This window comes from Gouania willdenowi, chromosome 20, assembly GCF_900634775.1.
Source record: "Gouania willdenowi chromosome 20, fGouWil2.1, whole genome shotgun sequence".
NCBI classification, from domain to species: domain Eukaryota; kingdom Metazoa; phylum Chordata; class Actinopteri; order Blenniiformes; family Gobiesocidae; genus Gouania; species Gouania willdenowi.
In genome coordinates this window covers 6,947,561-7,019,649 of record NC_041063.1, presented here as the reverse complement: position 1 = coordinate 7,019,649, position 72,089 = coordinate 6,947,561, and the positions used below count along the sequence as shown (strand labels likewise).

At 36.9% G+C, this 72,089-nt stretch overlaps 1 pseudogene; it reads left to right on the top strand.

Moving 5' to 3' along the window:
• Positions 1-25,593: 25,593 nt before the first annotated feature.
• Positions 25,594-25,710, top strand: LOC114454602 (uncharacterized; annotated as a pseudogene).
• The last annotated feature ends 46,379 nt before the right edge of the window (positions 25,711-72,089 follow it).

Below are 72,089 nucleotides of genomic sequence, written 5' to 3'. Positions count from 1 at the left end.
AGAAAGTACTGGTACTCATAAAAGCAACTCAGTTAGAGTAAAGTGAGTACTTGTAATCAGTTACTTTCCCCTCTGATTAAAAGTGACCAAAAATGGTGGAAAATGGTGGTTAAATAGCATTTTAAACACCTCAAAAATTGGTTAAAAGTTGCAAATTAGAGTGACCAAAAATGGACAGAAAATTGGTAAAAAAGGTTTAAAGTGTCATTATTGGCTTAAAAGTGGCAGAAAAAAGTAGGAACAATTAGCTTAACCTGGCAAATAATGGACATGACAAATGGTGAATGTAGTTAAATAGTCATAAATGAGCATGAAATATGGTGAAAAGAGCAATAATGGGTCAACATACAGTATGTGACATTAGGTGGAAAAGTGGTGGAAAGGGTTTAAAAGTGCTGAAAATGTCTTGAAAGTTGAAAAAATGTGCAGAAAAGGCATCGAAATGTGATGGAGACGTGTTAGAAATGGGAGTAATGTAGCAAAAATGCATTAAAAAGAGGCAAATATGGCAAATTTGGTGTAACTGCAGAAAAAGGGTAAAAAAAATAAACAAAAATTGTCTCTAAATGTTCAAAAAAATGTTGTTAGTTTCACCCCAAGTTTGAGAACCCCTGTTTTAATGTGTGAGGTTTTTAATTTTTCCAAAATAAAATGACTTAGAAATAGAAAACATTTCATTAAAACAAAGACATTATTAGGGATCACTGCTGTAACGCACACTCTTTTCTAAGTACTGAAATTTAAATCAAGTAAAAATGACCTTTTTTCCCACATTTGTACACATAATTACATTTCGTTTTATGTTCTATATTAATGGCTTTTTCTTTGCACTATTGATAATAAAGATTACTGTGGTTTTCAGCTCATTCCCAATGAATAGTAACTACTAACCATGGACATATTGTACTTATAAATGAGAGCTATAAAAACACTTAGAGTGAACAATAAAAGAGAAACAAAGCCAAACACTGGCATTGATCAAAGCTGCTTCAGAGCAGTCGCTCACACTGCCAAACCCATCTGAGAATATAAATCACACACATGCTTAACATGTGGTCAGTTTCACTCTGATGAATAATAGCAGGCTGTTTGTGTGGGTCTTATTCACTTCATGTGGTGTAAAAACAGGAAGGAGAAACCATCCATCACTTGGTGTTACATTGAGAACTTGAGCTTTTAAAAGCACTAAACAATGAGAATATTTACTAGTTATTTTCATATAATAACATATTCTCATTATAATAACTTATTATAATAACAGGCTTTCATAGAGAATGTAAGGGGTAGTTGACACACACTAAAAGCTCTTATTACTATTTTCAAAAAACAACTACTACTACACTTAACAAAAATACACAAAATGATTACAAAACCCAAAATGAGAGAAAAATGTAGATAAAATAAAGACATTTACAAAACAACATAAACACACAAAAGTGACTACAAAAACAAACAAAATGACACCAAAACTACGACAAAATGATTTCAAAAATACACAAAATACAAAATGAGATAAAATTAGGCAAAATACCAGAAAAATTTACAAAATAACAAATGCAAAATGACTCCAAAATGACAACAAAAACAAATAAAATTACAGCAAAAATACAGTGATTCCAAAAGCACACAAAAAGACAAAAAAAAAAACATGGAATGAAAGAAAAATATAAACAAAAAAAACAAAAATAAAAAAAAAAAAACATAAATTTTAACATTTTTATTAAGCAATTTCCCCCTGGGATTAATAAAGGAATTCTGATTTTGATTCTGATTAAACACACAAAATGGCTCCAAAATAACAACACAAGTAGAGGTGTCCCGATCCAATATTGATATCGGATATCGGTCCGATATCAGCCAGAAAACAAATATCGTTTTTTATCAGACTGAATCTAAAATCACCAACAAAAGCTTTCTGATTGAATTTTCTGCTCCAGCACTTCTATCCATAGGTGACTGTGGTTCACACGCCAACAAAGTAGGTGGAGGTAATGCACCTTAACATTGGTGCTGGTCTTATAATTTATTTTTATTTTATTTTAATTCAATTGTAGGATACTGTAGATATTATATTGAAGATTAAAATGTATGTAACCAATTGGTTCATAATAAATGAGTCAGTTTTTCTCACACCTACTGTTGTTGACTATTGTTCTCTGTTTGAAAAACATCACATGATCAAGCCTTTTCTAACATTCCACACGACAAAATAAGTCTTAAAAGTATGTATGATTTGTGCTGATATCGTATCGGATCGATATCGGTATCGGCCGATACGCAAGGCTGCAGTATTGGAATCATATCGGAAGTGAAAAAGTTGTATTTTGACATCCCTAAACACAAGCATACAACATGATGTCAAAAATACACAAAATGATTCCAAAAACACACAATATGACAACAAAACATGAAACGAGAGAAAAATGTACAAAACAATAGAGAAATTTAAAAAACAACATAAACACACAAAAATGATTCCAAAATGAAATCAAAACCACAAGAAAAATACACAAAATGATTGCAAAAATACACAAAATTATATCAAAACACAAAATGAGAGAAAAATCTACAAAATAACAGAGAAATTCACACAAAATGACTACAAAATGCCAACAAAAACCAATGAAATTATGTCAAAAACACTCAAAACTACAAGAAAAATACACAAAACCACAAAAATGCACAAAAAGACTGAAAAACACCTGAAACAACAACATAAAAGACACAAAATAAACACAGGTTTGTAAAACCTGCTGTAATAACGGTCTATCTCTATAATATACCGTTTATGATTTTTAATGAAGGTTTTCCATGACCAGTAATCAACTGCTGCTACAGGGTTAAAATAATAAATATGATGCAGTGCGACTACCGTAGTTAGCTTAATGAACCCCAGTTGATTACTAATGTTTTAATATATTATGGTATAACATTGTGTTTTTACACCCAGTCAGATAATGCTAAATCTGTTCTGGGCTGTGAGCTGCTGTCCACCCTGTTCTGGAAGTTGATTTATTAATAGAAGCATCAGTTCCGCTACATGATTTTGTGGGTAAAGGTATCATAATGTGACAGTGAATTACAGGCTTATCTGAGTAGGACAAAAAACACATTAGCGGAGCTCCTTTATGAGGCGTGTAATCTGCAGCTTGTTACACGACAGCCTCATTGTTCACTGGCGACTTGTCTGTCAGACGAGATTGAGAGAAAAGCACAAACCAGAGAGAGAGAGAGAGAGAGAGAGAGAGAGAGAGAGAGAGAGCATGTGACAAGCTGTATGGATACGACAAGAGGTGAAACTCTCACGTATTGTCAGACGTGTGGTTTAAATGAATTTGAGCCCAGGATTCATTCTGAAAAAGTGCATGAGTCATGAGTTCACTGCAGGCATCAGTGGATATTAAATCTCACAGTTGACTTTAATAGATTTAGCAGCAGCTGAATAAAAATTAAAAACAAGTGGAAATGTATGATTACTGCTGTGTGTGATGGATGTGATTATCATGTGTCATTAAATACAACGTCATAGAGTTAGACAGCACAGCCTAGTTACAGCCCCATAAGTAACAAGACACAAATTATTATACTTTTTTCTTTTTTATTTATTTTTTTTTAATAAAACCCAAAACAAGCTGAGCCCAAAACTTAAAAAAAGAAAAATGTTTTGCCTTTACATAAACTGTACACAGTGTTGGGTAAGTTACTCTAAACTTGTAATATATTTATATTACTAGTTACTGGGATAAAATGTAATATATTTGTATTACAATACAACTGATAGTGTTCTAATAACATCGGTCTAAGTTTTCTTCTGCTGTTTCTGGAGCAGAAAACTCTTTTTTTTTGTTCCCCATAAGTTATATTTAACTATAATAATCATCTTTTTTTTCTTCAAATGTATGCAAACAGTGAGAAAACAAAGCAAATATGCACTTCAATTAAATATGCATGTAACTTGAGTTACTTTAATTGTAACTAGTAATATATAACTACTTTTCACTTTTGTAATGTAAGGAATATATTACTGTAATATATTACAAAAACAACTACTTACTCCCAATACTGCATATACATATATACATAATACCTGGATATATATATATGTGTGTGTGTGTGTGTGTGTGTAAGAAAAATGATCAAAAACAAAATCTAGAAAAAAAAAAAGTATATAACAAAGGTGGCCTGGGGGCCACATGTGGCCCTCAGTCTAATTTTGTGCGGACCCCAAAGTAAATTGTAATTAAAGAAGTTGGAAAGAATTTACAGTCTAACATAATACACAAAATAACTCCGAAAACACACAAATTAACGGCAAAATGCACAAAGTACACACACACACACACACACAGAGCAACCACTTAACACAAACAAAATGACTACAAAAACACACAAAATACAGATACACATACTGTCAACAAAACTACACAAAATGACAGGAAAATAGAGAAAACAGTGACTCCAAAAATGCACAAATTGACAACAAAAAAAACACAAAATTACAACAAGAACACACACGTAAAAAAACCACACACATAATGAGTAATAACTGACAAAACAGCAAAACCAAACACAAAGACAACCCCCCCCCACACACACACCCCACCACGCATTTATGCTCAGATTGGTCATTATTCTGTATCAGGACATGAATGTTGATCATGTGACCCTGATCAGATACAGTCACATTATTGTGACTCTCGCTGTGTCAGAGTTGCCCACTCCTGCATTAGAACATCATTTTTTAGCAATGTTGTAACTAAACATATCAAAACATTAGGAAAACATTACCGTAACATTGAAGGTAGCATTCTCAGAACCTTTAAACAACCAAACATTTCTTGCTGGCCTGGCAATGACCTCACATTGTTGATTTGTGGTAAAAAAAACCTCAAAATTAGGTTTTCTGCAAATGTGAAAGATCAAAGGACATACTTTGACCTACATATAAAGACAACAAAACATGGAACGAGAGGAAAATGCACAACAAAACCCAATGAAACAACAACAAAAACACTCAAAACTATGGCAAAAATACACAAAACCACAAAAAGACCACAAAAAACACTCAAACCAACAACAAAAGTGCACAAAATGATTCCAAAAACATACAAAATTATATCAAAACAAGAAGTGAGGGGAAAATCTACAAAATAACAGATAAAATTTCAAAACGACAACAAAAATGACTCCAAAATTACAACAAAACCCAATGAAACAACAACAAAAACACTCAAAACTATGGCAAAAATACACAAAACCACAAAAAGACCACAAAAACCACTCAAACCAACAACAAAAGTGCACAAAATGATTCCAAAAACACACCATATGATATCAAAACGTGAAATGAGAGATACATGTACAAAATAAGAGAAAATTACAAAACGACAACATAAACACACAAAAATGACTCCAAAATGACAACAAAAATCAATGAAACAACATCAAAAACACTCAAAACTACGGCAAAAATACACAAAACCACAAAAACGCACAAAAAGACCACAAAAAACAATAGAACCAACAACAAAAGTGCACAAAATGATTCCAAAAACACACAAAATGATTCCAAAATCACGCAAAATGACTACATGTTTTCTGCAGACGCCTTTAACCACTGACATTCCCTAGAATGTATAATAAAGCAATGTTTTAGATGTCGTAATAATGGATAGTTTATTAAAGTCCAGTGCTCTCTAACATAAAGGAAAGCTGGTGCTCTGACTCTGAGGAAGGTCGTCTTCATCTCCTCCTGTGTGTAAGCCCTATAAATCATGGATACGCACACCCAGTTGAGCCTTCGCTCGTCCACACGGTGGCCCCCCCCCCACCCCCCCCCTCCCGACCACTGCCCCCCCCACAACCGCCCTCACGCAGCAGCAGCCAAGATAAACACGGGGACAGATGAACTCCTAAGGTTATCCTCCTCATTCCCCTGGGTACACATCAAGGAGATTACACCGTGGATGAATATGTAAAAAAGGCCAGTGGAGAAGTGACAGTGAGAACCTGACAGCTACAGAGTGTAATGATGTCATTGTGAGGGTGTGGTGATATAACTGATGCTTCTGTTAAAGAGACCAACATTAGCACGTGTTAATGTTCTCAGGTTCAAACTCTGCTAAATGCCAATAGACTAGTGCTGGTTACAGAGGGTGGGCTCCACCAATGAGAGCAGAGGAAGTCTATCAGAGCCAAAGCATTGATCAAGTGCCTGTCTGAATGAAGTGAAGGCGACAGAGATATCGTCTTTCTCCTCCTCCCACTCTTTACTCTCAACATGTCTGTAGAAACCAAGTGGGATTATCATGTAAAATGGCAACAAATAGGTGAACTAAGCTAAAAAGAAAGTCTACCCTGTGATGCTCAAACATAGCCCATCCTTCCTATCTGCAACCACGATATGGCATTTTTCCCTAAATCAATTGTTTGAGTTGAAATGAAAGAGAGCCGATAAAACTTCTCGTTTTCTGTTATGTATTTATCATAAATTGGTATTAGATTTTGAAAAGCTTGACTGGTTCATCTCAGGCATTATTTTTATTACATGTTTTATTTGTTATTTGTTGTCTTTGGTGCAACCCTGTAACCAACATTCAGATACCTTTAAAAGTACAATCAGTCATTGCTATCAGACTCACTTTGTTCTTCATCTTCTTGTTGTTCCTGTGTACGCTAGTTAAAATCACTCCTCTGTTATTTGAGAACGGATCAGGCTGAAATTTGCTAGGTATGATCTATGGATATGTACGCATCGACCTCATTTTTGATTTGGGCCCCAGGAGGGCCCTAAGGGTCACCAAAAGAAAAGAAAAAAACAAAAAAACAAAAGTTGATTTCACAGTTATTTGCGAGTCATGTATTACAATGGTTGGTGGTACTGAATCATTGGCACATACCAATATATGAATGGGGCCTATTGCGCCGTGCGTGTCACAGGGGAACTTACAAATGACTACTCCTCCGTTAGTTCTCGTAAGATCAGAACGCACTTTGGTATGAAAACTCTATAAATGAATATGACGAGTCATGGGGTCAAATATTGTGACAGTTGGTGATACCGAATCATTGACACATACCAATATATGAATGGGGCCTATTGCGCCGTATGTGCTACGGGGGCGCTAGGGGGCCCCATTTTTCAAATAACTACTCCTCCGTTAGGGTTAGGCTGTAATTTGACATAGATATTCTATGAGCAAATGTCAAGAGTCTCTATGAGACCTTTTTTTGAACTCGTCGTTTGACTGAATTGTCAGGAAGGTTGTACGTGCTATTCAGCATGGAGACGTTCCACGGACCCGGCCATAGTTCATCCAAACTTGTTAAAGATATAATTCCTTTACCATTAGGCACATAAAGTGACATTACAACTGAATAACCATTTGGTTTAATGATTTAAATAAAATTAAGTCATTTTTCAAACCTAACTTTCCCAACTTTTCAATATTGGCATGTTTCACTTTCCTTATTCCAACATTTATTTTCAAATATTTGCTCTAATACATTATGCGCATGATTACTTAAGCTCTTTTAAGGTCAATAGATCAAATCCTTGTGAGCTAACAAATTCATTTGTGAGTATTTTTATTAAAATGATCTGGTAAAAAGGGTTGAAATTAATTGAATGGCCACTTTAAATTTGGTTCAGCTGTTGCAATAATACATTTTATGTAAAAGAAAGAAATAAGAAAAGTAATTAATTTTTTTCATTACAAATACTAGCATCTGCAAATAGTTTATTTTGAAAATCTGTCATCTTCTTTGCTTACAAGTTTTGAGTTTTAAAAGTCTGGTTTCTCTAAATTCAGATTTTGTTTTTGAACAATTTGTATATTAATGTAACTCAGTGCTTCTCAAAGTGTGGGAATGGAGGTATGACAGGTGGGGCCCGACATATGGTAGGACGTTTTCTATCTTTTTAAAGTCCTTTCTTCAGTGACATTAAATGTAATTAACACCAAACACAAGCGTTAAATTATTATACTGTATTAGATATGGACCGCGAAAAATGTAACGTGGAACTAAAATGCAAAAATAATGATTTATATCAGCATGAGAAGGTGGTTGGACCTTAAAAAAGTGTCCTTTTTTGTTTTCTGAAGCTTTTTGTCTTTTTGTCACAGATTGTAAACAATGTTTCTTTATTTCCTGTATTTTCGACTAGTGCACTTTTACATTTGTCTTTTATGCAGGTGATTGGTTTGATTTAATTTTTCATTCATTATTAAATATGATGTTACTTGTTTCCTGTTAGTTAAATAAATGTGTGTCCTTTGTTCTAAGTGGGAAATACTCAAAAAAGTTTAAAAACTCCTACTGTTGGTTATTTATGTTGCTTTAATAATGTTACTCGTGAGTGGTTTATGATGTCATCTTTGGAGCCCAACATGAGCTTGTTTTAATGCTTGAGCTTGTGCTGCTTATATCTTGAACATTCCAGGACTTGTAGAACTCTTCACCTTTGCCGTTCAGTTTTATATGAGCAGAAATTCATTCCATCCCGAACAGCTTTAAAGGTTTATTGGATGCATTTCCACACTATTACCAGCTCCTTTAACCTCACACATTAGCACCCTGCTCCCTGATAATGTCTGTCAAACACACTTGACCTGTCTCTGAAATGTCTCGGCAATGATTAATCTAACCTTTTGTCTTCTGGATTAAGAATTCAAATGCCTTACTATTATCCCCAGCCAAGGTTCTAATAGTGGAAGATTGGAGCAGCGTCTCTCCTACATTTCCTGCTTTATATTCTCTCATATGTGCTGCTCATCCACACCCACACCCATGCACAAACACAAACATTCAACCCTTCTACATAAGTGTCTACAGCATATTCCTTTATCATACTGTAAGAGAAATTGAGCAGTCCCGTAAGTTAAAGTGATCAAAAATGATGAAAGGGCATTTTCAATAAAAAGAAATTGGTTAAAAGTTGCAAATTGTGGATAATAGAATTTCAAAATGTAGGTAAAATTAGCTAAAACTGGCATGAATGTGGTTAAATTGGCAATCATAAGCATGAAATAGGGCAATAATAGGGTAAGATATGCAACATTAAGTGGAAAACATGGTGGAAAGCGTTTATAAGGGCTGAACATGCCTTGAAAGCAGAAAAAATGTAAAAAAAAAAGATTTTTGATAAAGAAGTGGCATGAAGTTGATTATTATTTGGGCCATAGTATATAATCTTCTTAAAGATGGAAATCCTTATTTTAATCAGAAATAAAATGGGTTAAAAGTGACCAAAAATGGTGGAAAATGTGGTAAAATGGGATTTTAAAAACCACAGAAATTAGTTAATAGTTGTAAATTGGAGTGGGAAAAACGTACAGAAAAAGTGGTAAAAAGGTTTGAAAGTGTCAATATTGGAACAATTAGTTTAAACTGGCAAATAATGGGCATGAAAATTTGTGAATGTGGTTGTTGGCAAAAATAATCATTAAACATGGTGAAAATAGGTTAAAAGTGACAATAATGGTTCGACATATGTGACATTAGGTGATAAAGTAGTGGGAAGGGTTTATAAATGCTGAAAAATGTCTTGGAAGTGGAAAATATGTGCAGAAAAGGCATTAAAATGTGTTGTAGAAGTGTCACACATGGGATTAATGTAGCAAAAATGCATTAAAAGGAGCCAAAATATGGCAAGAAAAAGCAATGAAAATAGGTTAAAATAGAAAAAAGTTTGGTGTCGTTGCAGAAAAATGAGCAAAAACGGTCTGACTCGCTCATCACTGTCCATGGTGTTGAAGGTGACAGCTACTCATTTGACCTCAACTGCATTATCCTGTTTATTCATTGTATCGAATTGTAAATTATTGTCATAAATTATTAGTGTGACTGTTTATTAAATCTAAAACCAATCTAAATATCATGAACCAGGGGTGAACTGGGACAAAAATTAAGCCATTTTGTGTTCAGACCAGCCCACTACAATATCGAAGTTGTTATTAAGTCAGTGATGCCCAACATGTGGCTCTTTATGTCTTCATTTTAATTATTATTCCCCCAGAAAACATTAAAATGGGAAAACTTTTTAACTCCTTTTTACCTATTTCCTTTGTCCCATTTTTGCCCCTTTTCAAAATGACACATTTTTTTTTTTTTTTCAAATTTTAGCTCCTCGTGCTAGTAAATACCCCTTTTTCCCGTTTTTTCTGTCAATTTTTACAAGTACTTTTTGTCACTTTTATACAATTTTTGTTCTTTCTTTAAACATTTTGGCCACTTTTCATCTAAATAAGCTACATTTTTCCCAATGACAATTTGTCATTTATTGGGCATTTTTTCGACATACATCTTGCCTCTTTTAATTCCACATTTTTGCCCTTTTTTTTCTACTATTGTTTGCCACATTTTGCCCATTTAAGCTACCCTTTTTGATTTCATACCAGCGGTTCTTCTTAATCTGACCATTTTTTGCCCACTCTTGGCTGCTTTTGGCCCATTTCGGTCCCTTTTCACTCGTTTCTTGCCGTTTTTGGACCATTTTTGGCCACCTGTTACCATGTCTGCTTCCAGTGGCTCGTCAAAAAAGCAAAACAAAAATGTAGCGGACTGGACTGACCCACCTCAGGTCGATGGCCCACTGGGATGAAGCCCGGTATGCCAGATGGCCATTCCACCCCTGGTATGGACTTCAGTTAGTGTGTGTCAGTGATGCTCATGAGTATGATTAAAAAAAGTAGACACATATTTTGGGGAAAATACAAGAAATGAAGTAAAAACACTTCAATGCATCAGTCTGCAGGACTCCTCATGGTATTTGTGGAGATAAATTCTAACTTTTGAGCAGCAATTTCAACTGTTTATTTACCTTTTTCAAAAAAATTCAAACAAATGATGTGATTTTTAACAATATATTTCCTTGCTTTATTCACTATGTTGGCCCTGTACAGCTCTCTAGATGGCGAACTTCTCTCTGTGTCTCTGACCTCTGGCCTCTGACATCTGTTCCATGAAGGATTCTGGTTTCATACAAATCAACCATTACATACAGTTGAGTATAGACCCACTACCTCTATCAAAGTGTGTTTATTCTATGATAATAATTATTCAGCATTGGTTATTATCATTATTTTTTATCTTCAGTGAGAAAGGTTGTACAGAGAAAAGGAGACAGAAAGAGTGGAGAAGACAGATAATCCCTGGGGTCAGACTCCTCCCTTTGTAGTGAAATATTAAAGGTGAGGTAGATCCACACAGACTTACTGTAAAGCCTGTCACTTCCATCACAGATGCAGTGGAGTGAGAGGAGGATGGAGGGAAGGAAAGAAGACGAAAGCAGAGATTTCATGTGGAAGGAGGGGGCAGGGCCACAATGGAGGAACTGTGTGTGTGTGTGTGTGTGTGTGTGCGTCACAGTACAAAAAAAAAGATCATCACTTTTAAGGCGGTGCAAACGGAGGCCGGCGTGCACAACTACTGGAAGAGAATTGTATCGACAGACAGATGAAGCGAAGGATGCTGGGATTTCATTCCTACTTTTGTGCTCATTTAACGTTTGTGCGCACAGAGTGTTGACGTCTCATTTGGTTTAATAAAAAATACAATAATAAAACATACATTTATACAATCAAACAATATGAAATAAATACTATACATACAGTACCGCATACTACAGGATCAATAACATGCTGTCGCAAATATAAACGCATCAACAAATTGATTGTGTTTATTTTGTGGATGTTGTCCTGCATAGAATGTGGATTTTCTTTAGGATTTTATTCGGTTGTATTTAGTTTAGTTTTGGTGTTTGGTGTGAGTTGATTTGAAAACTATATTTTACATACACACAAACTGCATGTTGCATTAACTGCTTTTTTCAAACTCAGATCTTTCTCTGGGTGCACGGAGGCTCACGTGGGGACCACAAACCTTTAAATCTGAAACAAATCCACTTTTACTTTGCCCCTCTTTTCATAGAGCACCACAGTGGCAGCACGAGGCCTCACCTCTGAGGCTTAAATAACACAAGCCACATCATCGCGGCTCGGATGGATTGTAAATAGTCGCAGGGGCCATAAATTTGTCACCGCTTGGACGAAGATAGGGCACATTACCTTCAGAGGAAGCATATTTCACCCTTCCCTGGGGCTGATGAAATGCGCCGCACAGGGGCAACACAGCATCTGTAAGTGAGGCTTTCTTTATGGCCTGATTAAGTCATCTGATGGTAGCTGTAGCACCAGCCGTACAGCTTCGTTTCACCTTCCACCGTGCGCCAAAGTAATAATCTGGGAGGACCGTGGAAGCAAACCATCATTGGAATATAATACAATCAGAGCTGGTAATTCACCTTTTCTTTTTAGATGCAGCAAATGGAATGTGTTATAGAAACAGGAAGTGCTTAGCAGCCGCCATTGTTGTCAATGTGAGGCAATCAACAAATAGACAAATGTGCACAAAATAAAGAACAGGTAACTTTAAAATGTGCTGATATTCTACATTTCTGCTGTTCTTAAACTGAAAAGTTAACGGATATGACCAGCTGATGTACAGTTTCATACTCAAGTAGAAGTACAAGTGAGTCATACAAATGATGTGATGCATTTGATTGTTGTCTGGTCATTTCATTTTTTATAGTTTCACAATGTCCGTTGATCATTTTAAAACAAAAAAAAAATGATTTAGTCAGTAACAGTTGGGTGTAGAAATGTATTGAATTACTTTACTTCTTTAAAGCATATTTAAGTAAAAGTAAAATTACTTAATTAGAAAAGAAAAAGAAGAAAAAAGAAAAAAAGAGAAAAAAGGAAAGGAAAAAAGGATAACATTTTTTTTTAAAAACTAAAAGAAAATCAAAGAAAAGAAAGAAAGAAAAGATTAAAACAAATATTTCCTCAGGTTGGGTGTAGAAATGTAAGGAGTAAAAAGAGAAAGACAAATTAGAAAAACAGAAAAAAGAGAAAGAAAGAGGAAAAAGGAAAGAAGAAAGAAACAAGGAGGGAAAAAAGGAAAAACAAGAGAAAAAAGAAAGAAAGAAAAAAGAAAACCAAAAGAGAAGAAAAAAAGAAATATACTACAATAAAAGTACCCATAACAGAAACTCAATCACAGTAACATGCCTCCATTCTCTTAAATAACCTTTGGAAGTCACTTGTTCAGGTCACAACGCTGCATGTATGACCACATAAACAAACACTTATCAGATAATTAGCTCTAAAGCTAACACGCTAACATTAAGCAGCGAACACGGGCTCAGATAATTAACGAGTTCACCACTAACATCCATCACGGCTCAGAAACGAGTGGGCATCGTGTTACTCTAATGCACTTTGCTTTTATGAAAAGATGAAAATCAATTGTTTCTGAATGATCTTGTGATTTGATATCGAGTGTACAGCACATGCGATTAAAAACGAATGCACTTTACAATCCGATGGCGGAGCAAATGTCCCCCTTTACTGTGTGTGTGTGTGTGTGCGTGTGTGTGTGTATGTGTGTGTGTTCACACTGCATTAGCCAGCAGCACTCGGGTCCCAGCCTGTGTGTCCAGACTCACAGGCTCCGGACAGAAAGGGGCCGCCGCCGTGCAAAAATACCAGCAGAGTATTTTCAGCGCTAACACGTTGCTCTGTGGGAACCAAACCTGATTACAATCAACCTTTAACATCTTAGAGGCTTTAATGCAGGGATGTCAAACTCATTTTAGTTCAAGGGCCAAATACGGACAAATTTGATCCCAAGTGTCCCACAGAGGTTCGGAATCAAAACATTTCCACTTTAGTGCTACTTTGCATTTTCAAATATAAATGATGTAAAAGTATGTAGAAGTGTTGTGCGTAAAGACCACATTGTCTGAGACCAAGACTTTCCCGAGACCAGAAGGCACCGAGACCAAGACAAGACCAAGACTTTTAGGAGTTAAGGTCGAGTCAACACCGAGACCTAGACAAGACCAAGGCCATTAAATCAATTTTAAAAACTATGACAAGGTTAAACAGTTAAAGAACATTATCCCTCTTTAGTTTCTTTAAAATACATCTGACAAACAAAAAAAAAGGTAACAAATTAATCAAAGGTATTTATTATTTTACCAAGTTCTTCTCCTCAGTAGCAAAGTTGAAGAATAACAGAAATCAGTGCTGGTCTTGACCAGTCTTGACAAAATAATCATAAATTCGGGCACTCCGAGATCGAGTCAAGACCAAGTAAAGATGCGTTCAAGACCAAGACCTTGAAAATCTGGTCTTGAGACCAAGACCAGACCAAGACCTTGGAGTACTACAGTCTGTAGTATATAAGGCAAGCAATAGGTGACAGTAGTGACTATATTTATTTAGTTTAGGGAAATTTTATCAAATAATTTGACGATTGAGCAGGATTTTGGAAAAATTAGCTTTGTTCTAACAATTCAAAAGTAAAAAATGACTTCCATCCATTCTCCAAGCCTGAGAAACTGTATAACACTTGAATAATTGTAAAGTTCTTCTTCCAAATAAATCTGTTGAAATGTTATATTTCATCTAAAGTGTATTATTTTGTTTTATGTTTGGATATGATACAGTGAAATAAAATTATTCAAAATTTCTTGTTAATTTTTCGATAAATAATTGCCATGAAAAGTTTCTACTTTTAATATTGTCAAAATACCTGAACTTCCTGTGGACATTTACCAGATATTTCACACCCCTTTGAAACCCTACTGAGATATCCACTACTAGATTGTTTTTACACAATGATTCATGATTTCTAAAGCACCTCCATGCTAATCTGCATGTGTGCTAACATGAGCGCTTCCACTAAGGCCAAAGACGTTTCAATGACACTGGATCAAAGAAAAACGAATTATCCCTGCTGTTTTCCAAACGTACATTTTTGGGGAACACGCGAGGATGAGGATGACGATGAGGATGAGGATAAAGATGCGGAGCCGCGACCAGAAAGACCCGTTTGTGTATTTCAAATCATAAAATTCCATACAGCATGCCCTTTAATCATTTTATAACCACCCCCTCTTGATTTTCATCCTTTTCCATCTTTTCTCTGTCCTCACTTTCCTGCCTTGCTTATTATCGTCTCAGTGTGTGCCAGACTTCATCTAATCCTCGTGCCTCTCCTCCATCTCCTTGTTTTAGCCTCAATGAGCCGCTCAGCTTTTCCAAGACACTTCAAAAGGGAAGAAGAAGAATTCGGTCTCACATGCAATAACCCACTATATCTCACCCCCAAAACCACTCGCACTGTTGACAATGTTCTGAAGAGCTTTAACGCAAGAAGATTACAACAAAAGATGAAACACGGTACAAAATCTGTCACTGCAGCGTCTTAATGTTACATTACGAACCCAGTGATGTAATTATTTATTTCAAATTAACATCTACATGAAAAATTTGCTTTTGTTTGGCTTCCATAGCCAATAAATGTTGTTCCATCTGAAGGAAGTTAACATATTTGTTATATTTGGCAGCCCCATGTGCATTTCAGAAGTATTTTTCATCCTCACATGATGTGTAAAAATACAAAGGCCGGAGCAGAAAAATACAGATTGTTTTGGGGGGAGAGCAATTTTTTATTTAATATCTTTGGTGAAAAATATGACATCACAGATATTAGTAACGACAGGATCTTGTACTTTGTATATCCTAGAATTGTGGACAGTTTTTTTGAGTTAAAGTAATATGAGGAATTATTCAAAAATAGATTTTTTTTCTTCTTTAAAAAAAAAAAGAGAGATCTGGCAAACATTTAGCAATTAAAAATGATAGAATTCATGTAACCGAGGAGAGAGAAAAAACAAGTTCCCCATACTGTATACATTGGGGGCTTGTCATTAATTTTTCTTATAATAGGGAGGGACTGAAATACATGAGACTAAATGTTATGGTGATTTACTAAGGATTCATCTTTTTGTTGTAATTATAAAAACATAATAAACACCAACTGAACTTTAAAGTTCAGTTGGTGCATTCAAGCAGAAAAAGTATGTGCGTGTGTATGAGGGGGGCTGGCTCTGGAATGGGTTGAGGAAAGATTTGCAAATTATTCAATTACTGATGTATGTGGTTGTTGCTGCTTGTTACAGTTGTCATTGCACACATTGTCTTCTATTGCATTACACAGCATAGGATGCAAACATTCATCAGATAGGGCAGCCAGGTGGGGGCTTTATATATATACAAAAAAATAATAAATATAAATAAAAACACCATACACTTACACAAAATAATAATATACTGCGGTGGAGATGGTAATGACAGCAGTGGAGTAGCAAGATTACATATCAATTAATGTGCAAAATTGTGCATTGGTATCTGTCTTACTGCTTCTTTAACACATTTAACATATAGTTGTGCTGTTTTTTTTCTGTTCAGTTTATGATCAAATCTGATATACGATCTGTAAATTTCACCAGTCTAGACTCTGTAGTAGTCATTTTGTTGTGAAATGTAGCTCCAGACTCTTTCCTGATCAATGCTGTTAAGTATAAGGTTAAAGTTCCTAATCGTATGGTAGAGAAAGTATTTGCAATATGATAAAAAAAATGATAAAAAAAATGATTGATGGACAGGTACAGGCACCTAGCTGTGTGTGTGTCTGTCTATGAAAAATGTACTTCATATCCTCCTATTGCTGCGTAAACAGGGACATGATGCAGTTGGTTATGGATATTAATAAGTTGCTTGATCATAGAAGGTGATCACGAGTGTGCAGATTTTTTCTTTTTTTTTCTCTTCTTTCATCAATATTTTGCAAAACCTAAACGTTGCTTTGAAGTCAATTTGCTCAAGTGGAAGTGGAAAGTGGTGACCTGGACAGCTACTTGAGTGGAAGTCAAAAAAGGAGCACTTGAGTACTGTGAGTACTGAGTAACTGTTAGAGCGGAAAAGTATGATTATTTTCAATTGTGTGAAACAAAACATAAAATAATGTGGAAATTGTGACATTCATTGTGATACTTGAGTGGATGTGGCTGAGTACTACCCACCTCTGGAATCCAATATGCTGTTCTGATTTCTTATCTTGGATACAGACTGTATTGTGCTGTATCACCGGGAAATATAAATGTTTATTACATTGAGTAATTGAGGGGTAGTCATATATAAGTTTTCTAGTGTGGTGGGTTTCCCTTTATCTAAATGTTGATGTGATAATGTAATGAATTCTCAGCGGACACCTTCTTGATATTAACATAACATTTTATTAATGCAAAGTGAAGATGAGTGTCCGAATTAGACCCTCCACTGCAAGGTCTGAGAGCAGCAAAGCCAAATTGTACTCTAAGGAAAAACAGGAATACAAACACATATATGTTCTGAAGAGAAACCTGAAACCAACATGGTGTCTGAATGAAGCTTTAGCTTTGGCACAAAGAGAGGAAGCAACAAATGTTTACTGTGGACCTAAAGGTGGTAAAAATCCTATTTGTCAAAGAACTGGAGCCGAAATCGGACACTTTTATGCCATACAGCTGCGGCTGCAGAAAAGACTAGTCTGGGACCAAGGAACTTCCTGGGTTCCCGACCCAATATAACACTCTAGCAACTGTGCTTCTGTGCTGGCTGGGTTTAAATGTGAAAACATGTGTTCAAGCATGCAAAAGTCAAACACTCATTTCTAGGTAAAAAGGTATATTGCATTAAATGAATATCATATGAAGCAGTCAATACACCTCACTAGCTTCAGCCTACTCCTTTTTTGAGCTTCTATAACTGAATATTGTGAATATTGTAAAATTGTAATGTGAATGAAAAAAAAAAGTTAAGAATGTAAGCTGCTCAAAAATAAAGTTAACTAAATTAACTTGCAAAAACAGACAAATTCTTTCCGTAGGTCAGAAATAAAGCTGTGCCGGGTCGATTTGGCCCACTGGCCTCGAGTTTGACACCCCTGGTTTATAGGGTTGGGACGACAAACAGATTTCACAATAGGATGCGATTGACAATGCTGAGCTCACGATAATGATATGATATTTGCAAATGGAAAAAAAAAATGTTTACTCTTGACATACTTACCCTGTGTACTCTGACCTTTTTAACTCAAAAAGAATATTAAAAACTAAATAAACAATTGAATAAATGAGACCCAGGTTTTGTATTTTAAAGTTCAAAAAGTGTCACTCTGCAAATAAAAATTAAAATTAAATTAAAATCAAATCTTGTCATCATGACATTTTTTAAACACATATTCTTCTCTGTGCACAAACTTTTTAAAATGCCAAATGTTTTTTTTCAACAATATTAGCAGGTCTAATGGAAAGATAGGCTATATTTGATTAACAACATGGGTTTTTTTAACTACTTTAAAGACAATATTCATTTAAGGACACACTGATGCAGAATCTGTTTCATATGTATTTATACATCAGGCGTCCAATAGTTGTGTAACTTGATTACACTGTAGGATGTTTTTTGTTATTTAAAAAAATATTCACTTTTGTGTTCAGAAAACACTTCAAATCAAATCAGCCATATTCTAGTGTTGTAGTAGTCGAGACCGGTCTTGGTCTTGAAGGGAGATAGAAATCAATCACCGATAAAAATCCCAGTAAAACTCAGGAAAACAATCGCCTTGAATAAATATTATCTCCCTGGTAAAGATAGTGACTCTAACAACTGGTAAAATGATAAAGTGGTGATATTACAGCCTGTACATGCAGTAAGGGGGACGCATTTACTCCGTCTCTGGGTCCTAGTGCCTGCCGTCCGGTGTCCGTGTGAAAGTCTGCATGTTTATGCCTCCGTCCATCCACTCTTTTCATTATATCCATGTCTTTTAAGTCCGCCATCTTGGATTATGTTGTCACCAGCGCGTCATTGCCGCAAGTCACGCATGAGTAGAATGACCCAAATAACTGTAAAGAGGTCTGACATTAGTCTATTTTCTTTTTAAAGTGGTGTTTTTTTGTGGCTTTAGACTCCATTTACATATTTGTATATAATATCTTCTCTACAATATAAATAGGTTCACAACATAACCATTTTTTATAGTTTCTGTTTCCACTGTATCCAGAATAATAATAATAATTCTCAACAAGAACTGTTGATTGATTTGTCACATGACTGTTCCAGGGTTTGAGTTTGTTTTATTTAGTTTCACCATGTTATTTCTTGGCATAAATGCTTTTAAACACTTGCTGTACATTCAGCTGACATAAAAATATTGTTTTCAAATATGTAGAATAATTATGAATTTATCAGTAGCAGTAGTAGTTTTAATATTTTAGTTAATTTTTTGCAGGCACATTTTTTCTGCGTCAAATGTATTTAAAAGAAACTAAAACTAAAGAGAGAATGTTATTTAACTGTCGAACCTTATCATAATTTTATTTATTTATATATTTTTTTAAATTAAAAAAAAAAAAATGTTTATGGTCTCGGTCTCAGCTATTGGAAGTCTTGGTCTTGTCTTGGTCTCGGTGCATTCTGGTCTCGGGCAAGTCTTGGTCTCGCATAGTGTGGTCTTGAACACAACACTACCATATTCACTGAATGAAAACATAAAGGAAAGGAAATAGTCTTAGTTATCTAACTCAGCTGCATTCACCAACCAAAACAACTGTTTTATACAAGAAAATAATTCACTAGCAACTGCATTATTATCATGTAAACAAAGAAGAAAATACATTGTTTCAGTAACACTTGAAGGTCACAAGTTATATTTAACAAAATAACTTGACACATTCAACACTAATCGGCTGTTTTTAATGATACAAATCACTTTTTGTTTTTAAAACCTTGAAAATCAGCCACAGATGCTCAGGCAGAGTTTTTATTTATTTATTTTCATTCCTCCTCAGGGTCAATCTCTGCTGTGCTGAAGCAATTCCCCAAACTACATGACTGTTAGACGTGAGCAGCCTGTGATTTGCTCCTGCACTGATGAGGATGTTGTATTAAAGGTATTGATCCGACTGGATCAAAACATACGAGCATCAACTGAAACTTTTTTTTTGTATTTGACAACATTAGCTCACCTGAGAGAAAAGGCTGCGAGTAACGAGGCTTCTACTGAACGATTCACTAACACGATTCACAAACACACTCAGTGTGGTTTGCAAATACAAAGCATTATTCACAAACTAATGCATTTGTTTTGCAAATACAACCTACCGATCAAACAGATGTACAGTAGCATGTTTTGCACAGACAAAAAAAAAAACATGTCTACAAAAAAAAAAAATTAAAAAAAAGATAGTACAAAACTGTGTAGAATTTGTGTGAGAAAAATGAACACCTATAGTGATGGAAAAAGTGTGTACTAACTTACTAGTGTAGGGAAAAACGAACACTAGTTAACTAGTTACAGACACAAAAAATCATGATTAGTTGGGAAAAGTGTCACTGACTGAGGCTTTCTATTGGTTGCTCAGTCCATAATGAAACATGACAACCAATGAAAACGTATTATCTAATTCTATATCCCCCTGCTGAATTTACTCTGTAGTTTGCTGTGAAAGGCACATTTGCAAGTTTAGTTCTATTTTTGACTCTGATTGGGTTTGTGTCTTCAACAGTCTGTGATTAGGTCCCTTGGGAGAGCTCTTCTTCTCTGCTTCATTGTCTACTACCAAACCGCAGAGCTGGAACTGACACCCCCAGAGGTCATAGAATATTGTTCGAGTCACAACTGTTTTTATTCTTTTTTGGTAAACAAAATAGGTTTACATCGACATCTTTAACGTTTACTGATTATACAGAGCAACATAAAGCAACACGAGTTGATATTTTGACCCAAAAAGCTGCTAAAAGATCTAAAAAGCTATAAAATGACCAAAAAAGCTACTAAATGATCTAAAAATCAGGCTGAATGCTTCACTTCAATAGAAAACAATGGGATGTTTACAGGCAGTGGGGCCGTGTGACATCATCAATCACGTGATGTCAAGATGCAGGAACATAGGCTCTAAAACTGTAAAGGAGTCCCATTTCTTAAAAGTTAATAAAAACAATTATGGTGCATAATAATGTGTTTTGTTATGCATAGATCTAAGTACATTTCAAAGGTTTTAGGCCACGTTTGTAAAAATAGTGAAGGATCCCTTTAAGAAGTTCATCTGAAAGAGTTAAATGAAATAATGGATTCAGAACAGAAACAGAAAAAGCCAAAAGGTCCTGATGGAGCAAACTGATTATCTAAGTTCAGACAAAAGGTTACTTTTATATTAGAAAATGATTAGTGGAGAGGGAAATAAGAATATTCATACAATAAGTTTGGCTTTAAAAACACTCCCCGGGGCTCCTGTATTTATCCTGATCCTCATTTCCAGCTGCGTCCTTTTTGTTTATACCAAACAAAGACTTGAAACCAAATGCCATAAAACAGAGGAAAATAATCATTTTCTAGGAAACACAAATGCTTTGCATTTGATTGTTAAATCAGGCGAAGAGCTACCCATGATCCCACGGGGTTTTCTTTACTGAAGCAAAAAAAGAGACTTTGATGAGGAAATATCATTGTGCTGTGTGTTTAGGAACAGCGCAAGCCCTTTATGTGTATGTTTCACTATTAACATGTAGCAAAGATACACATACAATATGTGAACAGACAACCTCAGACCTGAAGTGTAACCATCTGTCTGGAATACAAGAGATGATCATAACATCACAGGAAGCATTTTAAATGAACACTTATGTAAAACTTATTCTAAAAAATGTAATGTGTTGATATGCAGGACCTACACAATAGAGTAAAAAAGACATACAAATAAACACAAATTTCAAAGATCTCTGGGTAAACAAACAATGATACTGTCTAACGGGATGGATTTTACTCTTTACTACTCTTCTACCACTTCTTGTGTCCTTTCACAAAGTAGCAAAAAGATCATTTTTGACAATCACTGTTTTTAAAGTGATTCACCACCAATGGATCACCTTCACTTATAGGGTGCTGTCACAGCAGTTTAGTCCCTTACTGGGTCTGAACGGGTGGAGGACAGCTGATAATTTGATCGCCTTGGTTTGGCTCGGTTTGCATTGATAGAACAACTTCTAATCCGCTCCAAACAGCCTCTAGTGCAGATCCATGAGCTATCCAGTCACTGTAACGAGTTACTGTAACCAGTTCCATGAGCTAACCAGTTACTGTAACCAGGGGTGGCTCCAGACATTTTCTTTTGCAGGTGCTCAACTTTTCAGCGAGGGTGCTCTAAGATTAAGGGATCCCCATGCCGGTTACCAGTTTATTTTTTACTGCAATTCCCGCAAGGTCACAACACACACGTCTGCGCACATATACCCACTCCACAACATTCTGTGGTAAACACAAGGCTAGCTCATAAACGTTCACAAGCCTAACTGAGTAAACACACCTCCGTCTGAATTAGGAGTGTGACGATATCTCGATATGGCAATATATCACAATATTTTTCCGCACGATCAATTATCGATATGCGCCCTCTAAGTATCGATTTTTTTAAAAAGAAAATTTTATTTAAATTTCCTTTTTTTATTTTTTACTTTTTCAGGTGTACAGATAGGTCTTCACAGATATTTTGTCACTGTTTGTTGAAGGAACCAATATATTGTTTACTGGAATATTGCACTATAATGGTGTCACTGGTAAGAAAGACCCTATTTTTTGTTTACAGAAAACACTATTGGAGATATTTATTAGTTTACATTGGTATGTTCACACTTATTAACAGAAATGTTGCACTAAACTAGTGTCACTGTTCATAGGACACTTTTTCAATTTATTGTCTTTCAGAGATATAAAATAAAAATTGTATTTTTTCACTTAATCGTTTTTTTCTTGTTATGTCATAGATTATTGTAGATTGATTTCTGACCAATATATCAATAATCGCAGTCTCTTCATATCGTGAGATAATTGTTATCGTGAGCTTTGTATCGCGTATCGTATCGTGAGATACCCAGAGGTTCCCATCCCTAGTATGAATATATAAATGAACACACACACGCAGCAAGCAACAGACACAAGTTTACTTTGTTTGTGCACATTTCAGCCTCAGATTGTGTTAACAACACATCGACTAACAATACAGCCTTAATATGAATGAACATTGCAAAGACATAACCACAAGGAGTCAGAATTTGCAACTAAATCACCATTAAATTCACAATAGGCTACATACATACTGTATTATATCAGTGCTTCCAACACACAGAACTGATGGAGTTATACAGAGGACAGACAGACATCTGCATTGAGCCTCAGAGAGGCAGCTGCTAACACAGAGGTAGCAGCACAGCTACAATGGAGCTCCGAATACCGTAAATCCAACACAACCGATCACCTTGTGTTGGATTTAGGTTTTTATTGTATAAATATATTTGATGTATGTATTAATTCATTTTCAAATGATAGGTAATTTATGATAGTCAAACATAAAAAATAAAAAAAATCTAAATAAACCACAGAATGTTTTGGGGGATGCTTGGGGGTTGCTATGGGTACCCTAGGGGTAGCTTCAGCGCCCCCTAGCCTTCTGCCTGGCTCCGCCCATGACTCTAACTATTTAATGTAGGCTATTCTCTAGGCTAGGCTATTCTCTAGGCTAGGCTAATGGTTTTAAAGCCCTTGTTTGGGGAATTGCCGGTTCTCCTGAACACCCACAATGCCGTGCGCTCTATGTCATCGCCTATATATCCTGTGTTTGATCTGCTTCAAGAGAGTTGATTTCACACCGCTCGGGCGACCATGGCTCAGGTGATAGAGGGGTCGACCTCCAATCAAGAGTTTGCGAGTTCAATCCCGGTCTGTGTGTCGAAGTGTCCTTGGGCAAGACACTGAACCCCAAGTTGCTCCCAGTGGTGTTTGACTGTGAATGAATTGATATGTAAAAGCACTTTGTGACCTCTGTCTGTGAAAGGTACTGTAGAAATAAACATTACTTTTTTACTAATCACTCTAGACTTCAATTTGAAACTCTCTGAGACCGACAGAAACAATCGCTCTAGAATTCTTCTGTTTGATCTGCTCTCGACTTCGTTTGTGGTGTGAACACAAAAAAATTCTACAGCAGATCAGGAAAGTGAATTCTACATGAAGTCTAGAGCAACTTAGCTGCACACTGAGCTTGGACCAAACACAGGTTGAGAGATGATGCTGAAGCACACGGTATTGTGGAAGGGCAAGAAAACTAAACTTCAAAACCAAAAGCATAGCAACTTGTTGCTGCTCCATTTTTTTCTGTTTGCCTTAAAAAGTATTTACTCCAGTAATGGCGCCCCCAGACAACAAGCTCATGCAACTGCATCAGAGGTGGCTTGGATCGGATCAAAAGGTGTGATATGAACTCAACCCATTCAACCCTAAGTGTTTTTTTCATTGATTCCCTCAATCGTTAGTTAGAGGATGATTTGCTCCATTCTTACTACAGGGTGAGCCCAAACACCTCGCTCTATTTTGATGACGCGTTCCCACTTTGATGACGGATTTGATGCGGCCTACTCTCTTTCGTGATTGACATGTAAACAGACACGCCCACAAAGGTGAGCATTTCAACGTCCTTCGCGCAGTACTATGTATGTATTTTCTACATCTGTGTCGTGTTTATAAAGCAGCATGAGCTCGGCTACGGAGTGGGTGGAAGGAGGGCGGGCCATCACCGTGCGGGGAGGAGAAATTCAGTGTCTCGTCTATAGACACGCCCACTCATGAATATGCATAAGTAGGCCACAAATCATGCCTGTTTGTGTAGAGTTGCTCAGAAAGTTTTTTTTCAGAAGCTAAAACTCTAGAAAACAGGCGAGTTTGGGAAAATAAACCTCAAATACTACATTTTTGAGGTTCTTAGAACAAATGGAGATGGGTGAAAAATAGCATGACATGGGAAGGATGGCTTCAAGCCATCCTTCTTCTAACAAAGTGACTTCCCAATAAATTTTTGGTGTTTTTAGTTAAAATTGCAGCAAAATAACAGTGGATGTTTGTTATTTTTATGAGGAAAGATTCAAAATTGGTCGAACTAGAACGTCCCACGGAGTGAGGTGATTTGACTGGACAGAAATTGAATCAAACCAGTCACTGTAATCCTTGTTTGGAGAAGAAACAAGAAATCACAGTAAGAGTGAAATAAAAACACTTCAATGCATCTACAGGACTCCACATTCCATAATGCAATACACCAAACTTTACCAACAATGTCAATAAGAGTGCTTTCAGTGGAGATCAAAACTATCTTTTGAGCTGCAATTTCAACCCATTACATTTTTTTTTGTGATTGTGAATGTTGGTCATTATTAACTGCTACTGTGCAGGCTGAAGCCCAAACTAGAGAAGCTTTATTCTAAAACACTTCTATAGTGGAAAGTTATCATGTGCCTATGCCTGAATTTATACAGGGGCAAAGTGATTGATATACGGTCATGGAAACTGATTTCCTAACATCACGTCACCTGGGAGTCAGTAGAGCTCCTTGTAAGGAATAATCATCCTGCTGCTTTTATTTCTCTGATGAATGGCTGCTCATTAGTGTCAGCCACACTGAAAGAGACCAACAATGAGAACTTTTCATTCACAGCTTTTCTAACAAGCTCTTTAACAGATTTCCAGGATGTTAGGCAATACTATTGTTTGAATCACAAAACTGAAAAGTTTTATCCACGTCATGTAAGCAGAGCTGCCTACTTTTTATAAAAACCTTGGAGTGAGAATCAGCAGGACCGACCTGGAGAAGACTGTGGCCATACCAGCCTGTTATTGCCAGATCTCGTTAGATCTCAAAAGCTAAGCAGGTCTGGGCCTGGTTAGTAGTTGGATGAAGACCACTGTGAATTCCAGGTGCCACAGTGGAGGACAGTCGCTCCAGTGGTATCTATCATTGTGGGTGGCAACACATGTCACCCACATTGTCTAGTATGAATGTATGAGTGAATGTTGGTGGTGGTCAGAGGGGCCGATGGCGCACTATGGCAGCCTTGCTTCTGTCAGTCTGCCCCAGGGCAGCTGTGGCTACAATAATAGCTTACCACCACTAAGTGTGTAGTGAAAGAATAATGCCTTAATTGTGCAAAGTGCTATGAGTGTCTATGATAAAGTGCTATATAAAATCCAATGCATTATTATTGTTATTATAACTTACATATGATCATTTTGGATGTGGTAGGTTTAGAAGTAACATTCTGGAGTCGGAGAATACCTACAATATTCAAAGCCATCCTGACCTTACAGCCTTCACCGCTGTCACATTTAAAACCAACCAACCAACCAACCAACCAACCAACCAACCAACCAACCAACCAACCAGCCAGCCAACCAACCAACCAACCAACCAACCAACCAACCAACCAACCAACCAACCAACCAACACACCAGCCAACCAACCAACCACCAGCCAACCAACCAACCAACCAACCAACCAACCAACCAACCAACCAACCAACCAACCAACCAACCAACCCACCAATCTTTGGGCTATTGTAGACACAAAACAAGAACACTCAGAGCTCAAACTCCACCAAGCTCTTAATTTCCTATTTTACAGATATTATCAGTTATCTGGATGAATGATCATGGTACCAATGATCATTCACATTTTGAAAGATTGGAACACATTTCTAACCCATTAATAACCAGTGTTTAAAATAACGGCGTTTAAAATAACGGCGTTTAAAATAACGGCGTTTAAAATAACGGCGTTAGGTAACGGCGTTTGTTTTTCAGTAACGGGGTAATCAAACTAATCATTTTTTATGCCGTTAAAACGCCGTTATCGTTACAGAACGTTAAATGCGGTGCGTTACATGCATTGATTGAATAAACTGTGATCCGAAAGCAACCCTGCTTCTGCAGCTGTAGTGAGGAGGCGGGTTAAAAACAAGGTGAGCGATTATAATTGGCTAAGACGGCATCACGTTCCATGGTAGCCAATCAGAGACAGTGTTTTTTTCTCATGTGCCAACACACACACACACACACACACACACACACACACACACACACACACTACAGATTTGATGAAGCAGCCAAGATGGTGAGCGAGGAGCAGTCTGATGAAAAGTTGGCATTTTTATTTTTTAATTCAGTTACTAACGCGGTTACTTTTTTGAACAAGTAGTGAGTAACTATAACTAATTACTTTTTTAAAGAAACGTTCCCAACACTGTAAATAACCATACAGTATGTTACAATGTATGTTTTAAAAAATTTGCAATGAAATGTACAATCAAAATCTAATCTAAATAAAACTCAGTGAGGTAAATGATGAATCAACCCTACACAGAGTCAAATTTTATAAAGGTCAGTCAGATACAAACCAAGAGATACATTTTTGAAATTGAATCACTGATAAGAAATACAGATCTTTCAGATTTTCAGATTGATTTAGATCCACTCCGTAATTGTATGGATTCTTCCATTAACTAAAGTTTCTTTAAAATGTTGTCAAAATCTGTAAAGCACTTTTGATGTAATCCTGCTAACAGATAAATAAATAAATGAGGGTGAAAATATTACACAGTTGCTATGAGCTCTCACCCTTTAGTTTACTACAGACAGAACTAAAAACTTCTATAATTTTTGTACACAATGACATAAGCTAAAATAAAAGATTGGCGACTTCTGTTTCTTAGAGTTTCCTCTTCTTCATTCATGTGTGAAGGATGGAGAAGGAACACGTATTTATCCTGAAGAAAAGCTTTCGTAGAGGTCATCATCTTGTTTTCTGACTTTGTAAATGGAACGCTGAAAACTCGGCCGTGACATCATTCCGTCTTTTGAAATCCAAGGTAAATGGAACGCAGCACGATAAATTAAAGTCTTCAATTATTTCTTTTTCAAAACCAGGACCAGAATCAGAAATACTTTATTTATCCTTTGTGGAAATTACTTGAAAAAAAAAAAATTATTAGAAAAGGTAAGTAAACAAGTCAAAATAAGAAAGTAACTGAGAAAAAACGATTAAAAACAAGTTGAAAAAGTAAGAACAAAGCAGGAGCATTACTGGCATTATTCGACATTGCAGGAAGTAGCAAGGTGGAAATTTGGGGTGTGGCCTAAAAGACCGTTCAAATCAACCAATAGCGTGATGGCGGCTCTCTGTAAGATACTGAGATACAACGTGTTACATATAGCTCTGCTTATACCTTAAAACTCTACATTTTATTTAGTTTTTAGAACCAGTTGTGTATCTCAGCCGTGCAGCTGTGGTGTCAACAATCACACGTTAGTCTGAAAGACTCTTTGCAGGTGCAGATGTGTTTTCTAATCAATCCCATGTCTGTAACGGTGAGATGCATCACGATCACAGATTGCTGCACCTTTAACTACTGCCTGCTGGTGTTTTTTTATCCCCCACACATCACACAATCATAGTCATCACCACGAGCAAACATTTAGAACAATCTCTACATTAATGTGCCATCATTGAACATTCACATCTGTTATTATCTATCTAAGATTTGTCTGATTTACTGTATGTTCCTAAATTATTAAATGTTATTGAAAAAGTACAGTTAAGTTTGGCATGCATCCAAAGAAGATACGTGAAACATCTCTCACCTTAAATGTCATTCTGACTTTAGGGAATAACTGGTGAATCATCGGTACCAAACTGGGATATTACAGCCACGTCTGTGCAGAGCTGAAACTGATCTGGGCTGTTTTATCATGACCAGGCGAGACAATGGAGACATTAATGGGTGCTAAAATTGCATCTCCAGGCAAAAAATAGAAAGATAAAATCACAAAAATTTAGTGAAGTGCTGCTGTAAAAAAAAAATGACCTGAAAAGATCATATCTGAGAGTATTAATAACTGTGACCAATCTCACCGCGTAACGATTTTCCTTTGAGGGCAGATTCTTATGTTTAGCATTGGACAAAAGCGTTGATGTTGGAAGACTTTTACAGAATAATTGAGGTGTTGTGTTCAGCTGTGCTCACGTTAGCAGCTTTAGGACACACTGCAGCAGGTGTTAGCTTACCATAGATCATCAAAGGGCCGCGATCGGGGATGAAAAAAAGACTAAATCTATTAAATCCAAACAGAAAAAGAGCGAGACTGGCCGGCGTCCTAAAAAGCCTCGTCCTGTGTAGAACAGGTGAACCAGTTCAAGGTCCACTGGGACGCGTCCTCAGACTGGTCAAGTTCTTTCTCTGCCTTTGGAAGGTCAATGTGAGCTCCAGTATTGCTCATGCTTTTACAACTTTAATGCATTTTTCTTTTTCCAAACAGACTTGAACTCTCAAAGTGAAGATGTGCTACTGTCTCTTTCCATGATTTAAAGTCTGAAACCTAAAGTGTGCTTGTGATGCTTTGTGTGTTACCTTTCAGAGGTTGGTAAAGAGTTTCTCTGGGGAACTGATGACCAAACCGCTCTCCTCTACCCTGAACACTAATGCTTCCGACACATGCCTCCAGAGTCCCAGCGGGTGAAGGATGAAGTTGATCTTCCAAAAAACTTTATCTGTCAGTCAAAGAATCACAGAACAAGACACCAAACAATGGGTGAATTTGAATTACATCTTTAAAAAAAAAAAAAAAAAACAGAATTCAAAGGACAGCCTATCAGAACAGATATAGGACAACAGTGAATAGTCACGACAAGCATCACATTAGTCATGTATGATGAATCACAGTTATCTTAAGTTGGTTGTTTTTTGTTTTCTTTGAACATGAAAGTGAGGAAAAACTAAAACCATTAATGATCAATAAAGACAATAAAACAGTTGCTTGTTGTTAAAAACAATAGGTTTTTAAAATAAATTTGATAGACATAGTGTAGGTTTCAAGTTCTTGTTTTAATCCCCACTTGAAGGGATTTTGCAGCATCTGCCGCAATTTCAAAACTGGATTCCAATCCAAAAATGAAGCAGTTGATTCCAATAAAGTTATTTTACTACTGAGTTGACAATTAGTTGATCTTAACATTGAACAAAGGAGGGCTTTTCAGTTGAAAAACATTCAATTGTAAAAGAAAAAGAGCAAACAAATGTTAGCACTTAAACATTTGAGTTAAACATGTCCTCACAAATTAGAAAATACTGTAATATTTTCCTTTTATTTTTCATTGTCAAAAGAATCTCTTGATAAACTATTCAAAACAATGCAATTTAACTAAAAACAAATCTTGAATGAAATAAATAAAAGAATAATACAAATGAAGAGGAAGCCTATTAATTTAAATTCTGGTTCTATAATAAACAATGCATAATTGCATAATAGTTCTTTTTCTTTTTAAAAGTGCAACTGAAAATTTATTTTGTGCCTCAACAATTGGACTTTAAAAAAAAACCAGTCTGCACTGTATTTGTTTGGACCAGCAGAGGGCGCTGGTAACCCAGTGTTTGGTTGGGATGCAGATATTCTGTGCAGTAAAGAAGAGATGCTACGCGCAAGCAGACAGAGTTGATAGAAAAATGTGACTTTTACAGATATTCACGTAGTATTACAAATATTCTTTCAGTGCTAAAGGGATAAGGAATCATTTATGAACATGTTTAAGAGTAGATGGCGGCCAGAAAGAAAGTAGTAGCAGATTTTGCCCGCCGCCTCAGCATTTGAACAAGGGAAGGATAAATATATAGCACCCTCTGCTGTTTAAAAAAAGTACTGCGATTCAATTTTCAGAGAATTGATGTGAACCTTGATACCTATGAATCGATTTTTAACTGCCTTACGATTAATCGTTACATCCCTAGTTATAATAAACCATTTCATCCAAATTTTTGATGGTAAAATAATGAAAATGTTTCCCCAAACTCAATCTGTCCAATATAATTTAATTTAAATTGAGCTTTACCTAAATAACTTTACTATATAACTTTAATTTAACATTTTTACATTTCTAATTCATAGATAGAAGGTTGAAATTGACACTGTTTTAAACATTTTTGTGTATCAACCTAAAGGACTCCACATCCCACAATGCAATGCACCAAACTAACAAAACAAATAATTCTTTAATTTTTTGAGTAAATGATCTTTGATTTATTGATTGACATTGATTTCATCTGATAAAAACATATATTTAACTTAGACAGGGATCTCGATGATTTAATTTAATGTGACTTATTTCTTTGAGACAAATGTTTTTCATTTCTCACACAAAAATCTCTCTCGGTTTAAGTGAATAATCAGCTAAGGTTCTTCTCCATCACTTTTGTGGTTTTAAATATTTTAATGACATCATTGAGATGTCTTTAGTATATTGGTTACAGGAGAGTTGGTCAAAAAACACATAAAAAACTGAAAATTGTTGGATTGAGTAGATACGAGAATATGAGTGATATGTCCAAACTTGTGGTGGCTTTGTGAAGAGTGGATTAGAGGAAGCAGTTTATAGCTTCACTAATCCCACCTGCTGATTGGCTCTCTTATGAGAACATTTTGACGTATAAAATTATTAATAGCACAAAGGTCTCAGTGTTACCTAAACACTGGTTTATTATCCTTTTACTTAGTTACAAGGAATACATTTTTCTACTTTATTTCTATTTGTGGATGTTTTGAATTCATACAGTAAGAAGTTACTATTTTCTATTTACACTTGTTTGCTTGTTTGTTTTTTTTCAGCATTCCATATCATCTTACATAAAACATGGGCAATAACCAGAAGGTGAATAGAGGAATATAATGACCAAAATGTATTTTTCAGTGCATTTTAACGGATTATAGATTCATAAGTATATGATTTCCACCACAAACCTCCTTCCAAATGAAAACATTATTTCTACATCTGGTGCAAACCAATCAGACTGGTCTGTAGTGGTGAGGAAACACTATGTTACTGCCAATGCACACCTAAGCTAAGCTATAAATGCATGGTTTAGACTTGTTCATGTGTCGAGCGTTTTGACGACTCTCCTTGAATTAGATTTCACTCTCCACTTAATCTCCTTATTTGCGTGGAGAGGCTTTTTTCCCCCTTTGAGGAGGTGATGCATGATGTTGGTTAATCCTCCATCCTGCATGGGCGCAGGCAGGCCTTTGATCATCTCCTGTTTGATGAGAGATATCGACAGACCTCGTGTAACGCAGCGGACGGTCTGCTGCAGCCCTATAACCCCCCCCAACCCCCACCCACACACACACACACACACCGACTGCAGTCGCTCAGTTTGATGAGATTAAAAAGAGGAGAAGATGGAAGCAACAAATGTTGGAAAACGTGGCAGTGAGGGAACAACAGCATCACAAAGCCACCAACTGGACCTTGACTTGATTTATAAGTGCTTTCCAAAGCTCCTCCCTCTCAAACTACCTCACAGGTAAAACAAACACTTCAGTTTAATACAGAATATACAGTATATGTTATACTTTATTGTCATATACAGTATGTAAATGTACATACATGAATTGTTTTCTCTTAATTTAACCCCTTCCTGAGGAGCAGTGGGCAGCCACAATGTAGCGCCAGGGAGCAGTTCCATTTTTAGTAGCCGTTATACCACCTCGTATCACCTTTGACAAGATCTGAGGTGTTTGTGACCCAATGCGACGCAGCGGTTGGACAAAACAGTGGACTATCGTCTTGAATAGAATATTCCTGTGGTCAGAATAAGTGAGGATGACAATAAAGTGACGTAGCAGCTCTGGTGAATGTTTGAAACAGCGGAAACAGCTGACTGACTCCACTGCTGCTGTGATAAACACACTGTGGAGCAGTGTTTTTGTTTGATTCCCATTTGGAGACACTAACGACAAGCTAATTGTGATGTATTTTTGTAGACACCTGAGAAAGGTACGTCAGCTTACTCTTTATAGATTTAGAGAATCAAAAACTCTTCAGTCACATTGTTTCATCACTAAAAGAGACAGAGAAGAGAAAAATTAAGAAACCACCAGAAACACTGTTTATTATCTTGAAATAAAAACAAATCGACAAAATAAATGAAGCTGCTCTGGATAATTCTTTATTTAAAAGTAACTAAACCCCTGCTTTCTCCTGACCTGCCACTACGAGGGAAATTCAAAAATGCCTTGATTATGGGTGGGGCTCCTGGAGCAGCTAAGACACGCCCACTCTACACTAAAAAAACCTCCAATGAACAAGCTATGCTATGCTAACTAGCTATTCATTACTCACTTGCCTCTCTATTCACTGTTCTCGCAATCCAACTTACCTAGTTTTTATGAAAGGGGCGGGGCTAACAGTGCTTGTTTGTGGCGCAAGATGGACCTAAAACATCACATGTTCTCAGCCAATAGCTAAAAATAAATTGTATTAGCGAGGTTTCAACCCATAGAGGGCAGTGACTCTGACATTTTACAACTAAATATGACAAATTGAAATACTTTGACTTAAATGTTGACAGATGGACCTGGATCAGGATTTGTATTCAGCGGTTACTCTTTAACTTTTAAAATCAGATAAAGACGTCTCATAGATCAAGAAATCAATTGCTCAAAAAATGTATGCTGATATCAAAATTGATAAGAATTCAAAACTCGACAATTCAAAACAATGAATAAACGGGGGTACTACTAAAATAGCTACTGACTCTTTCAGCACCATGGACAGCGACTAATGGTCTGATTTACAGCAGTTAAAGAATGCAGCCAACATAAAGACATGTTCCACCTCCTAAAATTACTGCTTGAAAGTTTGTTTTGATCTCCACTGTAAACTCTCTCTTATTGACCTATGCGAATAGTTTGGTGCATTGCATTATGGGATGTGGAGTCCTGTAGACATATGCATACAAGTGTTTTTCCTTCATCTTTACTGTGATGTCTTGTGTTTTCCCTAAAAAAAAAAACCAACACATTTCAGGTGTTTTCACTGAGAGTTTCAGCAAAACGATGGAGAATGATTATTTTGGGGTTTACATTGAATGTTTGTCTGTAACTGAATGTAGTGAGATGGAGTAATGTGAACAAACTTGAACACAAATAGATTCAAACCTCTTTCCGTCCTCTTCGTGTTGTATATGTATTGCACTTCCCGAACAGGCCTTGAACATCCTTTTTTTTGTTAAAAATAACGAATATGTCACATTCTGAGTGTAAATGACTAAACACATAGTTATAGATTTGCTTATGTTGGAGATTTTACTACCATGACTAAAATGAGACTACAAATAAAAATAAATCTACAACTTAAATCTACAATTTAAGTGATTAAATATATAGGGGACTAAGTTGTGGCTCCAGTCTTTTACGAGTGACTAAGACTAAAACAAAATCAAATGTTCTTGTAAAATCTAACACTGATGTGAACAAAAGAGTATTAACAGTCGAGACCAAAGCAAACGAGTGCATAGCAATTTCAACCTTTTACATCTTTTTCAATACAAATATATATGGTCCAGCGCATTCTTCACAGGTTTGGTGCGAAATCATATGATGTAACTGAAATAATGTACAAAGATAAAATACCAAAATATATTTAAAAGGGTAAAATATATCTGGATTAAAAATATAAGTTCTGTATAAAAGGTATTTTATTAACTAATGACCATGTGTGTACAGAGTTAATCCACACGTGAAGCTTTGTGAGTGTCCAAGGAGCAGATTGACCTTGTGCAGTCTCTCTGGTACTCAATGGATTCTTTTCAAACCTTTATTCTATAGTTTTTATTCTCTTTGAGACGAGTGTTGACCTTTGGAGAGAAAACAGCTCACAACTACAGAGGCCTTGGAGACAAGATGAATGAGCACTTAGAACTGCCATCTGCAATGGAAGACCTGGATGGATTTTTTATTTTAAGTCAGGAGTTCTAATATGAGCGCAATTTAATATATGAGAGGGGGAGTGGGATCTGGATTTTCATAATCTTATGATAAGGAAAGGATTAAGAATAAAGAAGGGATTAATTTGCTTAATCTGCCAATATGGTTGACCAACAATTTCCCCCCCAGGCTGGCATATGTTCCCCTCTTTGTACAAACCACAGTATAACCCACTTATTATTCTTTGATTAAGTTCTTTTGATCACATCATGATCTGATTCCTGTCTCTCAATTGTTCAGTGCATCCACACACAGGCAGTCACCTGTTTAAACACCAGTTATATTTATTACATAAACCAGTATCAATGATGAGAGATTCCATTAAATAAATGTAGAACAACTACATTTCACTGTGCCAATTTAATTATTGGGTATTCTTATCACACACATGGTGACAATAACTACATCTCCCATTGTTTTTTTTTTTTTATTTTATAAATGTGTAAGTCTCTTAGATCAATGAATTGATCATCATTTACTCAACAAATAGGGAAAAAGTTAGAAGTTGGCACTTCAAAAATTGTTTACAATTCCATCATGAACACTTTTTGTGCATTGCATTATGGGATATAGAATTGCAGAGACAAGCGTATAGAAGTGTTTATACTAGTGGTGGGACCTAATTTAAAAAAAAATACCAAATTGATTAGAGACTTTGTAAATGCTTAATCTCGATTAATCTAAATTAATCTTCTAACAATATTTCACACAAGAATTTTCAATTTAAATGTATGTTGGTATATGACTGAATCCATAAAACAATAAATGAGCTTAAACAACTATTAATATTGAGGTGTTAGCTGCTACATGTTTAACATTGACGTGCGAGCTGCTACACGTTTAACATTGAAGTGCTAGCTGCTACATGTTTTATCATTGAGGTGCTAGCTGCTACATGTTTATCATTGAGGTGCTAGCTGCTATATGTTTAGAATTGAGGTGCTAGCTGCTACATGTTTAGCATTGGAGGTGCCAGCTGCTACATGTTTAGCATTTAGGTGCTAGCTGCTACATGTTTAGCATTGAACTGCTAGCTGCTACATGTTTAGCATTGAGGTACTAGCAACTACATGTTTAGTATTAAGGTGTTACCTGCTATATGTTTAGCATTGAGGTGCTAGCTAATATTTGTTCAAAATTGAGGTGCGAGCTGCTACATGTTTTATCATTGAGGTGCTAGCTGCTACATGTTTAACATTGAGGTGCTAGCTGCTACATGTTTAGCATTGAGGTACTAGCAACTACATGTTTAGTATTAAGGCGTTACCTGCTATATGTTTAGCATTGAGGTGCTAGCTAATATTTGTTCAGAATTGAGGTGCGAGCTGCTACATGTTTAGCATTGAGGTGTTAGCTGCTACATGTTTAGCGTAGAGGTGCTAGCTGCTACATGTTTTGCATTGGAGGTGCCAGCTCCTACATGTTTAGCATTGAGGTGCTAGCTGCTACGTGTTTAACATTGAAGTGCTAGCTGCTAATTGTTTAGCATTGAGGTGCTAGCTGCTACATGTTTTACATTAAGGTGTTAGCTGTTGTATGTTTTGCATTGAGGTGCTAGCAGCTACATGTTTAGCATTGAGGTACTAGCTACTACATATTTAGCATTGAGGTGCTAGCTGCTACATGTTTAGCATTGAGGTGCTAACTGCTACATCATAGCAGTGAGGTGCTGACTGTTGCATGTTTAGCATTGAGGTGTTAGCTGCTACATGTTTAGCATCAAGATGTTTGCTGCTACATGTTTTGCATTGAGGTGTTAGATGTTACATGTTTAGCATTGGGGTGCTAGCTGCTACATGTTTAGTGTTAAGATGTTAGCTGCTATATGCTTAGCATTGAGGTGCTAGTTGCTAGTTTATATTTGTTTAGCATTGAAGTGCTAGCTGCTACATGTTTAGCATTGAGGTGTTTGCTACTACATGTTTAGTATTGATGTATTAGCTGCTACATATTTAGCATTGCGGTGCTACCTGCTACTTGTTTAGCATTGGGGTACTAGCTGATATATGTTTAGCATTGAGGTGCTAGCTGCTTCATGTTTAGCATTGAGGTGCTAGCTGATAAATGATAGAAGTGAGGTGCTAGCTGCTACATATTTAGCACTGAGGTGTTAGCTGCTACATGTTTAGCATTGAGGTATTAGCTGCTACATGTTTAGCGTAGAGGTGCTAGCTGCTATATGTTTAGGATTTGAGGTGCAAGCTGCTACATGTTTTGCATTGAGGTGCCAGCTGCTACATGTTTAGCATTGTGGTGCCAGCTGCTACATGTTTAGCATTTAGGTGCTAGCTGCTACATGTTTAGTATTGAGGTGCTAGCTGCTACATGTTTAGCATTTAGGTGCTAGCTGCTACATGTTTAGCATTGAACTGCTAGCTGCTACATGTTTAGCATTGAGGTACTAGCAACTACATGTTTAGTATTAAGGTGTTACCTGCTATATGTTTAGCATTGAGGTGCTAGCTAATATTTGTTCAGAATTGAGGTGCGAGCTGCTACATGTTTAGCATTTCGATGCTAGCTGCTTCATGGTTAGCATTGAGGTGTTAGCTGCTCCATCGTGAACACTTTTTGTGCATTGCATTGTGGGATATTGAGTTGCAGAGACAAGCGCATAGAAGTGTTTGTACTAGACAAGATTTATTACGAACAATAAATGCATGGCGTGAAAGTAACTACTAACTTTTTTTTAGTACTATTCAGTTGAGCTACTTTTTACTTGTACTTGAGTATTTTATATATGACTTACTTGTACTTGTTCTTGAGTACAATTTCAATCAAGTACTTCTACTTGTGTAGGATATATCTTTATCCTTTACACCTCTGAGTAATAAGAGAATAATTGTAACTAACCACTAGCTTCCTGCTCACAGTTACTGACTGCATTTGAAGATCACCTTAGCCATGTTAAAGCTTTTCCAATGGTTTCTGTGGCGAAGGTGAGAAATGTGTGAAAGCGTAGAAGGTGTCACAGCCTTGACCTGGACCTCCCACTGGGTAGAGCGTGCGTGGCGGTTAATGTGAGTTTCTGTATTTATTCAGTGATCTTTAAGCCGTTGAAATGAAAATTCTGCGTACCTACCAGTGGCTCAGTCGTTTGATTAGAGTTAATCAAAGACTGTTTGTGACTGGTTGTGAATTAGAGCAGGATGTCGAGGAAAGTGTTTCCTGAAGCAAAAAAGCAAAAGTATTTGATACTTGATATTCTCCTGGTATTTAAAACTTAACTATATATATATATATATACATACACACTGTTTAAAAGGGAAAAAAAATCCATCCAATCAAATGCTACATGCTGCTGTCTTAAGTCTTAAGTGGTAGAGGTAGTTAAGGGTGGGATTTGCCTCCGAGGATCCACTGACATAAAGCAGTCACTTGAAGGGAATGAGGAATGTGTTTTTAATGATCTCTGGAGACAGAGGAGCTATATTTACCATAATCCCACCAAGCCTGGGGGAGCATCAACTTCTAATCACCTCCATCGTCCCTCCCCACTGCAGATAGAGATCAGTGCCTGTTACAAAACTGAAGATACACAGGCTTCAACACATGGGGAACGCTGCTTTAAGACATGATGTTTGGAGCTGTTATATTCAAAGAATGCTGTAATAATGTCTTACTACTGTTTATTAAAGATGGAAATTTAAAACAAATCAATGCAAACAAAGGATTAAAGACTTTCATTATTACTGGATACTTTGTCATCATGTACAGTATATCTGCATCATGATGTGTACATGATGTGCTTCCACCATACCCTAGAAATCATTACTTTAATTATCCAATCAATCAATATAAATAAGATAAGAAATCGCTGCTGGATGCATTTTGATGCATTATTGCCACTTGTGGCTCAGATCTTTAAAGTGTTCGTACACCCCCAGGTTTTTGCTGACCTGCCGGTAGGGGAGAAAAGTTAAAAAAAATGCCTTGATTATGGGCGTTGGTCCTGGAGTAGTTAAGACACGCCCTTTTACAGCAGCCCCACTGCACAGCCGAACAAGAGGTACATGCATGTCCGCACACTCGCAGAGATAGACGGGAATATGCACACAACGTCTATTTACATACACACATATCTTAAAGAACCCTCTGATTAGACCAAAATCAGAGTCACAAACATCACTTTTTTTGCCACAGCTTTCAGTGAAAACACCAGAAATGTGTTGAGAAGTCACTTTTTGCAGAGTTTTTGTGTCAAACACAATAAATCACAGTAAGAATGAAGTAAAAACACTTTAATGCATTATCTATAGGACTCAACATCCCACAATGCAATGCACCAACTATTCCGACAATGTCAGTAAAAGAGTGTTTAGTGAAAACACACACCCACAGAGCTGCGCAGTTCCACATGGAGCTCTGAACTGGGATTCAAGTGCACGTATTTTATATGTGCACACGTGGAGCTTCTGACTGTAACCTTAACTCATATAAATGTATGTGTACGCAAAAATGTCAATGATATAAAGAGAAAAAAAAAAACACCAGTTCATTTATTCTCTCATTTCACTCCGATTTATGATTTTTGCACAAAAACACCCTGTAAAAGACATAAAAAACCCAAAAAACAACAATTATTGTTTGACTCATAAGCCAACAAATTAAAATAAATGTTAACCTAAGTAAAGCTTTCACGTCTATTCTGTTGAAAACAATGTTCAGATGGTTTTGTTACTGAACAATAATTGTGAACATGTGGGAAGATTAAACATGTGGGATTAAAGACAAATGTAAAAACAAACAGGACAGATGAACCAATCACACACTATGCTCTGTATGTCGTCCTCACAAACACACAACCAGAGTGAAAAACATCAGGTGTTAATTCATTTTTTAAACCAGATGTGATGAGTATCAGAGGGTTACCCATGATGCACCCCTGTAGTATGTTAGTCGTCTTTGTTTTTTTATGATTATTCTCTCACACAGACTCTGCAGATTTGCCTCAGGAGCGTTTCTCATTCTGGGTTTGTGTATTTGCTCTGATTAATTCCAGTAATGATATCAGCGCTGGTGTGCAGGGCTAAGCTGTGTCTAATAGGCCCCAGTCTAGACATACCCATACCAATTATCCACTGTAAATAGAATTCACGCTTTGGCTCAAGGCGTTGTTGATTCAATTCTTTTCACTTCATATCTGCATGATTAGAATGAAAGAGAATAAAACACATGCTTAGAAGGTGAAGGCTGATGATTGTTCTGACCAAACGTGCACAACACGTGCACAGTGGTGACCATGAAATGATGAAATAACACCAAAAAGGGTTTGTTTATTAAAAATGCAACACGAGCAAGTGAATGAAAATATATACAAACGAGGGTGGAAAATGCGCATGAAACACATCCGTTTGAAAATGTCAGGAAACATTTCAGTATTAAACAAAGCAAAACAGCATGTGGACCATAAATCACTGCGCGATGTGAACTGCATTACATTACTGTGTGGAAGTCTGGGGAAATACTTAGAAAACTGCATTACAGCCAATAGTCATTCTTCAAAAAAGAGCAATTTGTGTCATTCACATGGCAGAATATCAGGAGCACAGAAACCTACGATTCATATCATAAAAAAATATCAAAATTAAAGGATTCAGTAACTATTAAACAGCACAAATAACACACAAAGAAAAACATAAATAGGAAGAAAATATCCAACAAATAATGTTTGTTTGTTTTTGTGTGTGTAAATGGGTAATAAGGAGGCTAAAGAAATGTGGAACCTTAATTTTCTTAAGGAGAAAGGGTGGGGCCAAATTAGCATATGTTTTACGCCCACTTCCTTTCATTGAATATTTTAACAAATAAAAAGCTTAATTGTCTCACTATAATGATGCAAATATTGAAAATTGAATAACATTAAAACATAAACTACAAACAAACTCACCAACCAACAGACCAAGCAACCAACCCACTACTGACCAACCAACCAAACAAGTACTGACCAACCAATCAACCCACTACTGACCAACCAACCAAACAAGTACTGACCAACCAATCAACCCACTACTGACCAACCAACCAACCAAGTACTGACCAACTGACCAACCGACTAACCAACTACCGACCAACCAATCAACCAACTAGTGACCAACCAACCAATCAACTACTGACCAACTGACCAACCAACTAACCAACTACCGACCAACCAATCATCCCACTACTGACCAACCAACCAATCAACTACTGACCAACTGACCAACCAACTAACCAACTACCGACCAACCAATCAACCAACTAGTGACCAACCAACCAACCAATCAACTACTGACCGACCAACCAACTACCGACCAACCAATCAACTACCGACCAACCAACCACTGACCAACCAACCAACTACTGACCAACCAACCTACCAACCAAGTACTGGCCAACCAATCAACCAACTAGTGACCAATCAACTACTGACCAACCAACCAACCAACCAACTACCGACCAACCAACCAACCAACTACTGACCAACCAACCAACTACCGACCAACCAACCAACTAGTGACCAACCAACCACTGACCACCCAACCAACCAACCAACCAACCAACCAACCAACCAACCAACCAACCAAGTACTGACCAACCAATCAATTAACTAGTGACCAACCAACCAATGATCTAGTGACCAACCAATCAACTACTGACCAACCAACCAACCAACCAACCAACCAACCAACCAACCAACAACTACCAACCAACCAACCAACTAGTGACCAACCAACAACTACCAACCAACCAACCAACCAACCAATCATCCAACCAACCAAGTACTGACCAACTAATCAATTAAGTAGTGACCAACCAACCAATGAACTACTGACCAACCAACCAACCAATCAACTACTGACCAACTAACCAGCCAACCAACTACTGACCAACCAACCAGCCAATCAACTACTGACCAACCAATCCACCAACCAACCAACCAATCAACTACTGACCAACCAACCAGCCAACCCACTACTGACCATCCAACCAACTAACCAACTACTGACCAACCAAAAAAAACAACTTCTTTCATGAATAAGTCTTGCAAAATACAAGAAAATAGGTCAGAAATCTAAAAATGTATCTTCCTGATAAATAAAATGCATGTGGTGTATAAAAGGTAGAGCTTTTAAGAATTAAAAGCCATTGTTTTATTCATCACAGCTAAACACACTACCTAAAAATGTGAGACAACAAAGCTGTTTAAGCACAATAAAAAGTGTAGCAGACATTTATTTTTTGTCACGCTGACTGAGTCAATGAGTCCTGTTTCAGCGAATTATAAGAAGAGCTGACCTAGTTATCTGTTCAAAAAGCATAAATCAAAGAACTTGCACTAGATAAGAAGCTAATAAAGCCTTTACTAAAAGTCAGTGTTTAATGGGTGGAACAGTGACAATTTGTTTTCCATCCTGAAGTGTTAGAGCTTGGTAAATTGTTGTGTTTAAAGCCTAATTCTTCAATCAGGACTCTGTGATGTAAAAGCATCACAACCTGTGCATGGTCGCCTACTTACACACTCCGACATCTGCTTACAGTGCAGAAAGAGAAAAAGTCTGAGCCGCCAAGCTGAAGTCATCATTGGGGCGAAGGTACATCACAAGTGACACACAGTCTGAATCTAAAATCTCTATATAGACAGGTTTACATTTTTAATGAAGTAATCATTTCTTATTCATAACAGCTCTCGATCCACCATCTTTTTTACTTATGATAAAAAAGCAGTGCTGGACTGACGAGTCAGGTGGTGGTAGGTGTGCGACCTTGAAGCTGCAGGAGAGTAACAAAGTGCAGAGCTCATTCAAACCAGGGATTAGAGTTTCCTTTTCTATGTGATAAAGCTCTATTCTGGAATATTTTTCCACTGTGGAGCCAATCTTAAAGAAGACACATTTTCCCCTGGTGATGATTCTTAAGAGGTTTCAGGGTGTTTCAGGGGGTGAAGGGTTACAGACCCATAGTGATGCTGCTCAGGGTGACTTTCCACCTCCTGGTCCATTTATTTAACTGCTCAGTTTGTAAAGTTTAAAAATACTTGGAAATTATTCATTAGTCAGTAAAAGCCGAAGTTTATGAAGAACTGAAAAGTTATACTAGAGTAAAAGTGAAAGTCTATTGCTTAGAAAAACAGTAAATGTCACCAATGACAATATTATTCAGAAAAAGTTGTTTTTTTTTATTAGATAAAGACAAAGTGTAGGATTAATAGATCAATAAATCCAAGATCATTTGCTCTAAACAAAAAATGTAAAATGTAGAAATTGACGGTCAAATGTTTGTTTTGATCTACACTGTAAACACACTTATTGACATTGTTGAAAATTTTTAATGCAGGAAGTTTATTATTATTTGGGCCACAGTATATAGTCATCTTAAAGATGTGAATCCATGTTTTAATCAGAAATAAAATGGGTTAAAAGTGACCAAAAATGGTGGAAAAGGTTGTGAAATGGGATTTTAAAAACCACAGCAAATGGTTAAAGGTTTCAAATTAGAGTGGGTAAAAATGGACAGAAAAAGTGGTAAAAAGTGTTCAAAGTGTCAATATTGGAACAATTAGTTTATGTCAGGATGGGATTTTATTTTGGAAGGCAGGCAGGGAATCTTGGCCTCCCTCCCAGCAGCCTTCTCCTGCTGATTGGTCTCCTGCTGCAACTGATCAACTGCTGGGTATAAATGGGGTCAGAATGGAGTAAAAACACTTCTATGCGGGACTCCACATCCCACGATGCAATGCACCAAATTTGACCAACAATGTAAATAAGAGAGTGTTTACAGTGGAGATCAAAACAAACTTTCAAGGAGGTGGAACATTAGCAGCTGGTCAGTGTCTTAAAGGCTGAGTTCACACCGCAGGCAAATGTGGCCCAAATCCGATTGTTTGAGGGGTCAAGTGACCAGATATGATTTTTTAAAAACAGTGTGAAGACTCAAATGTGGCCCAAAACAAAACATTCTTCCAAAACAGATTTAGGCCACTTTCATATGTGGTCCTGAATCAGATACAGATCTGATATTTTTCAATGCAACCTCAGTGTGAGCGGTCAAGGCGGATTTAATGCGCATTTGATACATTGACGTCACTTTATAGCAACAGCTGTAGGCAGCAGTGAGCGCTGCACAAAAAGAAGAAGAAAAAAAAGAGTGACAGCGTGCAGCTGTGCGCTGTCCTCTCATCATGGAGCAACAGGGACAGCACTGAGACAAGCTTGAAGCATCCACTGTTGAATCAATCCATTTTCTGCACAAGAACATGGATTATCGCTATATTTGATATGTGGATTATGTGAATACATCCAATGTCTCATTCACGCACTACACCTGTGTTTGATGTGAGATTGTTACCCCATGTGCTGACCTGATGTTGACATTAACAGTTGTCTGTTAATAAAAGTAGGCTTACCACTAAAACAAGTGTAAAATATGTCAATTGTATGAGGAAAAAATAGGTTTTAACCATCGGTTTTGGTAATACCTAATGTCTGTCGGACCTGCAGGTTTCAGTTTTGCTCTAAAGATTGAAGGTTCATATCATAAATGGTCTGTGTTTAAAAGCAAATTGGTACCACAAAAAGCCACCCCAAACATATTTGGCTCTTTTTTTTCTTTCTCCTCGTCCTGGTCCACCTGCTCATTCATTCTCCCGCTCCGCTGCACAAAAACTTTAAGACAAAGGCGACAATGCAGATTGAAGCCACATACAGTGAAGTTTGATATAGGTCACATTTGAAATGGTAATGTGAACAGACAGACGAAAAATCAGATTTGAGCAAAAGAATCAGAATTGAGCATTAAGGCTTGCAGTATGTGAACGTAGCCTTTGTGGTCTTTAGCTGCAGTAAATCAGGCGACCAGTCGCTGTCCATGGTGCTGAAGAGGACAGCAGCTGTTGAAATGTTGACTTTTGTATTCTAATCATACTTTTTTTTTTTTTAAATTCCAATTGTTTATAAAACGTGTATATTATTAAATCAGTGTGACTGTATATTAAATCTGAGACAATTTTAGTATAGTAGTATGGGCTTCAGTTAGTGTGTGTCAGTGATACTCGAAGAGAGTGGGAAAAAAATAAATATACTTTCACTCTAATTTTACGTGTCTCGGAAAACAAACAGACAAAACTGACTTTAAAAAACATACAAAATGACATAAAAATACACAAGGTGAAAACAATAGACAAAATGACCCCAACAAACAAACACACAAAACAACAACATTTGAGACAATGAGACAAAAATGACAACAAAACAAAAATATGTTTTTGGGAAAATACAAGAAATCACAGTAAGGATGAAGTAAAAACACTTCTATGCGTCTGTCTACTGGATTCCACATCCCACAATGCAATGCACCAAACCTTTCCAACAATTTCAATAAGAGACGGTTTACAGTAGGAAATTTAAATCAAAATCAACATTTTTTTTATTTATTAACTTTATTGATCTATGATGCATACACTACATCAGGGGTTCTCAACTGGTCTCACCCTGGGACCCACATTTTGTCACGGTCATGAAATCGCAACCCACTTTTTTTTTTTTAGAATTTAACCAAACAAAATTGAGTTTTTCAAAAACAGCTGCTGAAAACACGAATATATAATAGCTTTTGATACATAAATCTACATATTTTTCTGTGCAACATGCATTTCACAGAATGCCTGTTAAAAGAAAAGTTTCTTTCAAAATAAAAGACATAGTCCAACATGAGAGACCCACCCAGTCTGTGACCCACTTTTGGGTCCCAACACACCAGTTGAGTATCGTTGCACTACATCTTTATCTGATAAATGAAATGTAATATTGTGTTCAGCAGCTTTAACTTGGAACTCTTGAACAATCTTCGACATTTTGTGAAACTTCTGTCGTAACCCATGGACTCTCCTTTGACGCTTTGGATTTCATTGAGTTTTTCGGCCAAACTGACCAACCACAATGTAGTTAACTTTGATTTTTCATATATGCTGCTGATATAGGCATGAGGAGACTCCCAGTAGTGAACATACAGTGAAAAACATGCATTTTAATGGAAATCTAAGGCGGAAACTTGTATCCTATTTTATTTCATTAAAAAAAAAAAAAAAAAAAAAAATCCTATTTACAGCAAATCTAATTTACTGTCTGGTTCACTTGTGATAACTATGGTTAGAAGGATACTGCATTATGTTTTTAAGTGTCACATATAGTGAATATAAAGTAGGATTAAAATGATTTTACTTTTTAAAAAGCATTTTTGTTACAGAAAATGAGAGTATCTGCATTTATTTGTGGTAAAATAGAATATTCACATAATGACTCTTATGTAAAGTGTGCTGAGTATTCCTGTTCTATTGTGTTTGTACAGTACACTGTTTTAAAGCAAATCTTTAGTCGCATTATACCTGTAAAAAGTGTGTCATGTTTTTGAGTAATTGAATGGAGTTTGTCTGGGGTGAGTTCCACTCTGATTTCTTCTCTACCATGTTAATCCCTCTCTACTCTGGGATGAGAGGATAAGAAGGGCAGAAACATTTTAATTTATAGACGCTACAGTAGAAACACTCTTTTAATGTTTTCAGAGCCAAAAAGGAAAATCTTCTGCTAAGCTTGAACCAAAAAAAAACCAAAGAAAAAACACAAAGCTCTTTCTTTGATTTTGAAATTAAAGTAAAAGCCCTGTGCCTGTGTCTGACATTGAAGACGATTAAAGGTTGTCACGTTGATTTGAATGTCACACACTCCTATTATTTAAAGGGATCCTGATACGAACCTGAAAGGCCTGTCAAAGCCCTGTCAATCACTTTGTGTGTGTGTGTGTGTGTGTGTGTGTGTGTGTCTGTGTGCAGTCCATGGCCTGAAGCTGTGTTTACACACACGTGAGAGCCTTGTTTGAATGACACAGACACGCTTCACATGATTGATGCGTCGTATTGTTTTTCTCCTGCTTCTTCCATCCTTCAACATCACGTTAACTCAACTTATTTTATAAACCTTCATTGGAATCAATGTTTCTCCTACACTTTAACCCACAATATTAGAAAGATCCTCCACTGTTTTTTACAACCTTTGAAATGTCCTTATTAGAAGATATATGCCTTACAAAACACATTATTTTGCACCATATTTGTTTTATTAACTTTTACAAATGGGACTATTTTAATGTTTAAGAGCCTGTGCGCCGCATGCTGAAATGACGTCTGCTGCTTTAGGTAGCTCCAAAAATCAGTAAAAGCAAAAAAAAAAAGAAAATGTAAACCTCTTTTGTTTACCAAAATTTGACTCAATTCAATTCAACTTCATTTATATAGCGCAATTTACAACAAAGTCATCTCAATGCGCTTATCAAAATATGAATTTCATTATAAGAAAGAGAAAACCCAACAAGATCCACATGAACAAGTATTTAGCGACAGTGAAAAGAAACAACTCCCTTTTAACAGGAAGAAATCTCCGTTAGAACCAGGCTCAGAGGTGGCAGCCATCTGCGTCGATTGGTTGGGGTTAGTGGACAGAAGGACCAACAGAACAGGATAGAGAGATAGAACATCATAGTGTCTCAGACTAGTTGATCAGGAACTGCCATCATCAGCTTCAAGACACCTGAAACAGAGCAGAGAGAGAAGAAGGAGGAGAAGGCACTGACTGCAGAAAAACATGATACACTATTATCAAGTCAGCCTGCCATGGCCTTGGACCTCACTCCCAGTGGCCTAATCAGCACTTATTATAAAGGTGACAAATCTCTTTCCGTTTATTGGTAACTTAACAGCGACTACAAGGTCTGTAAATGTCCGCTCTAGTGGTTAGGTTATGTTATAATTCATAAACAAAATCCGTGCCCTGAAAAAAATTGTGACTGCAGGGGGCGACAGTTCCATCTCTACTGTTTTGTAGACAGTGTGAAGAAGCAGCACAAGTTGTCATTTTGACTGAAAAAGCTGTTAAATGACATGAATGCTTCACCTTATAGAACACAATGCACTGAAAGGGAGATTGCTGTCATTTCAACATGGCGGCGCACAGGCTAAAAACGGTAAAGTAGTCTTAGTTTTAAAAGTTAATAAAACAAGTATGGGCCAAAATAATGCGTTTTGTTAAGTATAGATATTCTAATAAGGAGTCTACATTTAAAAGGTTTTAGGCCACATTTGTAAAAACAGTGGAGGATCCCTTTAAAAACTATTCATATTTTATCATAGAATAGAATAAAATATGCATTTATTGATCCCCAGAGGGGAAATTAACTTTTGCAGCAACGTAGGTCAGACAAAAATAAGTTAAAAAAATAAATAATTGATTATTCATTATTCATTATTATCATCAAATTTATTATTAATAATAAGTAATTCATTAGTAATCAGCAAAACGAGACGATCAGGCATTTTGGATGGTTTGTGTTACATTAACTCAAAAAACTTTTACAATTGTTTCATTTTTATAATTTTTTGTAATCCCTTATTGTTTACAACACCCCTTTGGCCTGTACTACAAAGCTGAATAACTACATCCTGATATCTCTTTGTTAGTTTCACCTCATCAAACATTCTCAGTCAGAGAGCAGCTGTACTACGAAACAGGATATAAACAAGTTGACTTAACCATGTGATTTCAGCCTGGTTACTTGCGCGCTGCTGCGACAGGGGGAGATTGCTGCGTAAGACCAATCACGATCACAGAGAATGTGTGGAGAGCAATTTATGTCACTATTGAGGAATATTTTTTATTTTTTGAAATATGAAGGATTAAAATCCATAAATAAGAACAAAAACAACACTGTTGCTGCGAAAAAAGCAGGAAGAAAAGAACACAGGCAGGAAGCTGCTGACACTGCTAATGATGATGAAATATGAATCAATGGGATGATAAAAGGACAGCTCTCTGATCAGTTTTACTGTGTATTAATATTGTCCTTTCAAAATCCAGTTTCATAGTACAAGCCCTTCTTGTTTCAATCCATAGAGGACAGTCACTCTTACATTGAAGTACTTTGACTAAAATGTACTACTTCATTGCAAATAGATTTGCTTTTAGCAGAAGAAAGTTTAGTTTCTATTTTTTAAAAGTGATCAATGAATAATTGCTGGTGGATTCTACTGTATCTCCATCCCAATGTTATTGTTGTTGTTTGTTTTCTGCTGTTTCTGTTTTTTATAAGTGGCTTCGTTTTGTTTGTACGTTTTATCATTTGTTTCGTACTTTATGAAATTGACTTTTACTTTGAAACCCCTCCTTCCTTCCTGCCTTCTCTTTTTCCCTTGAGATGATTAGCTTCTCCACAAAACCATACAATTACCAATGACACCTGCCTTCATTAATACACCATCACTGACTGAGAGAAAACGTATCATTTTCATATTCAAAACCAATGATGCTCTGGAGTTATATTCAGAATGCTAAACATTAGCTACACGTTGTTTCTGGCATTAAATCTCTCTGAAAACAGTTTGATACGAAACTTTTCTTTTAATTCTGATGATTTGACTGTTTGTAGTCAGACTTTGACTTGATGACCATTTGTTTGTGTCTGCCTTTAATGACCTTTGAATAAAAGCAAATGTTTGTTTGTTCGTCCATCTGCGCTCGCTGCTTTTTTTTTTTTAAAAAAAAAAAAAAAAAAAAAGGGCCACGAGTCATTGTGAGAAATCAACACGTATTATTGTCAGCTGCTCCTCCGACTAACGAGCACTGAACGTTAATGACGGCCAATCAGACGTGTCGCATTTTAGGAACAGAGATCTGAAAAATATTTGCTTTCATTCACTTTTCTGTAACAAAAACTCAAAGAGACTTTTGTCTGTCGACTGTGTGGCACCCGAGCAAACGCACAATGACTTTCAAAAACATACACAATTACAGAAAAATGCACAAGGAGGCAACGATAGACAAAATGACCCCAAAAAACACACAAAATAACAGCAAAATGACAAAGAAATTTACAAAATGAGAACAAAACAAAAAAAAAAAAAAAACAATAAAATGACTCCAAAACCCAAAAACGACAACAATAATACACAAAACAAGAAAAACGCACACAGATTCATAATTGTATATTTCATATGTGGTCCCTGTTGTCATAACAGTTGTCTTATAAGTCTGACATACGAAATAGCATCAGTTTTAAGGGATAATATTTGTCATTCCTTCAGATTATACAAGATATTATGTCACAGAAATGGGATTCAGTGCTTTCTGTGGCCTGATTGAAGACTTTTTACTGGTCTTACTTCACACTTCCACCTCTGTCACAGTGTCAGATATTATTTATCTTATTTTAGTGGTGGGATGATAGAGTTTACAATACGGAATTGGAATTACTTTAGTAATCCCAGGAGGAAATGACTGTGGCTCCAAGTAGAAATTATAACAAGTTGAACAGAAACACTAACAAAGATACAAACATGATTAACAAGTAAAAAATAAAAAAGTTAAAGTTAAACAGAAACCAAAGACAATGATTATATCAACACAAGAAAAACAATAAGAATTACTGGTACATATTAAATAAGGATTAGATATGAATAATCAAGATTAAATATGTGTGCAAATACAGTACAATTATACAAAAATAAAATTACAAATATGTTACAGCTGTCTATCCCCAAAAAATATGATATGATGAACGATATTGTGCTCATGATAATGACATGATACAATAAAATTGACCATTTTTGTTCTATTTAAAGTGTAAAAAGTGTCTCTCTGCAAATGAAACGCAAAAACAGAGACTGCATCATCTCGTCAAACCTTTCTCATAGTTTGATGAGATCATTCAGGTTGTTATGGGTTCACGCTGCACATTTAAAGCACAGACAGAATGATGCATTATTACCAGTTCTTTTTATTCCAAAAGCACAACAAGGAAAAATGAGCACACAACTGTTTTGAACACAAAAGCAATTACATTAATTGTGGAAACTCAGTGAAAACAACATGTTGGAAGTTCTGCTTGAAGAAATGTCTCCTCTCATCCAAGATGTTTCTTCAGTTCTCTCGTTACTGAAAAACAAACACAGGATAAAACGAGGCTGTTTAAAGCTTCACAAATGGCTCCTTAAATGTAGAAATGTATTTTTGAGTTCTCACTAAACATTTCCTGAGGATTTCCTCTGATGATTTAAAATATTGTTTCTAAAATAATAAAAAAAATAAATAAATAAATTGGGAATATATGTTTCTTATAAGTAAAATGACTGAGAAATAGAACCAGGATAAACCAATGATTTATTTAAATAAGTATAAATCCTTTCATCATAAATATACATTTTTATGATAAACTAGACACACATCCTTTGTTACTTTGTTCTATATTTCTTCTCTTTTGTGCCAAATTTTTGACGCCACAAACTGAAATGATACAATGAACTCAATAACCAAACCTGAGTTAAAAAACTGCAAATTTTCTTAAAGAGCTTTTTATTTTTGATAAAACGTACTACTCATACTAACGTACTACTACTCATACTAACGTACTACTCATACTAACGTACTACTACTCATACTAACATACTACTCATACTAACGTACTACTCATACTAACGTACTACTACTCATACTAACGTACTACTACTCATACTAACGTACTACTACTCATACTAACGTACTACTCATACTAACGTACTACTCATACTAACGTACTACTACTCATACTAACGTACTACTCATACTAACGTACTACTACTCATACTAACATACTACTCATACTAACGTACTACTCATACTAACGTACTACTCATACTAACGTACTACTCATACTAACGTACTACTCATACTAACATACTACTTATACTAACGTACTACTCATACTAACATACTACTTATACTAACGTACTACTACTCATACTAACGTACTACTCATACTAACATACTACTTATACTAACGTACTACTCATACTAACATACTACTTATACTAACGTACTATTCATACTAACGTACTACTCATACTAACATACTACTCATACTAACATACTACTCATACTAACGTACTACTCATAAAAACATACTACTCATTATAATATACTACTCATACTAATATACTACTCATACTAACGTATTAATCATACTAACATACTACTCATACTAACATACTACTCATACTAACGTACTACTCATACTAACATACTACTCATACTAACGTACTACTCATACTAACATACTACTCATACTGCTGTACTACTACTCATACTAACATACTACTCATCCTAACATACTACTCATACAAACGTACTGCTCATACTAAGTATGAGGACTAAATGAGTGTGTAGTGCGTTCACAATAGATAGTATGAACAGATTGAGTCGGTGAAAAATACCAGGATGTATACTATATGTTAACATTATTTAAGTATGCACGGTGGGCACACTTGTCATAGTCAACCCTTCCATGATGCATTGGGAGCTGAATATAAAATGGTCCTGGGACCAGCTTCAAGCTAAAATTCAAGCATCCCCTTTTCAAAATAAAAGCATTTCTTCATGTTTTTTTTTTTGTTTTTGGAAATAGGGCTCTTGTTTTGAAATTAACAGGAAGTTTAGTCAGTAGCACAATGGAGGGTCTCTGAAAATGTTTGAAATGTGTGAATGAAATGTGTCTACATGAGTTTTATGGATCAAATCAGCACATGTTGATATTCTACTTGATCACTTTCTCACTTCAAATGTTTTCAGAACTTTCAAAGTAAAGGTGGAGAATCAACAGAGATATTTAGCCTTAGTGTGATTCAGGTTTTTGTCCTTGTAGGTTTCAAATACAGCTTGGGAAACTTGGAAGTATACTTCAGTGGGAACGCTCATCATCCTAATCATACTATAGTATATAGTAGACGGTATATACTGTACTCACTATATATCAGAGTAGTTTATAATTCAGAGTGTGTCATTTACAAAAAAGCCACATTCACTATAGCCAAATGCAATAAATTCCTGTCATCGCACCATACCAAAATCCATACCATACACTGTTCACTTGCATCCACTTCCTCCGTTATTCCTCCCCCAGAACATGGACTCACTCCACCCGCACTCCATAGCCTTTCCTCTTTCTCTCCTCTGTCCCCCTCCGACACCACCAAACTCCTCACTACCTTGAAATTTCCCAGTTGCCAGCTTGACCCGCTCCCATCACCCCTCCTCAAAACCTGCATACCCACTCTCATTCCCCTCATCACCAGCATCATTAACACTTCAGTTACCTCTGGATCTGTCCCATCCCCGCCTAAACTTGCTACCATCACACCCCTCCTGAAAAAACCCGGCCTCAACACCGACAACCTGGACAACTTCAGACAAATCTCCAATCTCCCGCTACTATCTAAAATTCTGGAACGCGCCGTCATCACCCAACTCCACCATCTCCACTCCTCTCATCGCTTTGAAACATTTCAATCCGGATTCCGTTCACACCACAGCACAGAAACAGCACTTCTTAAAGTCATAAATGACCTCTCCGCTGCATTTGACACAATAGACCATACTGTTCTCCTCCAACGTCTACAATCAACCGGCACTCCTTTGGTTCACATCCTGCCTCTCCGACCTTCACCACTTCATCTCTGTCAACAACTGCAACTCCCACACTTCTCCGGTCACCCACGGTGTTCCCTAAGGTTCAGTGCTCTGCCCCCTCCTCTTTATCATCTACATGCTTCCCCTCGGTCAGATCATCCGCCACCATGGACTCCACTTTCACAGCTACGCTGATGATACCCAACTCTACATCTCCACCAAATCCATCACCCCAGTTATCCTCTCCACCATCACTAACTGCATCTCCAATATCAAAACCCGGATGGACAATAACTTTCTCAAACTCAACAGCAATAAAACAGAACTCCTCATCACCAGCCCAAAATCTCTCCTCTCCTCTGTCCACAACTTTGCCCTCCTCATCGACGGTCACAATGCCACCCCTCCCCCTCTATATGCAACCTCAGCATCATAATGGATTCCACCCTTTCATACCGAACACACATCAACCACATCACCACCACTCCACCATTCCCTTACCCAGTCAACAGTTGAAATCCTCTTCCGTACCTTCATCACTTCCAAACTTGACTACTGTAATAGCATTCTTAACAAACTTCCCACTACTCACCTCCAAAAACTACAATACATACAGAACTTCGTTACCTGCCTCCTCACTCACACCCGGTCCAGAGAACACATCACTCCCATACTCTAACAGCTCCACTGGCTCCCGGTTCAATACCGCATTCAATACCTCCTCCTCACCTACAAGTCCCTCCATAACCTGGCCCCGCCCTACCTCACCGAGCTCCTGCATCAACACCAACCCACCCACCACCTCCGCTCAGCCGACACAAATCGCCTCACTCCCATCACTCTCGCTAACCGCCGGACCTTGGGGGACCGAGCCTTCGCCATCGCTGCCCCCACCCTTTGGAACTCACTCCCACTGCCCATTAGAAACTTGGACTCACTACAAAACTTCAAATCATTACTCAAAACCAATCTGTTGAAACTGGCTTTTCCATAAACCCCTTTTGTATTGTCATGTTTTGTCTTATTCCCCATGTAAAGCGTCTTTGAGTGTCCAAAAAAGCACTATAGAAATTTGATCTATTATTGCTATTATTATAATGTATGATTGTATAATATATGGATGTTGTATTATTTAAATGTTTATTATCCCAATTGAGACTTGGAAAACTTGATAGTATACTTCAGTGGGAATGCTCATCATCCTAATCATACTTATAGTATGTAGTAGACAGTATGAACTCATTGAGTTTGTAGTGTGTAGTACGTTAGTGGTACATCACAGCCTTTCTTTTTAAGGTCTACTGTTATTTTTCACAATTTGGTTCAGAAATTTCAAAGGCTTGTCAACATTTCTCTGTTTCCATTGCTGGATTAGAAAAGAAAAAAAAAGTATTTTTACTGCATTCAGTGCCCTTTTCTGAGGTCTGAATGCGTTTGCGAGCGGCTGAGGCCTGGACGTGGACACAGAGCAGCCCTGGGGAGTCATTCAGGGTTCTGTGCTTCCTGTTTGACTGACGTCTTTTAACCTACAATGTTCCTCTGAAGCAGCCAGGGCTGCCCAAGCTGTTTGACTCTGACAGAAAGTCAGCGTGGGTATGTTTTAAGGTTTTAACCTCAAGCATGCAGTCACACTATAATACAGCTCAGAGGGGGCATGTGCACGGAGAGAAAAGCAAGCGGCCAATTGCACTCAAGCAGCTGGAGACGTGAGAGTGTGAGCTGTGGATGGAAAGGCCATGATTGATCTGGATTTTTCTCTCTTCCACATGCTTTGTGGTTTGGTTGGGGACTGTGTTTAAAGTGCAGCGGTCTGTTAGTGCAACAACTCACGCCGTGATTGGTCGTAGGGGGTGAACAAGGTCAGTGACGCTACATTGGGCTCTCCTTGTTTAATCCACCATGTGCTCAGCTCTGTCACTCTTTCACATTATGTCTCACTTCAGAAAAGTATTTTAAACACTCAGTAAAACGCACTAAGATGTAGATCTGGTTAAAAACACAACAGAAACAACAAACAAAGACTAACAAAGTCTTAAACACAGTTTTTCAATACTTGAACCGCATTTAAAAAAAAACGCCAAATTTGAATGGATTACAGACATTTTGTATGTGCTTTTATTTTGGAAAAAGATTAATTTTTATCAATAGTGTGATCTGTTCCCTCTTTTTCATACTTGCAATATAATCTGGTCCTTAATTGGCTTTTTATCAAGGGATGAAAAAGGTTTTCTTTTATAATTTTTATATACTGGGAGCCAATTTGAACATCAATGGAGTCAAATTATCACACTCCTCGTGTAAATGCACAAAATGAATTTCTAAAAAACACTAAAATATCGCTAAAAATTTTGAGTCTTTAATGATGAGGTTTTTTTTTTTTTTTTTTTCATACATTTCCATATTGAAATGTATCACAAAAGCTCAATGGAAAAACTTTTTTCCACAATTACACAATTATACTTTGTGGAAATTTCCAAATTATTGCTTTTATTTAGCAAAAAACTGTGTATGTGTGTATATATCATGTGTATATGCATATGTATGTTTCTTGCATTATATTAACTGTTTTGTGAAAGGAAGCAACCACTGATATGAAATCATGATACTTACTGGGGTGGGAACGTACACGTTTACTTCCTCCCACTCCTTTTCAAGTTTATGTACAGTATTATGTAAACATGAAAGTATGGTAGATTGTCGTAAAGCTGCACATGTTAATGTGAAAAAAGTCATTTGTATACGTAATGTACATTGAACTCGAAATAAACAATCAATCAATCATATAAAGGCAAAAACTTTGTCAAGTCATAATTAACAGCAAATGTGCCTTTACCAGCAGTCAGTAATTATATTATATATTAAAATACTGTATAATACAAACTGAACATTGCTTCTTTTGTTGAGCAGCAGAGCTGAATGTCATTGGTTGCTGGATTTCTCATCCACTGTGAGCAAACACCCTGGAGAGAGGCTATATATATATATATATATATATATATATATAAGGCATGGATTGATTGACAGAGTTATACTATCGGATGGTGACTAAGAGAGGGAAGGTAGTCCACACAGAAGGGGTCTCACTCCCAGAAGGAACAATAGCAGACATTGAGGACAGTTACAAGTACCTCGGAATCCCACAAGCAAATGGCAACCTCGAAGAGGTGACAGGGAAAGCGGTTACGGCCAAATACCTCCAACGAGTAAGACAGGTCGTAAGAAGCCAGCTCAATGGCAAGAACAAGACCCGGGCAATAAACAGCTACGCCCTGCCAGTAATCAGATACCCTGCAGGAATAATAAGCTGGCCAAAGGATGAGATACAGACCACAGATGTTAAGACGCGAAAGCTCCTAACCATGCACGGAGGGTTACACCCCAAATCCAGCACTCTGAGACTGTACGCTAGCCGGAAGGAAGGAGGACGAGGACTAGTGAGTGTGAGAGCCACTATCCAGGATGAAACATCCAGGATCCATAAGTACATCAAGGACAAGGCTCCAACAGATGATGTGCTCAGTGAATGTCTCAGACAATGGGGAACAGAAGATGAGGTGCTGGAGGTTCCGTCATAGGAGGACAAGCCCCTACACGGGATGTACCACCAAAACATAACTGAAGTGGCGGATATCAAGAAATCCTACCAATGGCTAGACAGAGCCGTACTAAAGGACAGCACAGAGACACTCATCATGGCTGCACAGGAGCAGGCCTTGAGCACCAGAGCAATAGAGGCCCAGATCTATCACACCAGACAAGACCCCAGGTGTAGACTGTGCAAAGAGGCCAATGAGACAATCCAGCACATAACTGCAGGGTGTAAGATGCTGGCAGGGAAAGCTTACATGGAGCGCCATAACCAAGTGGCTGGTATAGTGTACAGGAACATCTGTGCAGAGTATGGGCTAGAAACCCCAAGGTCAAAGTGGGAAACACCTCCAAAGGTGGTAGAGAATGACCGAGCCAAGATCCTGTGGGACTTCCAGATACAGAATGGTAATGGCGAACCAACCAGACATTGTGGTGGTGGACAAAGAGCAGAGGAAAACTGTTGTGGTCGACATAGCAATACCAAGCGACTTCAACATCAGGAAAAAGGAACACGAGAAACTAGAGAAATACCAGGGGCTCAGAGAAGAGTTGGAGAAAACCTGGAGGGTGTAGGCATCAGTGGTGCCCGTGGTCATTGGGGCACTTGGGGCAGTGACCCCCTGACTGGAGGAGTGGCTCCAGCAGATCCCAGGAAACACATCAGACATCTCGGTCCAGAAAAGTGCAGTTCTAGGAACAGCAAAGATACTGCGCAGAACCCTCAAGCTCCCAGGCCTCTGGTAGAGGACCCGAGCTTGGAGGAAAAAAGAGAGACCGCCCGCGGAGGCTGAGGAAAAGATTTTTTTTTTTAGGCATGGATTGATTGACAGAGTTATATTACAGGGGCTTATCAGAGCACTGTCTTCAATTATCCATGGTGGGATTTGATTTGTGTCAGGATTATATGGTCACAGCGACGTGTGCTGTGGGGTGCGGCTCTGCATTGTGACCCTGTGAAGGTTTTCATTAGCATGTTGTCCCCTGCTAACACTCAGGCACTACTTAATGCAGCCTCATTGTTTTATTATTTTTTATTCTCTATTATTATTTCCTGGCTTCGCCCGTATCGTTAAGAGTTTTATTTGTTTTTTTTGGCGGCTTCTGAAGCATACTTTGATATTTACATGTGACATTTTGTGCAAAGTTGAGTTGTCTTTATGCAACCTTTGGCTGTGAGCTGTGTTAAATGTGCACTTCCTGGGTGGTTAGCAAACAGCTACTGTTGGCTGCACACACAGCTGCACTTTCAGACCTCCTGTTTAGTTGGGCTTTTAGTTCTGAAAGAATGGAGCTGAATTTGACCTATTGGGGCATTTCATAACAGCGGTGTGAACACCAGTCATTAAAAATTAAATGAAACTGATGATGAATGCTTTTCAAAGGCCTAACACAACACAAAAATAAAACTTTGATCCTACAATATGAGCACTGCACCAGAGAACTTTTTTTTTCTCAGTTTAAAGCTGGTGTAATCAGAGGTGGACAAAAGTTCATTACTTGAGAGAAAGTACAGATACTCATTAAAAAACTACTCCAATGCATGCAAAGATGTAACTTAAGTGAAAGTACTGAAGGAACTACAAAAAGTATTGAAAGTAAATAAAAATCTGCAACATAATTTTCATCATCAAAAGTATAATTTATCAATAAAACTTGATTTATAGCCTATAGCACCTTTTTTTTTTTACAAATTTAACTGTAGTCTAAAGAGCTTCACAGGATGCTACTAAAGTCGTTGACAAAGGGTAAATTGCTAAAAAGATTGAGGGACTAATGCACACAGAAGTAATTTAATAAAATAAGTAACACTTTGTCAATTAAAATGATCAGAGATAAAAAAAAAAAAAAGAAGCAGAAAAGGGAGGAATTTTTAAAATCTAAAAATTAAATAAAAAATTACATAGCAATTATAATTAAAAACAACAAAAATAAAAGATTTAAAAAATCAAATAATTCAAGGAATTAAATTATGAAACTATAAGCATGAAAAAAAAAAATAAAGCACGACATAAAAGCCAGAATGAGCCATAAAAACTGAAGGATAACTGAACTAAAACGAAATTTAGAAATGCAGTGTTACCCAAAAGTGAGAACTGAATAACAGTGTGATGTTTCATTCACGACTATCACATTTAAGCTTGTATTAAAGCTGCTGGAGACAATTTCTCAGAAAAAGACAGTGTAGGTCACTTAAATCAATGAATCAAAAATCATTTGCATGAATAAAATATGTAAAAGATTAAAATTGCCGCTCCAAAGTTTGTTTTGATCTCCTCCTTAAACACTCAGTTCATTGACATTGCTGAAAAAGTTTTTTCTACTGTATTGTGGGATGTGGAGTTCGGTAGATGGATGCATAGAAGTGTTTGGATCTTTCGGTGTAAACAACAAAATAAACATCCTCCATGTTTGTTTGTTTTTTTTTGCCACAACTTTCAGGAAAAACACCAGAAATGTGTTGAGACGTCACTTTGTGTCAGAGTTTTTGGACAAACACAAGAAATCCCAGTAAGAATGAAGTAAAATTACGTCTATGCAACCATCTACAGGACTCCAGATCTCACAATGCATTGCACCAACTATTCCGACAATGTCAATAAGAGAATGTTTACAGTGGAGATCAGAACAAACTTTCAGGAGGTGGAACATTAGCTTTAGCTGGTGAGTGTCTGTGTTCTTTAGCTGCCGTAAATAAGGCCAAAAGCTGCTGTCCATGGTGCTGAAGGATGAGCAGCTAAGTTTTGTCTTTAACTGTAACTAAACTCACAGGTTTTTGCTGATTTGTCACTAAAGGGAAATTCAAAAAAGGCCTTGATTCTGGGCATGGCTCCCTATTAGTTAAGACACTCCCAGTCACAACAGCCCCGCTCCGCAGCGCTGCACAGTTCCATATGGAGCTGTCAATCAATACTCACTTGAGGAAATCTAGGCTGCATCCAAATCTTCCCTCCTATTTCCTTTCCTATCCACTTTTCCATAACCCCGTGGATGACGTCACAGGTTAAGGAAAGGTGTTAGGATAGGAGTTAGGAAAAGGCATTCACGTTTGTTTTGACAATCAGACGCACTTCCACTAGGTGACGTAATAATCTGACGACGACAAAGGTTAGTGACGTCTGCCGTGGTGAAAAAACTACAAATTTCCGAAAAATGGACTAAAAGCACATTTATAACACTTTCCACTGATATAATCTGAAAAATCACAAGGTTTGAATGTAAATCAAAGGAAAAGAGGTTACCACGCTACGAGCAACAATTATGAAACTAAGAGAACGTCACATTGAGAATGGTTGCTCACACTCACCTTCCACTCAGAAATATGAATTATTTTGAATAAAACATAATGTGGCTAAAAATGTCTCTGTTTTCTTGAACCACAGAGTGTCTGTTTTATGTCAGTTATAATCTGATAATATGTTTTACATATCATAAGAAATGGGTTTTAGATTATTTATTTAAAGTTGTTCAAAGCATATTATTGCATTGGTAACTTACATGTTCTCAGTTACTTATCGATCATCGTGAGTTTCCGTAAGCGCTTGGGTGTGTGTGTCCCTTTAAATGTTGTCGCCGCGAGGAATTAAAGGTCGGCATTTTCGCACCTCCTTTGATAAAGGATGTATCAGTGTTTTCTAGGCTAAAGGAGGTAAATAAGGAAGCATTGAGCCTCTTTTCCTGAGCTTCAAGAGAACTAGGATGTTCTTTATCATGGTCACCACTTAAACACTTCCGGGGGTAAAGGAACTGTGGATAGGAAAGGAGATAGGAGGGATTATTCGGACGCAGCCCTAGTCCTTCCTTCCATCTTGTACAGATGGGGCGGGTCCAACAATGACAGTTAGTGATATCACTGATCTAATTTCAGCTAATAGATCAATTAAATTGCAATATCCAGCATTCAACCCATAGAGGGCAGTCATTTTACAACTAAAAACAATCAATTCAACTACTCAGACTAAAATGTGAAGAGTGGGACGAGGATCTATAAACTACATTACTTCATACCTGATCATATATGGATTCACTAGAAAAAAGTGGTTTTGGGGTGGACTTACACTTTAAACTGCATTAGCCCGTAATGCTGCAACAACGAATCAACAACAAATTGCGTCATCGATTTGTTGTGTTGCGCGACAATGTCGCGAAACTGTAACGTCACTGTCATGGAGACGGCGCGGAGCAAGAGAAGGAGAGGAGAAAAGGAGCACTGGACGATGGCGGAAGCAGAGAAAAGGAATAAAAACAAAGTGTCAAAAGTGTGAGAGCACTTTACGTTAAACGTTAAAAAGATGCAGGTAAATTGCAACATTTGTAAGTCGGACCTGGTATGTCACGGGAGTACGACCGCAATAATGCAGCACCTGAGACGTAGGCATGTTGGAGTGGAAAGCGGAAAGGAGAGCTCAGTATACGGGTAAGTGACAAAGCTTTGTTAGGTTTTAAGTGTGAAAGGTGGTTCCAGCTGCCCCAAAGTGCTCTGGAGGAGGCTTGGCAGGCAGAGATGGCAAGCAGGAGAACCTGCACCTGTAAGTGATAATGTGTGGAACAAGTCTGTGTGTCATTGTGTTGTGCAATTATCGTTACATATTTTACACATCTTAAGTTCAGAGATGTTATATAAAACAAATCTTTGTCACAGTTTTTGATTTGGATTTAATGTTAATTTCTTATTGCTCTTAAATCTCAGGCCAGATAAAAAAATACCTATTTTTTATGCACTTATTAAAATCTTTTTTTATATATAGCATTTATTTGTGTGTTTTTATGTTATTAAAGATGTTTGATAAAGCAAAGCCATTCAAAACTCTTTTATTATTTATGATTTTATAAAAATCTGGGACATTCCAAATGAGAACATGTTTTTGTACTGTTTATTTATTTTTTTAAACTAATGTTCTGTTATGTACCTTATTGCGAAGTTCAGAAACATTATAAAACAATTTAATGTTTGTTGTTATTGCTCTAAAATCTCAGGTCCCTTTAAGCAACAAAATACCTATTTTTTATGCACTTCTTCAAAAACTTTTTTTTAATTATTTATGATTTGATATCTCATCAGCTCTGGGACATTTCAAATAAGAACATGTGCACTTTTTGTACTGTTGTCTTTTTTAACTTTGATGTTAAATAAAGAGATGGAAAGAAAAAAAACATGTTTCCCTTTATTCCCATTTTTAAAAATGTTCCCCGATAATCCGATTAATTGATTATAAAAAGTTAGATTCATCGATTACTAAATTAATTGTTTGTTGCAGCCCTATTAGCCCGTTTATTCAATGCATTGAATTGTTGTCAAATTTTTTTTTTAGTAGCCAATTGTTTATAAAATGTGTAAACTATGAAATCAGTGTGGAAACCAAAACAAATTTCAATGAGGTGGAACATTAGCCTTAGCTGGTCAGTGTCTTTATGTACTTCAGCTGCAGTAAATCAGGCCATGAGCTCTGAGCCGCTGTCCGTGGTGCTTAAGTGGAGATCAATACAAACTTTCCACTGACAATTTCAACCTTTTCACAGCACTTTAAGAAATCTCATCCAACCAAATCAGTTATTCACGGAATAAACAAAGGGCTGTTCAATAGCATTCAATGATATCTAACAAACAAATAATGGAAGGAAGTTTTGGTGAATAAAGTCAACTACATTCACCAATAGAACTGTTTTATGCCAAAAAAAAAAAAAATCCAACCAACTACATGTGTTTTTATCAAAGAAAATAACATATTTCCATCACTTCTACTAACATCTGAGCATCACCAGGGATAAAAACAATGTAACGTTAAGTGGGTATTTTTTTAAGCTAAGCAGAATTTATCTTTCCAGCCTCAAATCGCTGTTTTGTTGTCATCAAAAATCTCCTACACTGGCCTGAGAAACGACCTTGAGTATCTTTATCCTTATCAGGGTTTATCTCTGCTAACAACATCGCTATTAGATGTGACTCGCCTCTACCTGGTTTTGCTCTTGCACTGGCGACCGTGACACATTAAAGGTATTACAGTAAGAGTGAGTCAACAACATAAACTGTATCTTCCATTAGAACTGAAGAAATGAAACAATTGTAGTAGAAGGAAAGTAATAACCATCAAAATAACAAGTGAAGCACAGATATTTAAAATTAATACTTTAGTCAGGGATGTCTACAAGGCGGCGTTGAAATCGCCTACTACTCTTTCTGGCCGCCTTCTACTCATAAACATGTTCATAAATGATTCCTTATCCCTTTAGCACCGACAAAATATGTGTAATATTACGTGAATATCTGTAAAAGTCAGGTTTTTCTATTAGATCTGTCTGCTAGCTCAAAGCATCTCTTCTTCACTGCACAGAATAGCTGCATCCCAACCAACCACTGGGTTACCACCGCCCTCTGCTGGTCCAAACAAATATCTGGCGGCTGCAACTGAAGGAAAACAAGCATTCTCTCTAAACATTTCCCCAATAATATAATAAATCTTAACAATCACAACAATACTGAATTCAACTAAATTAAATAAGCATTATCTTTAAGAAAGATTCAACAAAGAAAAGAGTCACTGGTAAGAACAATTCAGACCAAATTTGAAAAAAAAAGTAGATTTTGAAGGGGTTTTTAATTCTTCTCGATGGATTTGAATATGTATTTTTTTCTTAAACATTCATGATCAATATCATCACGCATTATGAATTACAAGTCCTGTGTCCAGGGTACTGGGTTACAAAAATTATTATTTTATGCATATTAATGTGCATTGACAGAACTAAGTATCTTACCAAAACCAACTACAAACATATCACACAATAAGTATGTTAATCATGCAGATATGTTACAGTGCCAGACAACATTCTGCAGAGGACTACTATACTACTGGATAAGTTGGTAGATTTTCAACTGGAAAGAGGTAAACTGATGATGATGCTCAATTTTTTGTTATCATTATCATTTATACCAGATTTCAACTTGTAAATGCATCATGCAAACAAAAACTAGGTCAGAAAATGCATCATGCTATAAAAAAAGTGCTACAAAATAGACAGAAGAAAAGCCACAATTACACTAAAACAATGCCCCAAACGCTCCAATATAGCATAATTTTAGCAAAATTTTTCGATGGGAGGCATGCACCCCGACCCTCCTAGGTGTTGCGCGTTATCGGCGGCAGCTCGCCGCAAGTTTTAGTCTTTTTTCTGGACATCTTAGTAAATCTATCTTGTTACCATCCACCACTGAGTATAATTAGACATATTTTACATGATAAGGCTGGGAAATCTATCCATATAAAACCTGATGAAATCGGAGTGTAAAAGTATTTGTGGTTGATGGAGGTTAAACCGCTGCGGCTTGTAAGTTTAAGACAAGTATTAAATGCCACACTTGCACTTGGATCCTTCGAATAAAGCCAATCCATTAAAGAACTTTAGTTTCACTATTGAATGATTGTGGTTTGTGTCAGACTGAGCATCCATCAGCCTCTCCCCTCACCCCTGCCCCCCTCTTTCTGCAGTCGCTGCATTTTCCCGTCCCATGGTCAGCACAATTAGAACAAGCTCGGCCCGGTATAGCAGCTTTGATGAGCTCAGGAAGGAACGTCTTCAGGCTTTAATGCAAACAGTCATTAAAGGAAAGTAATGTCTCACAAATCACTTCAGGAAGATGATTCAATCATTTAAATAAGCAAAATAATAAATGAAAAAGGTTTTTTACAAGTTTGGTCGAAAAAATGTAAAATGTACTTATTACAAGATTTATGTCTAATAAAACTAGTGCTGTCAAGAGATTAAAGAAAAATGGTGAAATTAATCATGCTCTGTAATTAATTAACTTAAAAAATGCTGAGAAACGCCCTCAACTTGAGGTCGCAAAGATTGCACTTCTTGTAGTGTTGACCTTTGACCGCATGTTGCAGACAAAGGGAAAAAAATAATAATAATTACATTATTGTTGCAGATCACAACATTGATATATAACAAAGTGGCTTTATAAAGTAATGAATTGTTTGTTTTTAACAGACTAGAACAGATGCAGGCATAGATATTTACATTTTACTGTGTTTGAGTGTAGTCCTTTTGTCAATTTCCAAATAATAGAAAATACAAGTAAAATAAAGCATCATATGTAGTGCTATAAGTTAGCACATCATAAACAGTAAGAAATTTTTTTCTGACACCGAGTTTGTTGCTTTTTCTCTCCTTCAGGTAATATTAATTATCCACTGAGTTTGTTCATTTGTCAGTCACGGCGTGCTCGCAGCATGTAGCAGTTAGCACTGTCCGATTGTCCGCGCTAGCTGTCCGTGCTAGCTGCTACATGTTTAGCATTGAGGTATTAGCGGAAACTGCAAAATCTTTATTGCACATTTCACACACAACTAGGCTTTAGTCTTCCATCCGGTGTTTTTAAAAAGCCAAAATTAATGCAAACAAAGCTGAGCAGCTCAGCAGTCTCCCGTGTTGTATTATAGCCTGTGCATCAGTATTATGGGTATACTGGGAACTCTTGAAATAACAATGGTTTTGTGCTGTTTGGAGTGCTAAAAAAAAGCAATTAACAGCGTTATTTTATTTTTTTTATTTTTTTTGCGCGTTAATTTTTCCTGTAATTAATTAATCGCAATTAACGAGTGAAAGTAAAAGCACTAAATAAAACACATTAACATGCAACATGTTCAATTTATTTATTTTAAGAAATTGGACTACTTTAAAGTTTTAGAGTTTGTGTTCCACCATCTTGAAAATAGGTGATTGATGATGTCACAAGGCTCCACTGCCTGTAAATATTCCATTGTTTTCTATTGGAGTGAAACATTCAGCCTGATTTGTACATCATTTAGCAGCTTTTTAGATCATTTAGAAGCTTTTTCAGTGAAAATGACAACGTGTGCTGCTTTTGGAAGCTCTAAATAATCAGGAAAATTTAAAGATGCCGATGTAAATCTCTTGTTTATCGAAAAAGGATAAAAACAGAAAAGCAGAAAAACAATCTGTGATGCAGTCCCATTTTAAAAAGGCAATAAAATTAATATGGTGCATAATAATGTGTTTTATTAGACATAGATTTACTAATAAGTACATTTCAAAGATTCTGGTTGGAAGAAAATTATATTCTCCTGACATTTGGATAGAAACTAATTAGATTTTACTAAGCTACTGAATCCCCTTTGTTTTTGTTTTGTTTTTTTAATTTCATTTCTTGGATAAAAGAAACAATGTTGATTTTAGTTTGAAAACTGTAAATAGAGGACACAATGCTGATCTAAAAGCCCATAAACCAGTATTCTTCAAACGATGGGGCGCACACCCTTCAGGGGCTGACGTCATGATGGGGGCCCAAGAATGCCCCCCACCCCATTATTATTATCCTCCGTATTATTACTTTATTATTACTGTTTAAAAAATGAATTTTGAAGTTTTGAAGAAAAGCTACAAATTTTACTTCACACTTTTACATTTTTGACCAATTTTGTTGAAATGTTGTTTGGATTGGGAGCCTAGAAAGCTTTCACTCATCAAAAGGCAAACAGAACCAATTTATTTTTGCCTATTAACTGATAATAGCAATTGTGCAAATAATTGTCACACAAATATAGCCAAAGGTGAGCGTTTACAAAGTTCTATTTAAACAATTTAATTAAATTAAATTCATTATGTTGCGCTGTATTCACTGCGAACGTATAAATACACACTTTTCTTTTTACCATTCATACTATAAAACATGTGGAGCATATTAATAAACCATAATTTGATTGTTTTAACTCCACAAGTAATTTACTGATCACGGTGCAACTTGCTGTGTGAGAAATAGTGAAACATAAATAATTAAATCGGCTTAGTCAAGTTCTGCAGGCTGCACAATCATTGTCATAAAAAAATATACAAAAAAAAAACAACTTGCCCTTTTGGCCTTTCAAAACAAGAGCCCTTAATAAGAGCTGCAGAGTTGAAATCAATAATCATGTTTATAACACACTGCATTCACACCACAATGCTGCATAACTGATGTTTAAAATGAACAAAAAACTATATTATGTGACGAAAAGTGAGAATAGACAAGCTACTTTTATCCGGCGCCATTTACAGTTTAAGTATAAAATGAAAAGGAAATAAAATCTCCCAAAAAACATTTAGACGTCTTTATACAAGTGCTAGCGCTACATTAGCTCAATAAAGTCATGCATGAATAAACACAAAACACACACATTTTGAGACGTATGGCTGTGTTTTAGACATAGTAACACAGGCCCGTTCATACACACACTCACACAGAAAAACCATCCCCTGAAAAACACAGCATAAATAGAGAGAATATAACATGTTCATTCTGTCTTGTTATTGTTACGTCTGAGTGCAGCCAGCAAACACTAAATGATTTTCATAATGATGGCGGCTTGCTGTGCATATGGGCCCAGCTTCCTCTGGCAGGAGCTGCATGTGGAATGAGCCGCGGCCCTGGCCCTGGTGGCCCTGGTGGCCCTGGCCCTGCCTCTGGCTGCCTCCTCCATGAACTCTCAGGGCTCCGCCTGTCCACCAGTGTCTGCTGCTCTGACAACCAACATGGCGGCGGTCAGGCTGACAGGTGGGCACTGGGCAGCTTCATCGAACATTCATCATGACCCCTGTTACACTTTTTATCCACATGGAACATTTTAAAAAAATATGGGAGAAATATTTTTCCAGGGGGGAAATGGAAGTTGAATCAAACGAGCCTAATTAATAACTTTTTTAATAATGGTTTGTACAAGACTAAAATAACACAAAGTAGTTTTAATATCCTTAGCGTGTTGTTTCTATCATTAACTCTATTGAAAGATTATTCACTCTTTGTTTCCTTTTGAACTTATTAAACACTACTTGCTCAAAATACTCAGTTTGGCCCCACGGACATTCAGTGTTAAGGGTTCTCTCTTAGTGTTGAACTCATGTATCACGTCCCAAAGAATTCAGTCAATTGACTCGGTTCCACAAATTTAATTGTACAACGTAAAATTGTAATATACGTTGAATTGCCGATTTATCACACAATTATGATTCGATAAAATTAGAAATTACAAGAATTTCTAAATTCTTGTAATTTAGCCTCCGAGAGGCTCTTGATATCTGCTCATAGAATATCCATGTCAAATTACAGCCCGATTCAACGAGCATTAACGGAAGAGTAGTCAGGTGAAGATTTGGGCCCCTGGGGACCCGCTGATGCCCCAGTGGCACATACGGAGTAATGGGCCCCATTTATATATGTGTCAATGATTCGGTACCACCAACTGCCGCAATATTTGACTCACAAATAAATGAGAAAACGACTTTAATGGAAATTGCAGAAAAAAAGGGGGGTGGGCCCCTAATTAAATTGTGCAAGGCATTATCGTAATCTACGTTGAATTACCATTGAAACCATATATCACACGTGTTACCATAAATTTAGAAATAACCGGAAATGGGGGGTGGACCCCCAGGCCTCATTAAAAACAAGGTCCTCAGAGCGTCTCATCATATTCATTTATAGAGTATTCATACCAAACTGCATTCTGATTTAACAAGAACTAACAGAGGAGTAATTTGAAAAAATGGGACCCCTAGGGTCCCCCTGGTGCCCCTGTGACAGGTACGGGGTAATGCGCTCCATTTATATATTAGTGTGTGCCAATGATTCGGTTCCACCAAACATTGTATAATTTGACTCGCAAGTAAATGAGAAATAAACTTTTGTTTTAGTTTTTTTGGGCCCCAAATCAAATATCAGGCAACGACACAACAAGAAGAGGAACAAACTGAGGTACTCCGGCCTAAAAAAAAAAAAAAAAACATTTACTTCAGATCAATGCTTAATCCATTTTAAGATATTTGAACTTTCTTTGATATTTCCGAGGCTCTCATTCACACTGTCTCATTTTAACCAGAGCATTAGCTTAGCTTAGCTTAGCTAGCTGACTGTTAGTAACTTTGACGCTTGTAATAACGATGACCTCCCTCCGTGTTCTGTCTGAGCGTCACTAGGAGTGGAGTCTCCTCTTTGATTGCATTGATATGATGAGAGCGTAGGTAAACTGAGATGGCCCTGGATATCATCACCAATACAGTTATGCTACTTTTTAATTCCTGCTTTACTGGAAAAGTCATTAGTGTTGCTGCGCTCATCAATACAGTCATTTCCACCGCCGGGCTCCAGCTTTCATTACACTCAACGGATGAAAAATTATTTTAGGCTTGATAACCCTGACGAGACGTTGCACATGAGTAATGTTAAACTAAGAAAATCTTAAGCCTTCCTCCTCTGATAGATATGTTGCAACACTTTATTTTCACAATAATACAGATACTTTACAATATTCCATATGCTATTGTATTGTAAAATAGCCTTTGGCCAAAAAATCGCGGTAAAGAATGAAATAAAAAAAAACTTTTCCTGCTTTGGCTTTATTTTATCCATTTATAAATCCGACTACACAGAGCTTAATTTGGGGCGGATCCTGCCGCAGCAACATCCAGCACCTCCCAGATTATTATTTGATGGGATCCAGCACCTCATTTTTATTTATTTTTTTTCAGGATCTCATTTTCTTTTAGGTGTTTTGATACATTTGTTAAGTATTCTTATTGAGTTGAAATCACTGGAAATTTTATTGTAAACACAACATTTTATGTAAAAACTGATCATGAATGAAGAAGAGAGGGGAAAGCCAGGCCACGCCCCCTCACTATTTCTGAAGGGTGATTTCACCCAAAAATTGTTTCTCAGTCAGTTTGGAAAATGGTAAAGAATGGCTAAAAAAAAAAAAAGGCAGTTTATTTTAAAGAGTTTTTTAGCCAATAAGTGAAACTAAGCCCAAGGTAAAGAAATCTAAGGTTGTTTATGTAGAAAACATGGCGCAGCAGCAGCACAGCAGCAGTTAGCGTAGTGAGAAGCAGCACCTGTAGCAACGATGCTAATGCAGGAGAACCTGCCTCCAACAGACAGGACACAGCAGGAGAACTATCCAGAGACATGAGGAGGACTCAGGGACAGAGAGGAGTCGACGGTTAAACTTCTGATATTATGACAGAGGCTCAGTTCAAAGCTAAGATGAGCTGCTACTCTTGGTTTCTGAATGACATGCCAGGCCTCTACTGTGAAATACAGTTTGTAAAAAAAAAGATGCGAAGATACAAACTTTTCCATGGCATTTTTTTTTTTTACTGTTTTGGAAATTTTCATTTTCTGCTGTGCTGCTGATTCATTAGAGGAGTTATAGTAGATTTTCAATTCAATTCATTTCAACTTTATTTATATAGCGCAAATTACAACAAAGTCATCTCACAGCGCTTAACAAAATACAGTCCATAATAGTAGTAGGTATGCCAGCTGTCACTCAGAGTGAGAGAGAGACGATATGCTCCGTAACAGGCGATTGTCTGTGCTTCTTTAAGATTGGTTGGTTGTGTTCACGTGAAATTTTTGTCTCTCTCTTAGTGCTGGAACAACACCCGGCGTTTGTTCCGGGACCTGATGACTTACAAATAAAGCACTGCTCCTCCATTATGTAATTTCTTCCTGCCTTTGCTCACTTTACTCTATGCCTTTTTAACATGATTGCAATCCATGTGTAATATGTATGTTTGTATTTGTATGTGTATATGGGTGTACAGTTTGTGTACTTTGTTTGGATGTTATTTTTTCTCATATATGTGCATTTTGTCTCCGAATTTTACAAGTGTTTAATTGTTAGCCCTTATTTTAAACTGTATACACTTATTGAAGGTGGTGGAGCTCTTATACAGGCCCTTTGTGTTTTGTTCCCTCCATGCACCTTTAATGTTGTTTTTATCCTTATATTTTGTGCTAAATAAATAAATGAAAAATGAAATTGAAGATGAAAATGAATGGAGGGATCATATTATAATCTATAAAAACAAATATTGTGTCCAAATGAGTAATGTGACTAAGCTGTTCTCTTGCATTAAAGATAAAGGTGAGGTTAAATGTGTCACAGATGGAGCCTGAGTCGACAACAATGTGAAATTAAATCCCTAAAAGCAGGATTTTCCCTCTAAAGGTTCTGTGTGCATGTTTTCCATGACATTACTAAAACCATTCAAGGACTTGACTTCATTTGGAGTGAAAGCATGTCGGATTTGATTGATTGGAGCTGCGTAACGCTCGCCGTGAGTACAACACAACTGTGGGAGAAATAGGTTGACAGCTGGGCTGATACTTTATCAAACTTAGACAAATGGATTTATCAGTGGCGCCTTGCCCGTGATTGTATTAAAATGTGTTCGGAAGCTTTGGAAAGACCTGCAGAGGAATCCTCTTTGCCTCGGAGTGTCAACGTGGAGGTAGAAGAGAGAAAGTTTGGAAGCAGCATGAAACACTTGCACTGCCTGGAGAAGGTCTGACCCACAAAGACGCTCATGTTTGGGTCCTTGGTGAGCTTTAAATGAATAGTAAAGTAATCTAGAATTGATACTCCAGACATAAAGAATCAGAAATGATATTCCGCTTGTGTTTGGAACCTCATCAAATATCTGTTATTTAAAGCAGTGGTTCTCAACCTTTTCAGCCCACGACCCCCAAAATAAACTTCCCAGAGAGCGGAGACCCCCACTGTAGCTAAAGGTGGTTGAACACAGGCGTGAACATTGAAGAACAGTCATGTGGAGACAGGACCATCTATAAGGGGGAATAATTTTTGGGGCCCATTCATAAAGTCAGCAAAATGATGATCCATTGTTCTATGAATCTGTGATTACCACATTTATTTATTCATCTGAATAATATCCATTATATGCCCTGCGATGGACTGGAGCCCTGTCCAGGGTGTACTCCTGGCTAGTGCCCAGTGTGAAACGGAAATTGTCACCGACAGACCCCCGCAACCCTGAAAAATGGGTCTGAAAATGAATGGATGGATGGAATATTATTCACTGTGATCCAGGAAGTTTACTATTATTTGGGCCATTGTATATAGTCATCTTAAAGATGTAAGTCCTTGTTTTAATCAGAAATAAAATGGGTTAATTGTGACCAGAAATGGTGGAAAAGTTGGTGAAATGGGATTTTAAAAACCACAGAAATTAGTTAAAATTTGCAAATTAGAGTGGGAAAAAAACCATAGACTGTAAAAAGAATGGACGGGACAAGCCCCCTGGAGAGTGAAGCTTTTATTTTTAGAGCTCCCCCTGCTGACTGGCTGCAGTATAGGTCATAAACCCCGCCCCCTTAATGATAACATATGGGATGTGGGTCAACTATAAAGTTAAAATACTCGTCACATATTTTTTCTCCAAACCTAGACACTGCTGTGATCATTAGTTATTATCAACCTACATTGTGTTCAACTGCTAATTTTACTGTGAAGTTTGTTTAAAATATGTTCTTTGAAGTTGAATAACTGGATTTTACATAATATATGACGATGATTGACAGCCGCGGATCTTGCGTCGCTCTCTTTGTGAATAGCAGTTACGTCGAGGAAAAAAGCAGATCGCCGTGAT